The following is a 53,832-nucleotide window of genomic DNA, read 5'->3' on the forward strand; positions in this document are numbered from 1 at the left end:
AAACTTAAAACAGTTTCATTATGGTGACAAGGTAATTGACATCACAAACTCTTACGAATACCTGGGCTTAAAAATCACGACATCAGGATTTAGCAGACCGACAGCATTGGCTGCGATAAATAAAGCCAAAATGGCATTCAGTGCTGTACACCCTACCCTCATAAAAGCAAAAACAGATTCGTTCGAGTGTATTAACAAATTATTTGACAGCATCGTTGTCTCAACCTTAATATACGCCTCACCAATCTGGGCTATTAGATACTTAGATATGATCGAACAAGTCCAAGTGGAATTCTTTAAGAGAATTTTTGGTATGCCAAGAAGCACTGAAGGTGCCTTACTGAGAGTTGAACTAGGCAGATTGCCGCTAGCACTCCAAGTCATCACAGCTACGTGGAACTGGATTATTAAAATCCTAGAAATGGAAGAAGATAGATATCCGAAAATATGCCTACGCCACCTTATGGCACTCAGGAACTTCAACAGCAACGATAAATATAACTGGCTCGCTTTGTTTCTCAACCAAATCAGTAAATTTGCACCAGAACTTATCCCAGCTCTTGAAAAACTTGAGATAGAAACTTGGAAAGCCTTTAAGCATTACTTTCTTGCTAAACTCAAAAACCATCTTCTACAAGAAGACCGGAGAAGAGCGAATAACGCACACTACCTACAACTGCAACTTCAAAGACCTGTGGCTGGCAATAAGGCTGAAATTTTGAATAGAAGAGTTAATTTCAATGTACTGTAACGTGGCAGTTCGGTTAGGCCTGCCCGTTACAAGAGACTCCCTGAACCCTGGGCGAGATCCAGGGATAAGGGTCTAGAAAATCGAGTCGCGGAATAATTTCAGAGAGCGCCAGAACTGGAGTCACGCACCCGAGCTTCGACCGGGACGAAATAGAGCATTGCGAACAAGATATTTCAGGTTTTTGTTTTTTTTTATTTTTTTTGAGTGCACCGGCTACCCTCCAGTGACCAACTCCGACACCGAACATCTTCCGAGGCAAGGCGAAATCACGACGATCTCGCGGGAAGGATACCGAGGCTGCGGAGGGGGAGGCAACGCAGATCCCTGCAGCGCGGGAATCCAAGGCGGACGCGATTCCCGCTGGCGGCCGGCGCGCCGCAGCCTCCCCGCTCACCCCGCTTACGCCCAACCAAGGCAACCGCGAGGTACCAGCTAGCGACGAGGGAGCACCACCCCGCCCAACCCCAGGACTACGTAGAGCTGCGCGGGAGACGACATCGCGATCTAGCCTTAAGTTCTGCGCCGCGTAGAGACGACAGGTGCGCGGCAAGTTGCGCAATCCCCAAAATCGATGACCGATCGATTGTTGCGCATTCTTAGGGTGATGACGTCACGAAAAATTCGCGCGACGAGATCGGCGTTGCGACCATCCGAGATCACTCGAGTTCTGGCGGTTCACGAGAGCGAGTGAACGGAGCGATTGTGCGTTTTTTTTTGGTATTTTGAGTTTTGAGTGATTGCGAGGAGAATGAGCCGACACGAGGGAGTTGGTCCCTTTGTCAATTGGATGTGGAGCGGTAAGCGTTGCTAACATTCTCGCGATCGAATTTCGAGGGTAATTGAGTACAGGCTGATCAGATGAAGGCTCGCCTTTTGGTAGTTTGCGTGTCGAAAAGTACTCGAAATTCGTTTGCCGATTCTTTTGCTTGGTGACCGTAGCCTGAGTTGCGCGTGAGAGAGTAACGTTAACTTCGGGGAATCCAGAAAATCGAGTCGAGCCACGGGTTGAGCCGAGACGTTATTGTCTCGAGCTTGAGTGTGACCGAAGTCCGTTACACGGGGTCAATTCACGTCATCCGGCACAGCTTCGATTATCGTACAGGTCGCGAGCAATCACGGGGAGCATTCGAATTCGCGACTGCGACCCGCCGTCGCCGAGGAAGTGAAGCTCGGGTGCGTGCTGATAAGCGTATGCGTTTTTAGAGGAGGATCGCGGGTGTCGCGACGAGCCTCGCATCACTTTAGTTATTTAATATTCTTTTTAGTTATTTGATATTCTTTTTTTTTCTTTCTTCTTTTTTTTTTTGTTTGTATTATCAGTTAGTATTAAGTTGGCGATCAGCGCCATTGTGTAGAGGACGTTCGCGGGCAGCGCGTCGAGCCCGATTTTGTTTTTGGTTTTTAGGAAGTAGGATATTGTTAAGACGGCGACTAGCGCACGTAGGCCGTAGAGGTCTCCTAGATTTATTCAACTTTTTTTTTGTGTTTTGTTTGTTTGTTATTATTTTTTTTTATTTTTATTTTTTTTTATTTGGAGTATTTTTACCTTTCGTATTTAGTTTAGGTAAAAGTGAAATTGTAGTTGGAATCGCGAAGGACGACTTGCGTGGTCGCGTTATCATTCCTTTTATTTTTTTTTTGTATTATTTACTTTTATTTCTTTTGTTTTTGTTGTATCGCTGATGAGAAATATATCATTGGGATTTTATAGTAATTAAGCCACATCACGTGTTGGCGTACCTGTGTTGCAATTCTCTCGACCCAAACTTTACCCCTCCCCTCTCCGCGGTACTGAGCTACCGAGCATATAGTCGCGGTGTGTGTCGTATTAACGATTTCGAGGCGTGTTGATCACGCCAGGCGCCCAACAAACTTCGCGACATTGTTTTAGATCCAGGGTACATCGTGGACGCCAAATTATTGTGCACGCGGTAAGTTCCCGGTTATTTGCTCCGAGTAACCGAGGTGCAGAAAAATCCACGTCACAGTACTTATAGCGCTCCTGCAAGTTAGATTAGCCAGCAAGTACCATTTCCGCCTAGCATTCAACCAGACAATTTACAAATTCAACCCAGGGCTGCTGTGCCCCATCTGTAACACTAATCAGCCTGATACTCTCGAGCATTTCTTCTTCAACTGCCCAATTTTTGAGCCCTATCGCAAACCGTTCGTGACTTCTGCAGTGACTCCAACTGATCTCCGCTGGAATTTCCTGAATAGCAGTGATACCTCACTGATTAAAAATACCTTCTTCTATATTCAACAATGTTGCCGCCTCAGAGCTTTCTGCTTAAATGAATAATCCCCAAGTCGTCACCTCTGCTGATTGCCCGGCCATGCTATTACTTACTTATACATGTATCTCTTAATTGCTGGTTTATTTTGTAAATTTTATTTTATTGTATTTTATTGTATTTTATTTTATTGTATTTTGCAAACTCTAGCTAAAATGTATTGTATTATCTAACCGATTGTTATAGACTTGTACTGGTCTTTGAAACAATAAATAAATATTATTATATTATTATTTGTGAATGTTTGAATGAATGTGTAATTTTTAATTATTTTGACTATGGATAGGTTTTAAAGAGGTATTACATGTTATTTATATATTTAGTTATATTTAATCTCCATTTTATTTATACCATATTTATATTCCCTTTAGATTTTATTGATCTTTTATTTATTTTTCACTCACGTTTTATTTACATGTTATTTATATTTCTTTTATATTTTATTTATATTTCATTTATATTTTATTTATATTTAATTTATTCAATGGAGAGTCAATATCATATTTATCATCGTTCTCGTCATATTGTTTTGTAAGCCTGTCCATCGAATTCACCTCTTTGTTTCTTTTATTTTAACAAAAAAAAAAAAAACAAGTATTTACAAGGCACTGTTCATAAAATAGGCCTTGAAAAATTCTATTGCATTTATTGGACGCTGCGCGCCGGAGCAACAGCAGATTTATACCGAACGCTGTAAAAAAAATTCTGACGTAATTTTCACTATTGCTGCGACTGGTGGGATTGCTAAACGAGAAGGAAAGCACGATCCAGCAATATTCTTATACCAGTGTATGGTCATTATCGATAAAGGTAGTGTTCCGGTATTTCAGATGATATCTGCGCATCAAACTGCTCTAGCAATAGGCTATTTCGTGTGGTACATCCTCACGAAAGGTGCACCTATTCCGTCGATCGTAGTAACAGATTTTGGATGGGCTCTTCTAATCGCAGTTGCCAAAGTCTTTGGTATGTGCTATGATCTTCAGGACTACTTTCAGAGATGCTATGGCGTTGCAGTACTACATCAAAGTACACTTCCAAAAACTTATATACGACTTGATGTGAGTCACTTAGTACACATGGTGAGTAGGTGGAAATGCTTACATAGTAGAGGTCCCGCTTTTCGTAATTTCTTCAAGCGTTGCGTAGCGCAGGCCTATTAGATGTCGGATCTAAGAACCCTGGCTGACTTCTTCGAAGCAGTACTCGTAGTCCCCTACGTCGGTTGTCACCTTGTCGTGGTGTAGGGGCTTGGCGGTCGCAATGAATCCAGTGGACCCAATGACTAGGGCTCCAAAGTCCCTCGGCAAAGGCGAGACTGGACGAGCGACTAACACTAAGCACAACCGGCCCAGCCTCCTGAGGTTGGGTGAGGGAATGGCGAGGGATGAATGGGAAGTGAATGAATAGGATGTGGTCGGGACCTCTGAGGATGTTCCTCCGAGACTAGTCAAGGCCGGACTAGTAATCCGCCGACCAGGGCTGTAAAATATGTCTGTATCTTTCCTGTGGTTTCCTAGGAATCCGCAGGTTTGATGTGGGAAAACCGCTATTTGCAGCTGTCTGGAGCCAATCGGAGGGTTAAATCTTGGGCCTCGGGTGCATGTATGGAGGATTACCTGATCAGTATTTCCTTATACCCGAAGCTGGTAGGGTATTTCCGGCAAGGTCTTACCCGAATGGGGGCGTACCCTGGCTCGGATTGACAGGGGAATCCTCCGGACGGAAGACCCTAAAGAGGAAAGGGGGGTGGGGGGGATCGCATGGATAGGGCTGACCACCCGACAAGCTGAAAGCAGCTTCCGTGCGAGTACGGGGTTAGGGTTCTTTCCGGCGGGGACAGATGCTGCACCGCGGTGCAGCTGCCATGATGGCCGTGTCACGAGCGCCGCATATTTACCCGATTATAACAATTATCATTTTTCATTATTATTATCTCTAGAGACAAGGAAGCATAGTTTTAGTTAGTCCATATAAAATATTTTATTATAATCAGTTCGTGGTATAGCCAAGCGCAACGGCGTAGTTGGACAGCCAGCAACGTCAGCGTCTTCGCGCCCGCCAGATCCCGGGTGTAATCAACACCGGGATGAGGCGAGCGCGAAATCACGCGCTTCGAGGATGACCGTTGCGAGGCGAGCCTTTGTTCGAAGTTGCAAAGTCAGCGAAAAACTCGCTCGCCGCCCGACGTTCCAAGGGGTGTCGGACGAGCGAGCGAAGACAGTCCCCGTTAGAGACAGCTAAGAACGACATCAACGGAACCCGGGCTCCTTCAGAGCTGCTGTGTGAAGAGTATCAGACTTAGAATCACCGACGATTAGAGCGAGAACACCTCTAATTCTACAAGCGGTATTCCGGAGCATCTCGCGTCGCGGCGTCAGTCTTTGAAGCTAGTAATAAGCACAATCGTATAAGCCACGAACTCTATAGAGCAGTGTAGCCTGTAAGTGAGTGTGTGAAGGTGTGTAAACTTCGGCACCTTCGAGGCCGAAGCAGCGACCGAGAGAGAGAGAGAGAGAAAGAGAGAGAAAACGTGAGTAGTATAGGAAAATACTGTAAGCTTCCTTGTCGATAACCTTGCTGCCTTTTAGTTTTTCATTAAATATTTCTACTCGCTTCCTTTCAAAATAGTGGTGCAATATAATTGAAATCCTCCAAACCATTTCCCACGGAACGCCCTGTAGAGGACGTTAGCCTCCGAATCCACGAAAAATTAAATATAAACCTCGGTAAAAACAAAGAGGGTGAAGTCGTCGCATGCGAGACCGCTCCGCACGTGACAGCCGAAACGTCGTTAGACTTAAAACACTTAATATGTCTTAATCAAACAAAACAAACACAAACAAATGCAACCAAGATATGGAGTTCGAAGTTTTCGAGGCGGACCCCTTCGCGAGAAGGACCAGCCTCCGAAGGTCACCACCACCGCCCAAGCGGACCAACAGGGTGGAGAACCAGACGAGGGAGCCAGCGACAATCCAGACGCCGCTAGTCCTCGTCGACTTGGAGGCACCGAGAAAGGAGGCGAAGGCCAACGCGTCTGGACCAAAGGGAGCGATCCCCAAGGTCATGTCCAAAGAAAGGGCAAGGACGATGAGTTGCCCCAGCGCCACCAGCAGCGTTGCGGAGGTAAGCGGGAGGGACTGCCTGAAGTCCCTGATTGTCCTTCTCGAGGGCATGAAGGACTTTGCCGACAGGTCGAAAGAGCCTGGAAGAAAATGGAGGAGGAGCTGGCAGCGGCCAAGGCTCCACGCGTGGCAGGGGACAAGGCCACCTAGACAGCGAGAGAACCTAGGCAACCATCGCAGCATCAACAACAGGCAACTGTTCAGGACGCGGCGACGTCGAAGAGGAAGGAGATTTCCCCATCCGCGGGGGCGGCGGAAAAAAGGCCGCGCCCCGAGGAGAAAGAGGAGGGAAGCAGGGAAGCCTGGAGCGAGGTGGTGAGGAGAGGCCGCCCAAAGAGGCCGACCAAACCCGCCACTACTGCCCCCCAGCTATCACAGCTGTCACAGCTATCACAGAAGACGCCAGCGGTGGCCCAGCCGAAGGGCCAGCCGAAGGGTGAGACCAAAAGGAAGCCGGTCCGCCCCGATGCGGTCTTAATAAAAGTAGCAAGCGGCAGTAACTACGCCGACGTGCTCAAAAAGATCAAGGGGGGCGTGAACCCAGACAAGACCGGTGCCAATGTCACGGCGGTGAAAAGGACTAGGGGGGGTGACGTCCTCCTAGAAGTGAAAGGCGTTAGCGGTGCCCGGGCTCTGAGCGAGGCGGTTAGGGGGGTTCTGGGGGGAGAGGCGAAGGTCTCGGCCCTGGAGCCGTCCATGGTCGTTGAGGTCAGAGACCTGGACGAGGTAACCACGGAGGGGGAAGTCAGGGCGGCCCTGTCGGAAGCCCTGAAGGCCCCTCTGGTGGAACTGATAAGGCTAAGGCCGGGTTTCCGGGGAACACAGACCGCGCTGTGCAAAATGCCAGAGCGGACTGCCCGGAAACTAATCGCCCTAGCTAAGATCAAAATAGGGTGGACCGTCTGTCGGATTCACGAGAGGGTCGCGGTAGATCGGTGCCACCGGTGCCAAGGGTACGGGCACCACGCGGTGCAGTGCCTTGGGCCCGACAACTCCAACGCCTGTAGGAAGTGGGGTACGGAGGGGCACAAGGAGAAGGAGTGCTGGGGATCTAGTCCGAGGTGCCTGACCTGCAAGAACCGGGGTCTGAGAGGATATCACTTTTCTGGGAGCGGCCGCTGCAGTTCGTTCAAGGAGGAACTGCAGAAAGCTAAGCTCCGGCAGGGAAGGAGGGCCACCAGGAAGGTGAACAACAGCACACCAGCCACGCGGGAGACGGGCACGGCGGGGGTTGCGGCAGTAATGCTCTCCCCCACCACGCTTGGTGTATCATTCGGGCGGAGGCTCGAGTTCCCCACCACAACATGCCAGGAGTGAGGAGGCATGCCACCACGGGACCCGGGGGCGGACCTGGAGTAGTGATACTCCAGGTAAACCTTAACCGGAGCCGTGCGGCCCAGGACCTGCTGACCCAGACCGCCGCTGCGCACGGGGCCGAGATACTGATAGTCTCGAAGCAGCACGGAAAAGCAGGGAAACTGGGCGGTGGATACGAGGGGAGATGCTGCCATACTGGGGACGAAGAGGTTAGCCGGAAACCCGGAGCCGGGTGGCAAGGGCGCTGGCTACGTCTGGGCGAGGGTAAGCGGGCTAACCATCTTCAGCTGCTACTACTCGCCTAACGAGGCCATCGAGGAATTTGAGCGGCAACTGGACGACCTCGAGGGCGCGGTCAGAGCGGTGGGCACCAAAACCCTTGTGGCTGGCGACTTTAACGCGAAGTCGCCAAACTGGGGGTCAAGCAAGTGGGACAAGAGGGGTCGGGTGGTCGCGGACTTCCTGGCCAGGCTAGACCTCATTCCCGTAAACGAGGGTACAGCCCCAACGTGGCAGAGGGCCAGCACGGGAGCCACGTCGGTAATCGACCTGACGGCAGGAACCCCAGGGGTGGCGGCTGAAGTGACGGGGTGGCGTGTTCTGGACGACGAAAGCCTGAGCGACCACCACTATATTTATATGACGTGGAAGCCCAGTGACGGGTCGCACGCTCGAACACCTGGCAGCATCAAGAAAGGATGGGTGGTGAGGAAGCTGGACAAGGACGCGATGTCGAGCTTCCTCAGAAGGGAAAAGGAGCAGCGCAGCGCGGACGCAGCAGGAAACGAGATAGACGTCCTGATGACCACCGTGGTAAAGGCCTGTGATGCGGGGATGCCCAAAAGGAGACCACCCAAGGGCAAAACCGCAACGCACTGGTGGAATGAGAAGATCGCGTCCCTCAGATCCCAGTGTGTCAGGGCCAGAAGGCAGGAGCAACGGCAGAGGGCAAGAGGGGAAACCACCACAGCAACCGGCGCATACAAAGCGGCAAGGAAGGCCCTTCGGGATGAGATAAAGGCCAGTAGAGCCAGATGTTGGGAAGAGCTCCTCAGGACGGTCGACGAGGACCCCTGGGGGCTAACTTATAAGTTAGTATCCCGGAAATTAGGTGGTTCCAGGCAACCGGACGACCCAGAGGTGGTGGAAAGGGCCCTTGACGAGCTCTTCGCAATCCACGCCCACTTCGAAAGGCCTAGCCGGGCAGAGCCCGCAAAGGACCCGCCGCAACCGTTTACGGAAGCGGAGCTGGTCGAAGCCGCTAGGAAGATCAGTAGGGGAAAAGCCCCTGGTTCCGATGGGATCCCCAACGAGGCTATAATGGTGGCGGTCGATGTCAACCCGGGACTATTCCTGAGGGGCTACAACGCCTGCCTAGCGAGCGGTACCTTCCACAACCAGTGGAAGAGACAAAGGCTAGTTCTACTACCTAAGGGACAAACCAAGGCGGGGATAGCGCAGAAGTACCGGCCGATCAGTCTGATCGACACCACCGGGAAACTGCTCGAACGGCTGATCTACGCCAGGCTGGAGGCGGCGCTGGATGCATCTGGCGGACTTGCAGACAACCAGTATGGGTTCAGGAAGAGCAGGTCGACCGTGCAGGCGATCACGGAAGTGGTGGAGATCGCCAGCAAAGCTAGCAGGAGGCGCGGCCGCTCCTCAACCCCCTGCTTGATGGCACTTCTGGATGTCAGAAACGCCTTCAACGCGGTGGGGCATGGTGTCATTCTAGAGGCAATGGAAAGGAGACAAGGCATACCAACGTACCTCCTTCGGCTGGTCGGGAGCTACCTGGAGAACAGGCGGCTTCTGTACCACAGGAGCGAGGGAGAACAGGAGCGTCTCCTGTCGGCTGGCGTTCCACAGGGGTCGGTCCTCGGCCCCCTACTGTGGAACATCGTGTACGACGACCTGCTCGGAATGACCCTACCCGACGGAGTGAAGGCGATCGGCTTCGCGGACGATGTGGCGCTTGTGGTAACGGCAAGAACCCCTGAGCTGCTGGAACTGAAGACCACGGAGGCCATCGAGTCCGCCCTAAGCTGGCTGACGGACAGAGGCCTGAACCTGGCGGAGCAAAAGACCGAGATCGTGGTTCTCACCCGACGCCACAAGCTAAGGGTGAACCCGATCAAAGTCAAGGAGCACAGGGTTAAACCGGTAGCCAGTGCCAAGTACCTAGGCGTCATTATCGACGCCAAACTGAACTTTGCCGACCACATCCGGAGCGCGGCGGACAAGGCCACGAGGGTGGCAAGCATGATAGGGAGGCTAATGCCCAACGTAGGTGGTCCGGCCTACACCAGGAGGAGGCTGCTGGCCAGCGTCACATATTCCGTGGCGCTCTACGGCGCCCCGGTGTGGGCAGACGCCCTCGAGATCGCCCGGAACAGGGCGAGGCTAGCAGCGGCGGGGAGGACCTGTGCCCTCAGGGTAGTCTCCGGGTACCGCACGGTATCAACAGCAGCCGTGATGGTGCTCGCCAGCCTGATCCCTCTCCACTTCCTGGCGAAGGAGCGAAAAGCAATCTCGACAGCGGAGGCCGAGGGAAGACTGGGCAAGGCCGCAAGAAACCGGCTTAGAAAAGAGGTGAGAGAGAGGACCTTAATCGAGTGGGACAAGGAATGGTCGGAAGAGGAGAGCGGGGCATGGACAACGAAAGCCATACCCTCAGTGGTACCCTGGGTGGACAGAAGGTTCGGCCAGATGGACTTTCATCTCACCCAGGGCCTCACGGGCCATGGATGCTTCGGTGAGTACCTCAAACGAATAGGTAAGGAGGTAACACCGAGGTGCCACCACTGCAGCAACCCCAACGATGATGCAGACCATACCTGGTTCCACTGCCCGGCTTGGGGGGAACTCAGGGAGGAAATGAGGAAGGCCACGGGACAAGTCGAAGGCATCGCTGTATTGGCCAAGGCGATGCTGGAGAGCCCGGAAAAATGGAACGCGGCCGCCCAGTTTATAGGCCGGGTGCTGCGAGAGAAGGAAGAGGCCGAAAGGACGAGGAGACAAGGAGGCCAACCCGGACGACAAGCCAGGCAGGTGACCAGACTAGTAGGCAGGCTGAGGGGGGGGGGGGGGGGGGGGCGCCGGGTGCGCGTGTGATCTATCATACGCACACACGGTGTGCTTCCGCAGCGGCGGCCTACTGAAGGACCTGAAGGACCAGAAGGAACACGAAACAGGGCACCCAGAGAAAGGTGGTATCGACGCCACTTTGAGGAGGGTGGAAGACTTGGCGGCCGACCACGCGGCCAGGCAGATCAGACGAGGGGAGCCTCGGCCTCCGGCGACCAGGCCAGAGGGGGAGGGAGCGACGGTCCGGATGACCTACGGTGATGTAAATTACCTAGGTAATAACCGGGCCATCCTCTACCTAAAGAGACGGTATGGGGGGACCCAGCAGCTGGTCAACTCGACCAGCCCGCTGAAAATGCAACCCTCCTGGCGTGACGCGGTGGTGCTGGACGGGATAGTGTTCACCGCCAACTGCTAATGTGGCAGCTCGGCGGAGCATGAACGAATGTTCCCGCACTATCGCACCACCGTTGAGGATGGGGTCACCAGGTCTGACTGGAGGCTGACAAGGAAGGTCAGGCCAAGCAGTACGACCGGTAGGGGACAAGGCCACTACAAAAGCGCGAGCAGCATGCTGGTGAGGAGTGACGGCAGGGATACTAATCCGAAGGGATTGCAAGGGACAGGAGTGACAAGTGACCGACTTAAGTGACAATGCGAAAAATACCAAAACAATTGATTAAATGGTATAGCGAAATGTGATATAAATTTAAGTGACTCAAGTTGCGACAGGTGCGAGCAGGCTGGCGCGAAACAAAACAATGCGTCAGCGAATTCCGCGCCAGCAGTGGGTCAAGCCGACAGTGAAGCGAAACTGGAACATGCCGAAGCGGAACGCTTGTGTCAGCAAAATTCCGTGCCGGCGGGCCACAGGCTGCGGCAAACAGGAGACCTGACTACGCTCGGAGCAGCATTATATAATAAGTGACGTAGAGATTAAGGTTAAGGTAAACCAACGTGTTGCGAGTGCTAACACATACTGTCTAACATAGGCTGAAGCGCTATTGCGCGGGGGTGGGGAATAGTATAAAGTATACTAACATGATGCGCTATTGCGTTATAGGTAAACTAAGGTAGTATAAGGCATACTAACGCAAAATTAATAAACGCAACTGCGTTAGCAGGTAGCAGGTAGTTAGTTAAGTAGGTAAATAAGCATGAGCTGGGTCGGAACTGCTGTGACAGCAGATTCCGCGAGCCGGCAGCAAGACACGCTGTGCGTGTGGGCGAGAGGCCAGGAGAACAGGCCGGCCACAGGGACGAGGTGAAGTAATGCGAAAGCGGTTCCGCCTCGTCCTGGGTGATGAGCGGCGGAGGGGCTTTAGCCGGTAAAAATCCGGCACTATCCGATGACATCCACCTGAACAACCGGATGTCTTTTGAAGATTTCCCCTTCACCGCTGAAAAAAAAAAGTACTCGTAGTATCTTTGAGCGAATTCATTGGTTATACGAATAATAACGTGGCAGTACATTCTGAAATACGAATACAATTGATAAACGATGTGATACGTGGCACATCTCTAAGTGACGAAGAAGATCACTGCGATGGACTGGCTAATGAAGGCTGCCAAGAAAAAGACGATAAAGATAGAGACGATGATTCACAGAACGATCGTGCTTCCGATACTGATTGGAAAATGTGGGCGGATACAATTTAACGCACCGCACAAAATCTTGCTGAACAATCGAAAAGCGGAAGTATAATAAACGGTTGCAACGATCCTGAATTCGCCAAGCAATTCAAAAAACAACTTATGCCCTACGCATCGCTGTGGACCGGTGTAATGCGACCTCACTTCAAACGGGGTCAAATTATTGCTACATCTTCTGCCATAGAAGCAGAGATTGTTGACATGAAAAGATCGTTGAAAGGCATCCTACCAACTCGCCCCGATAAATTCGTTTTACAACATATTAACGAGCATCTAGATGGTAAGGTAAAGCTTGCATCAAACGAGGGCGATAGGATAACAATTAGCGACCAGAACCGAGGGCAATCAAAGAAAAAATCAGACCTACCTGCTAACATTTATTCTTCTGCGAACGAATTCGAAGAATCTGATTTCAGTAAAAATAAAGATCATGGCACTGATTTCTTATCTGAGATTGATGGGAGTCATATTATTTCGAAACAACAACTTGTCAACCATTCAGTGACAGTTGGATCGGACACAAATGCAATAGAATCTACGAACAGTCTTGTAGGGAATGCTTGAACATTCACTATCGATGAAAACCGCCAGACCAGCACGCCTATTGAATTTAAGGGGTTAGGTGGGTTTCAAGATTTCAAAAAATCGAATTTTTTTTTTGCTTATCTTATAATTGAATATGTTGAGAATATTCCTTTGAAATTTTAAAACTATCCAAGTCATATTCTAAGAGATATAGCCTTTGGATGTTTCACCCATCAGGCTATAACCAAGCGTGACGCAGGTATATGGAGGTTGTCTGCTGCAAATCAAGAAAAAGAATTAACGTGTGATGAAAATAATGTTGAAGATACGACAGATGTTACCGTGTCAGGTGATGGCACGTGGAAAAAACGTGGGTTTGCATCATTATACGGTGTAAGTACGATTATTGGCTACTATTCTGGAAATCTTCAATCGCGTTTTTCTCGAAACTACATTTTTGAAATCGGTAGTCACGATTTCTCGAAAACTTATAAACCGATCTCTTTCAAATTTTGCACACTTCTTCAAAATAACATTATCTCGTGCTTGAACGAAGGAATTTTTTTTTTTTTCTATTCCAAGTAATTTTTCAAGGCCATGAAGGGTGCAAATTTTACTCAAAATAAGGGTTTTTTGTTTTCAACGCCGCCAAAAATGTGATTTTTGTTTTTTTTTTTTCCTTCGTCCAAACACGAGTTTTAAACATCTACTAACAGAAAATTTTTGGTTTTTGCATTTCAGATGAATCTGTCATGAGTTATCCTGACTACGCCGAGAGAACTTTTTTTGAGGGGTCATAGCAGACGACGTGTCCACGCCTTAATTTTCAATATTTTTCAATGAAAATTTCACAAACTACTTATAAAATATGTATCTTTTATGTGTTAAATTGATGGAATGAAATATTTTGTTGATTAAATAAAAAAAAATTCATAAAAATGTACCTATTTTGAGCGTTTGAAACCCACCTAACCCCTTAAGCAGTGGTATATTAACGAAAATTGGGGAAATGAAGCTGAAAAAATTCATATGGATAAGATAACTGATGAAGAACCCAATACCAAAAAAAGATACAAGCAGACATGTCTCGACAAATGCCCAGTATGGGGCTACATTAAGGACATACGCAATCCACAGCTACCAATGTTTCAAAATGGTCTTCTGAAGGGTTGCATGACTATCAAAAAGAAAAGCATTTCTGTCATTGGAACATGTCCTTTAAATTCGATATTCCAAGTAATTTTGAGTGGTATTGCGTGTCACAAGAGTTACCACTATGAAATTGCCTCATCCTCAAGTCCTATCATTCAATTGGCTCTCACAGTGCTGAAAAAGAAGAAAATCAATGCCAAACATTACGTGGAAAGAGCTAATATTCTGTTGGAATTGAACTTGTTTGAAGATGCAAAGATCTTGTTCACTAGGACAATAACGCGTCTAGATGCTCATTGCAATGTTAGCCACTTGGCCGATTACCTTTTTGCTCAACAGCCAAGTTGTACAAAAAATTCTTCATGTTGCGGCTATCAAAACAGTCATCCTTGCGTTACAATCTCTGTTAACGTTGATATATTGTTGAACGACGGATTTCATATGATGCAAGAAGCTATCGATGATGCTTTGGTGACAAGAAGAACCTGCATAAAGTGCAAAAATATTCTGGAGGATCAATTGGTGTACAGCCCGCATATACTGCTGGACCTGTCAGTTATAACTGATGAAAATTATGAGGCAAGAAAATAGTACATGACGATACGAGTGCGCAAAGTAGGTCGTTCGGGATTACCTACGTGCGCACGAGTATCGTATACTATTTTTCCTATTAAGTTGCGCAAAGTTCGACCACTACTATATAATAAATACTATATAATATAGGGTATTTAGGGAAACACACGATTATGATTTCTTCCAAACCCTTTATTAGTTCATACAATCCTCGAGCCGGACACCAGCACGGCTCGGCGACAACAATTGACTCGTCTCTTGACCACACACACACCCTCTCATATCCTCGCTAGCTCACTCTACCCGTTACGGATACTACATCTACCCCTTCTTATTTTGTAACCGCTCCGATCGACGAACCATGGGCCTAGGCTGTAGTAAGGTCTGCTGCTTCTTTTCAGCCTCGTTTTGTTCTGCTACAATCGAACCATCACACTTGATCAACTGGTTTGCGTGTCTTTTCCAAACTGTCTTTTCGTCGATGCGAATGAGATACGTGACGCCCGCTATTAATTCTTTCTCTACAGTGCCCGGTTTCCACGCTGCTTTTCCCCCCTGTTTATATTCTCGAGCCATCACCGAATCACCGACTTTTAATGTACTCTCTCTTTTCCCCGCATAATTTTGAATTTGACGCGATTGATGGGTGACTATGCACTCGTTGACCGGCGTCGGCCGAAGTCGTGAAAAACGAGTTTTGAGTTCTCTGCCGAGTGCTAAACTATTGGTCTCGAGAATATAAACAGGGGGGAAAAGCAGCGTGGAAACCGGGCACTGTAGAGAAAGAATTAATAGCGGGCGTCACGTATCTCATTCGCATCGACGAAAAGACAGTTTGGAAAAGACACGCAAACCAGTTGATCAAGTGTGATGGTTCGATTGTAGCAGAACAAAACGAGGCTGAAAAGAAGCAGCAGACCTTACTACAGCCTAGGCCCATGGTTCAAAGCAATTTTCGGCGGCGATTTTCTTGTTTCTAAACAAGCGCGGCATGCCTGCGTGATTGACTCAATTTGTTTATTAATTTCCGGCCACCACACAAAAGATCGAGCGAGCGCTTTCATTCTTGTAACACCAAAATGACTGTAATGTAACTCTTTAAGTACTATCTCTCTTAGTTTATTTGGAATCACCACTCGGTGTCCCCATAAGACGCAACCTTGATCAATTGTTAATGATTCGCGCTTATTCCAGAAAGTTTTAAGACTTTCGTCAATCGGAGATTTTGTTCCCAACCATCCATACAATATCGTATTACTTTGCTCAAAGTTTCATCTTCCCGTGTACATTTTCTTACCGCCTTCCAATCGAGGGTCGCGAAATCATAGTCTTTAACGCAATTCACATGGGTATACATCGTATTCTGTAAAATCGGAAATTCTTTAGCATCATCTTTTGTTTTCGGCAATGGTAGTCTACTTAACCAGTCTGCATAATTTTTTTTCCCTTGAATGTGCTTAATAGTATACTCAAACGGCGCGAGAAATAGTGCCCATCTTTGCAATCGTGCTGCTGCGATCTCTGGGATCGCTTTACTCGGATCGAATATACGCGCTAAAGCTGCTGAATCTGTTTGTAATATGAATTTATGTCCGTACAGATATTCGAAATATTTGCGCACCCCAAAAATGATTGCCAGGCCTTCTTTATCCAGATGCGTGTAATTTCGCTCGGTACTCGTTAAAGTCCGGCTCGCGAAACATATCGGTCGATCGTTACCTTCCTCATCTCTGTGCGCCAACACGGCACTTATCCCATACGGGGATGCATCGCAAGTGAGAACTGTCTGCTTTTGGGGGTCGAAGTGCGCTAAGATTTTATCGGACACGAGTTCGCGTTTGATTTTTTCAAAAGTTTTGTCGCAGACCTCCGTCCACTCGAATTTATCTTTCTCGAGACATTCGTAAAGAGCCCGCAATTTCTGGGCCATATTTTCAATAAAACGACCGTAATAATTGATCGACCCCAAAAAGCTTCTCAATTCCGACACGTCCTTTGGCTTTGGTGCATCTTTTACACTCTTTATTTTCGCCTCTAAGGGTCGAATCCCTTCTTCGTTAATACGAAACCCCAAATAACACACCTCGTTTTTAAAGAATTTACATTTTTCGAATTTTGAACGCAAACCTCCCTCGTTTAAACCCTTTAGTACCTCTCGCACTCTGTCTGTATGTATTTCTAGTGTTGCCGCTGTAATGAGAATATCGTCAATAAAAACGATCGTGCCCGGTATGCCTAATAATAGAGAAGTCATGACCCTTTGAAATGATCCTGGTCCCGTCGCTACCCCGTACGGCAACCTGTGGTATTTAAACAATCCGATATGAGTACTGATTACCACTAGTTTTTGAGATTCTTGTGTTAATGGTAGCTGTTGGTAGGCTTCTGATAGGTCCAATTTTGTGAATATTTTTCCACCTCTTAATGTCTCTAAAACTTCTTCAACTCGCGGTAAGGGGTAGCGATCGACCTCAAGATATTTATTTAAAGTCACTTTATAATCTCCGCACAAACGTAATGTACCGTTACTCTTCAAAACTGGCACAATTGGCGTGCCCCAATCGGAATATTCTACTGGTGATATAATTGCAAGCTGCTGTAATCTGGCTAATTCATTCTCTACTTTATCGCGCAATGCCCAGGGCATTTTTCTTGGCTGCAGAAATTTCGGCGTGGCTCCCTCAATCAACGTTAATTTCAATTCGCCTTTAGTGAACGTTCCGATACCCGCTGCGAACACGCCTGAAAATTCTTTTTGGAGTTGACATGTTATTTGTTTTCTTTTTGTCACGTCATCGTCACCTGTTTGGGCGATGGTACTATTTATATGTTCTCGCGGATCGTTTGGAAAAACTAGCGGCCACATCCCAAATGCCTGCAGCCAACTTCTGCCCATTATCGGCCAGCTACCTTCGCTAACTACATATAATAATTCCTTGCTTTTAACATAGTTTTTCTCTGCTTCGACTTGAATGTACCCTAGTGTTGGTAATTTCTGCTTATCGTATGTCCGCAATGAAATCTTCGCTGTTATTAATGGTATTTCCGCAAACCATTTTTCGTAGCAATTCTTTGATATGGCCGATACTCCCGCACCCGAATCTATCTCCATTTTCAATGGTATGTTATTGACTTTAATCGTTACAAACTGCGGATTGACTTTTTTTTTTAACTCGCATTCCACATTACCGCTCTCTCGAACTGGCCAAAAATCGCTCGCAAATCGCTCTTCGTCCTCGGAGAACTCTTCGCGCAAATGCTCTTGTGTCTCGGCTGTCTCCCCATCTCCCACGTAGTTTTGGTTTCGAGTTTGGCCACCTCGTCCGGCGCGTCTGCACATTTTGAAAATGTGGCCTTGGTTTCCACACTCGCTGCAATATTTATTTTGTAGCGAGCAATTTGCTTTTATGTGATTGGTGCCACCGCAGCAAAAACAGATCCTCTCGCTTCCCGCAGTACGCCCGGCGCCTTGGCTTTGTTGATTTTGAGATCGTTGTTGTCCTCTGCCCCCGCCCCGTGGGGCTGACCATCCTCTATGCGACGCTTGGCCGTAGAAATTCCCTCTGCCTCGATTGGTCGCGGTTCTGTTTCGTCCCGTTTGTATCGTGTGTATATCTGCGTCTTGTGCCACCGTTGTATTATTGTCCGGGGTCGATCCTGTGTTTACAACGTTCGGAGTTCCTAAACTCGCGGCTTTTGCGTCGGCGAGCTCGACCGTTTTCGCCAGCCGTAGCAAGTTCTCGAAAGATTCGTCGGCCGATGCCTTCAATAATTCGTACCGAACGCGTTGATTATATACCCCCGTTATCAATTGATCCTTTAACTGGCTATTTATTCCATTTGTTTGGAATTGGCATTTCAACGCCAGAGATCTCAGCGCTGTCACAAAGTCTCGTATTGACTCGTTACGACCTTGTTTACGTGCTCGGAACGAGAACCGCTGTAACTGCTGATTCGGCTTTGGTTGATAATGGCTCTCGAGTTTTTCTTTCAGTGCCTCGTACGTTAGAGACAATGGTGTTTCGGTCTCGCAGATCGCCGGAATCTCGGCGAACACTTCTTGAGACACCTGTGTTAGCAGTAATGCTGCTTTCTTGTCCGCCGCAATGTTGTTCAACATACTAAATGCCTCTAACTGCTGCACAAACGCACTCCAATTTCCTCCTTTACGAAAGGGTTCTATATTGCCAAACCACGATGCGGCCGCCATGGCTGATTCTTCAAGGTCTTCTACGATTTCGAACTTATTTAATAATTCCAGAAACGGGCCTTGTTCTTTTACGAACCGCGAAAGTTTTTGTCGGATCACGTCTATTGACGCATTCGTTTGTTCAATCACCTCCCACCGTTTGCAAATCTCTACCAATTCAACTTTAGTTAACGCGTAAATCCACGTGGTCTTTCCACTGTACACTGCGTTTTCTATAGTCTTCCAGTCTATACAGTCGTCTTCACACCGCATCAGCACGTTTTACTTTTCCGTTTATTGTTTTGCTTAATTTTCTTTTCGATTACTTTTTCGATTAATTTGCTCGTTTAGTTTTTTTTCGATTAATTTATTCGGTTACACACTTATCCCATCCTCGTCGCCACTGTAGGGTATTTAGGGAAACACACGATTATGATTTCTTCCAAACCCTTTATTAGTTCATACAATCCTCGAGCCGGACACCAGCACGGCTCGGCGACAATTGACTCGTCTCTTGACCACACACACACCCTCTCATATCCTCGCTAGCTCACTCTACCCGTTACGGATACTACAATTTTGAATAATTGAAACGTATAGAACGGTAGCGTTGGGGCGCTGGGACGGGGGGGTTCGGGGGGGCGAAGCCCCCCCGCCCCAAAAAAACTAATTATAGAACTGTTATAAATTTATTAAATTAAGAAAAATCTGATTTATTTATTATTTTCAATTATTATTAATATTTATCGTAACGTTACAATTTACAAAATGAAACGGTATATTTTTTAATGACTCTGATGTGGTTATAGATACATTTTTAATGGTTTCTGGTGCCTGATTTGTTTGATTATTTCCAATATCAAGTCTGTTTCTACAATTTTCATACGACTCTTTAGGAGTTTCAGGAATCACTGTTACTTTTGGGGTATCAGTACATACATGAGCATTTTCAGACGGATTTGGATACAACGTATTATCAAAAATTTATGATTCTTCATTTTCTGCTATACTCGTATCTTCGTTGAGTTTCAAGCGCTTCGAATTCTTTGATCCGGACGGTATAGCACTTTCAATACAATGACCGATTGCTTTTTTGTTCTGCATGGAATCTTCAATATATCCTTCTGCGACTGTGTTCGATTTCCACCCGCCGTGTCTTTTCAAAACTGTTATATCTGCTCCTGCGTCAACTAGTATCGTAGCAGACGATCTTCGAAACGTATGACCCGTATAGAGTTCAGGATTTTCTAGTTGAAGATATTTTGCAATTTTTTGAGGTACGCCTCCAACCGTATTAATGCCAAGAGGCTGTAACACACATTTTCCTGCTCTATATGTCAAAAAGAATCTGTTTGTTTTGGAGTTATTTGGGCGTTTTTCCATATACTTTTTCACTATTTTGTAAAATTCACCTACTACCGTAAATCTTCTCACAATTTTAGTTTTTGTTATTTGCAACGTTACGAACAAAAAAGTACCATGATATTTTACGTCATCCATACATAAGTTAGACAGTTCTTCCCTTCGACAAGCACCGGAAATTTCCATTACTAGTAACGCCTATAAAAGAGATTATATTAAGTTTTCTAATAACAAAACGAATTTTACGTGTGACGCAATCAATTTCGAAGAATTTTTAGACTTCTGAGCTTGATTTTTTCAATTCACGACTAGTGTCGCTATACAGAAATTAATATACATGTATGTATACATGCCTTCATTACAAGATACTCTGTATCTGGTGCTTCTTTAAGAAATTTGGACACATCAGCTGTGGTGAATACGTTGGATTTTTTGGGTTTATACCCCGAGTTGTTCTTGTTTAGCAATCCTAGCAATTGTGTATATGTACTGATATCGATATTATCATATGCTTTCATAGTAGTTTTTAGCATAGAATATCTAGCCCATAGTGTCGATGGAGCGTACTGCGTAGACATTTCATTAAAATACACAAGTAAAACAGTTTCGGCGAATGACGTTGTCTTCTTTGTGCTGCGCCATTTTTTAAATTCGTTGTACACTTTTGTGTACTTTTGTTTGGAAATGTTCGGCAATGAATTTAATGCTATTTCCTTCGCTGCAGCGAGCATTTCAGCTGGCACATCCCCAATAAACACACACCAGTATAAATTTCGTATATGAAACGTCGAAGTCGTTTAATAATGGTATAAGTATAAAATTCAACCGTATCACATATACTGTAATATTTCGGATGGATATTATTCGTATGATTACTCTGTTTATTATGCGTATTTCATTATACAGAAGTTTAAAATACGTATTATTATAGCAAAAGCAACGTATAGTATATTTGTTCATTATTCGTACGAAAATCGTTTAAAACTTATATGTTTAACGATGTTGGTACTCCATCTTTCAACGTTTTATCAGAATCGTTTCATTTGAATTTACAAATTACGAGCTATTAACGTTCACGAAATTCGTTTATGATTTTGGTAATCACAACATATAATATTCATTCATGACACAACTGCCAGCAACTTTAATTAGACGTTTATCATACTTCCTATTCACCATTGCACAGCAGTATATTGATTGTTTTATGAACGTATATCTTCGACTATTATAATGTACGTTTTATTGGTATTTCTGATCTACGCGTGATAGACGTTTATGAAATTCATTTTCAATCTTGGTGTCTACAACATCTATATATATATATATTAGGGTGTGTCGAAAATGAACTTTTTTTTTTTCTTCGCTCCTACCACTCAAAACTTTAGGTTTTGACATTAAAGAGGTCCTCGTTCAAGGAGGGCGCTGTAGCTTGAAGTTTAGAAGTCGCTCAACGAGGATTTAGGTTTCCCATCTAATTAACACGTAAAAAATATTGTTTTTCGTTCAAAATGATGTCAGGCAACCATAAAATTGGCGATGTCTGTATTTCTTGGCTTATTTGAAAGCATGACTCATCCCCTAAACGATGATAGGTCGTTTTTCGACTTACCTTGTTCCAATTTTTTTTTACGCCACTTTTCGACCACAATAGTCACTTTTTCAAGTTTACAAAGTCTCCAAGGTATCAATGAGTCCAAAATGAATTGCTACAAGTATTGATTCTTGATTCGAATATAAATAACCAATTCTAAAAATTGGTAAATTCCGTATCTTCAATTTTATTCAAAAAACCATGTTTATTTTGAGAAATTTTGTATGTTTCACTAATTTTTGGAATTGGTTATTTATATTCGAATCAAGAATCAATACTTGTAGCAATTCATTTTGAACTCATTGATACATTGGAGACTTTGTAAACTTGAAAAAGTGACTATTGTGGTCGAAAAGTGGCGTAAAAAAAATTGGTACAAGGTAAGTCGAAAAACGACCTATCATCGTTTAGGGGATGAGTCATGCTTTCAAATAAGCCAAGAAGCACAGAAATCGCCAATTTTTTGGATGCCTGACATCATTTTGAACGAAAAACAATATTTTTTACGTGTTAATTAGATGGGAAACCTAAATCCTCGTTGAGCGACTTCTAAACTTCAAGCTACAGCGCCCTCCTTGAACGAGGACCTCTTTAATGTCAAAACCTAAAGTTTTGAGTGGTAGGAGCGAAGAAAAAAAAAAGTTCATTTTCGACACACCCTAATATATATATATATATATATATATATATATATATATATATTGTACATTCATCATACAACTACCAGCAACCCCAATTAAGCGCTTAATTATTGCGGTTTTCCACTATTGCACAGAAATATATTCATCGTTTGATGAACGTATTTTTTCAACGATTATTGTTCACGTTTTACTGCTACTTGTGATCTACGTTCAATAACCGTTTATGAAATTTATTCAATATCGGACTATTTTCAAGATACATTGAATTGTATAATATGTATATTTGATCAAATGGGTTCATACTTGTTTTACTTCAACACGATTGAGGAAAATTCAACGTTGAGTACAATATTCAGATTATGAACGCACTTTTAGTATTCATGTATGCGGAACCGCCTGATGCCAAGCGGTGGCCAAATCAGTTGATTATCTTATAATTAGTTTCCGAAAAATGGACTTTAATTACCCGTTATTTTGATGCCAATATTATGTGGTAACTAAAGCTGAACACTGATCTTGTATTCATTTACCGGTGCATGGAACATAGATATAACCAATAAAAGGAAGAGAATAAAGAAGTGTCCGAAACGTGAATAATTTCGTACCAAGAATAATAATTTATTGTACATTTTTATAATTATTTCACAATATTGGTTATCATATTATAATATATTAAATCTCATTATTTGGCACGAATTACGTCAAGACTTCAATATCTTGTATGAGTACTTGCTAAAACAAGCGTTCATCATATCCTGTCGCATTTTTAACGTCGTTTGTACGTTTATTTTTCGCGCTATTTTATCGGAGTTCTGTGCGTTATACATTGTGTCACTACTGATATATTATTCTCCTGCTCTGGTGCGTCAGCGTCGGTAACGCTGCAAGCTAGAGTAAGAGCGCAATAATTATATGTAGAGACAGAACTTATCCCATGGACCGCGCATTCATACAGTAAGTGTAAGTATAGCGAGTGGTAAGACAAGGACAGCTCGGAATAACACGGGCATATATGGCAAAGTTGATTCCCTTTTGGGCACGATCTCTCTGTCGCTCTTGCGTCTCCTCTATCTTTGTCTTTGTCTGGGAGCCTATATTCATCCCCACCCTTGCAACTGGCCTCAGGCGCTGGTTATGGCGTTATTCGTCAACCGAATGCGGAGGTGCTCGGATCGATCGGTGATCGTGTAGCAAAAAAGGTGAGAAGCTATTGTTAATCTGCGGCCTAGACGGAAGAAGCAAATTCGTCATTAAATAACGCTGGTAAGTACAACTACATATTTTTCCAAATATGGTGGTATTTTGTCTTAATACATCGAGCATTCTTGGTTGAAAAAATAATGTGTTTTGCAACTCAAATTCTGTCTCTTCTGTATTTTTTTCTTTCCTTTCTTTTCTTTCTTCAAAAGAAACTATGTGTAATGTTCTGCGTCTTTTTCTCTAAACCAAACGATGTACCATAAAAATATGGAATAGTTTATTGTTTATTATATAACGTTCATGAATATTTTTGAACTGTTTTTAAACGTTATTTATATGTGTTAAGTTTACTATGATACGTATATTATAGGTTAATTATATTAGTTCTTGTCGAATTTGAGGAAAACTTCATGTTAATAATCATCCCATGTGATCATGCGGTTATTAGTAACTTTTGCTCTGTATTGTTTGAAATCGGTTTCGTGTTTATTATTTTTTTAGATACCGTTTCAACATATCTATAACATACATATGAACTCGTAGCATCTTCCAAAGTAACAAAGTATAGTAATACAGCCACGTAAATATTTCTGTGCCATCGAAATCACAGAAATATTATTTTGACAATATTTTTTATTTTCTTTTCCCTTCAATTGAAAATAACAATTATTATCCATCAGAAGAAGACGGTCATGTTAGACAATAGAGACAATAGAGAAGATCCGTAGCAATAAAGCTTTTTCACCAGTTAGTGCAACAACTTATATAGAGGTTTATTAAAAATTATGTATTTTGATCCAAAATTCTGTTTTGTGTATATTTTCTTGGATTTGGGCTGAATAAATATTAAAAAGGGATTTGCACCTGAATAATTTTGTAAACACTGGTAAAAATAGTGGTCATCTACCCATCAAACGTATATAATACGCAGGAAATTCGTAACAAGTAATTTTATTCCATTGGATTTGACTTTGATCTTTACCGATAAACGTATAGTATACTCATGATTTACGTTCAGTAGTAGGCGTCATGATATACTATTCGAAAAGTATTAGAATATAAGCAGGACATCGGCCCAGAATTGGTTCAACGTTAAACTACGATCTTGTTTAATTTGTAGTAACAATAAATAGCGATACATAGAACTATAAGTACTATAGAATAATAATATTAGTAACAGTACTATCTAGTCCTGAAATATATCACGATTCCTACTACTGAACGTAAATCATGAGTATACTATGCGTTTATCGGTAAATGTCAGAGTCAAATCCAATAGAATGAAACTACTCATTACCTGCGTATTATATACGTTCGATGGGTAGCTGACCACGTTTTTTATTCGTGTTTACAAAATTGTTCGGCTACAAATGCCTTTTTAATATTTATTTAGCCCAAATCCAAGAAAATATACACGAAACAGCATTTTTGATCAAATTACTTAATTTTCAATAAAATTTTATATAAATTGTTGCGCTAACTCGTGTAAAAGCTTTATTGCTATGAATCTTCTGTATTGACTCACGTACTACGTTCATTAGGTTCATTTAACTTTTAGTTTTCAGAGTGGTGTGCGGATATTTACGACAAATAAGGCAAGCACGTTAAAGCGTACATCATTTCTTGTCTGGTGTGTATTATTATTTAGTTTTATAACATGCCTCATGATTTAAAAGTTCTGAGTAAACGACATTTGCGTCGCAAAACAGCTATAAATACTCGTAAAGTATTACTGAGTATTGCAGGCAATAATTGTGCACTCGAGCACCTTACGAAATCACAATTAAAAGATGCTAGTCATGAACATGTGTCTTGTATCGGAGAATATGTGCACTCTATAGATAGCGATTATGATGTTGATCATATCCATCAAAGTAATGAACAGAATGAAGAAAACTCTAATTCGAACCGCGATAATAAAGATTTCAAAGACATCGAAAGTGACATAGATAGCATCAAAGCTACGTTGTACAGTTCTGAAGATAATTCAAGTTCCGTCAGCGATGAAGTGCATTTAGATGATGAAACGAACTTTGTTGAAAATTTGCGCGACTGGGCATCTTCAAATAACATCACACATAACGCGATCGATCAATTGCTAGCATTATTGAAACCAGCACATCCTATCTTACCCTTAAGTGCTAGGACTCTACTTCACACGTCACGACGTATTGAAACGTTAAATTTAGACAACGGAGAAATGTGTTATTTCGGTTTGGAGAAATGCTTGAGACAAAAACTCGAGTCAGGTCTCAAAAAAGGACTGTCACCTGAACATACGTTGCGAGTTGATTTTAATATTGATGGGATTCCCGTTTATAAAAGTAGCGGAACATCATTTTGGCCAATTTTGGGACGCAGTATTTCAATGATCGATGATAGCCCATTTGTAATTGGTGTTTATTATGGTACGGGTAAACCGATGCCACTATCTTCATATTTACGAGATTTAATTAAAGAAACGTCACGTTTAAGCACCAATGGTTTTGAGTTTAATGGCACCAAATACTTTGTCAGAGTTGGTTTATTCGCGTGTGACGCGCCCGCGAGATCTATGTTGAAAATGTGTTTAGGACATTCGGGTAAGGATGCTTGCGAGAGGTGTAAGATTCGCGCAGTTCATCTCAACCGTAAACTGTGTTATCCATGTGACACCGAATTCCAGAAGCGAAAAGATAGTGATTTTGTTGCACCTAGTGAAAACGATCGTCACGTTAAAGGACGTTCGCCTCTTTTAGATCTTTACGTGGGACTAGTCTCCCAATTTCCTTTAGATCCCATGCATTTAATCTACCTGGGAATTTTGAAGAGGTTGCTCCTTAAATACTGGGTCGAGGGTTCACGTGATTGCAAATTGTCTAAGGATATTTTGTTAGAAATTGAACGTATAATGAAACTATTGGCGCGATATGTTCCGGCAGAGTTTCCTCGAAAGCCCCGTGGATTTTTGGATTTGCATCGATGGAAAGCGACAGAATTTAGATTTTTCTTGTTATATTCCGGCCCTGTTGTAATGCGGGATGTGCTAGATCGAAAAAAGTACAAACATTTTTTATTATTGTCTGCCGCCGTGTATATTCTATCGAATACAGCCTTGTTCTCGCGTTTTCGAAACATCGCGCAAGATATGATCGAAAAATTCGTTACTCAAGGTGCTAAGATATACGGACAAAACTTTGTCGTATATAATGTACATTCGCTGCTGCATGTCATAGACGACGTAGAACGATTTGGCCCATTAGAAGAATACAGTTGCTTTGTGTATGAAAATCATTTGGGCCATTTGAAACGACTTATTCGATCGAAACGCTTGCCGCTGCAGCAGCTGAGTAATCGACTTGAAGAACTAAGTTCTATTCGTAAAACTAATTGTCAGGAAAAATTTATTCCTAAACCCAAATTTATTGGAAATTCTCGTGAATGTCAGGCTCTGGAAACGAAAAAATTCAAAATATCAATAAAAAGGCCGGATAATGTAGTAGCTTGTGGGACAGAAATATTAGTGATCAAATCAATCCTTTTCATTGCCGGAGAATATAGAATTATAGGTACTCCGTTCAAGTACAAGCGAGACCTTTATCAGAAACCTATTAAATCTTCCAAACTAGGGATTTTTTTCGTAAGAAGTTTCAACGTAGCGAAATCTTATCGCGTCGATGATATATTACATAAATTCGTCTGTCTTCCATTTAAAGATGGTTTCGCAGTAACTCCGATACTACACGAAATGAAATAAAATTTTTATTTTTTGTTAAACATCTCAACGAAACGAGCTCTCGACAAAAAACAGATGATGAACCTACGATTCTCGGCAATGTGTACGAGGAAGAGGGATTCGTTCAAGACATGTATAGTATGTCTATGTCTACCTCGCACACATTCCCGAGAATCGTAGGTTCATTATCTCTTTTATATTAAAAGTTTGCTTCAATTGAGATGTTTAGCAAAAAATAACATTATCGTATACCTATTACCATATACCGTATATGCCGAGTCTAATTTACCTAGTAGTCCAATATACCCAACTCTACCATATGTTCATAACATCACTTTTGAGCTGATTTATTATAGTTTTGTACGTCACATTGACGTTCAAGTATTGGTTAGACATGCGTTCCCAAAATCTTCATAATGTTTCATGATCGATTCATCTTTTAACTTATATACTACCTTGCATATTCCTATGTTGATGTCCTAATTAAAAACTTTTAAACTGGCACTTTTTGCTCAGAGTGGAATAAAAGTGCTTGAATTTTGATCAAATATAAATTTATACACCAGACTAGAGAATATGATACATTTAACGATGTTTTTACTCAGTCGTGCTGCAGAACTATGTATGCGGTGATTGAATTCTTGGTTGGCGAAGATAGAGAATGCGCATTGGTACCAGTTCTTTGGCTGGTCGAAAACAACACCCAATGTTACTGGCCACGGACAAAAACTGAAGATCATTTTACAAAACTTGTAAAATCAAAGGCTGCCTATGAAAAAACATGGCCAAAGTTTGCCATTCACAAAGTACTGCATACCGGAGGTGATTATTGGAACGTAGAACTTTTTTTTACAATTGTATACGGATTGAATGTTTCAATCATATTAATTTTCACTTGGATAAGAGTTACGACGATATATTTTGATCATATTGTACATTTGTGATTAATTTTGCTAATCAATGAGCATTCGGTATTGATTGATATTCCTTGATTAACTAACAGATGACTACCACGACACCGAAGCAACGATGGCGCGCCTACTGGAGCTGGGCACGTCCGATGAATCCGGAATAATTCGCAACATCGCTAAAAAATCCACTGTAATACCTCAGCAAGATATTACCAATGACGTGGACGAGAATGAAGCTACGAACAGTGATGATGTCGAACCTGAGCCGCAAAAGAAAAAACGTAAACACAAAACCGACAAGAAGAAGGCTAAAAATCGACACGTTAGTAACAAAAAAAAAAAAACGAAGCGTTCTCGTGAAAGTTCAAGTAGTTTAGGTTACACCTCTTCAGCTGACGAGAATTTGCCACCGTCCGAAGTCGATGAATCGACTTCTAACCGTAATAAGAATACTCGCTACATTAACTCAGCCAAAGGATCTACCAAAAATCAGACACCAAAGAAAAACTTGGCCCACAAGATCGTACAGCACCAGTATAATGATAATTCCCATGAGTCACCGAATCAGTTGTCTGGATATGAAACATCAAATAGAAACATTTCTAGTAGGATCATCAGGTCTACCACGCAATATGACTTATCAAGATCCTTTTCACAACTTGAACCTTCAACCCCGACCACATCACGCGAACAGAATACCTTTGAAGAAAAAACTCTGCAGTATTTAGAACACATTAAATCCTACACTGAACAAAACCATCTGCTACTACGTAAAATCTTCTCAAAACAGAAGGAAGTCAGCATCGACGTAACAAAGAAACCAGCCGAATTCCCAAAACTTCCTCTTAACTCCATGGAAGACTTCTCCAACCTCGAAAATATCCTGAAATCCGAAGAGCATCGAACTTATTTAGTGAGTAGACCTTGCAATCATATTCAAAATATGTATGTCATGACATACGGATAGGTACTAATACCGAGCGTATTCTTCAATGAGGGCCAACCCCCTCCCTAGCGCAAACCAACACAGGCACATGAGGCTCGGCCGGGAGGGGATAGAATGCCAGTGGCCATGTTAGTCTCCACTCGACCGAACTTCACGTACGCGTCATGTGCCTGAGTTGGCTTAGCACTAGGGAGGGGGTTGTCTCTCATTGAAGAATACGCTCGGTATGTGTTGACTGCAAAGGAATAATGAAAATTACTACAGGCATACAGAATTGCGGTTCGTAACGTTTTAACCCTCTCGGACCGTATGTTGCTTCTACGCAACACGCACTTTGAGGCTTCATAAAACTGTATCGGTCGCAAGGTCAGGGTTCTAACTGCATAGTTCCATTAAGCAAGGTCAGATGGCCTTATAGATACTCCTAAACCCTGAGGTAAACTGCTTTCACCCATCGAAATATCAATATGGTGAGAGATTTTCATTCAACATGAAATCGGTCTCGGTCTGATCGAGAGGGTTAACGTTAAAAAATGCTGAAAAAATATTAGGAATCGACAATCTCCAACTAGTCAAAATTGTTATCGATGTTGATAACAGTAAGAATATTTTGAATTCAATTCGACATTCATTCATTTTAGTATTTTGTTGCAGACCGGGAAACTGGCTTCTGTTGGAGGGACAAGCGGTCGCCAATGTGTGTTGGCTATAATGAGGTCACTACTCACAAACGAATTAGCGATGCAATTCAATTGGGCAGGGAGGGACAAAGTCCCATTTCAAAAGACATTGACAATGGAAACTGTTTACGGTAATGAATAATTCATGAAATTTTCGAGAAACAGTTATTACTTGGATTTATCGTGTGAAAACAATATTATTCACACATTATTATTCAAATTATGCAAACTGTTAACTTTTTTCCCAATATATTCGAGATTCATCACAATTTACATTGAAATTATTCCTTATCAGTTATCAATATCGTGATATTGTACCTTCCTTTTGATGTATTTTTTCTCAGAGGCTGTGAAACAAACCTTTCTTGGCAAGAAGGAAATTGGTGATGCAACCGAAACCAGTGTTTCGTGTGCCGTGAAAGACTGGTTAAAACTAGCTCGATCACGGCATACCTATGTACGAAAGAAGGGCTAAGAAACTGTGGTAAACGTCAACTAATTTTAAAAACAGTCATATAAAAGTACAAATCATACAGGCATATAAATATTTCTGATATAAGTGTAATATTCTTAGCGTTTTCTGTTAGTTGTAACTACCGTGAAGACGAAAGTATAGTGTAGGTTGAGCTGTGTCTATGAGCTACAAGATGTACCTTTTTTTTTGATAAATGAGTATTTATAGATATAAGATATTTGTGTAACGTTCTAACAAAGATATAATAAAATCGATTCACATATATAAACTAAATTCGTACGCTTTCTAACTCAACCCAGACTTGTTTCTAGCTAACGTGAAATGATCTTCCTCTATAGCAGTGTACTATATACGCTTTCAATTACACATCCAAGATACGTTATGTATTCAAGTCTAGAGGTCCAATTAAAAACGTTTTTTAACACTGTATAATATTCGTTTAGACATAAATAATGAAAGATTAAAGCGTCATTAACAGAAAACATTTTGTCACGTTAGTTAAACGGACATTGTCAACACATTTTAATAGAAAAAATTTCCTTCATAATTTGAGTTTTAAAACGTACTTGCGAAACGTCTCTTAGTAGTCATCAATATCCAAATATTAGACGATTACCATAAATATTAAAATAACGGATTTTCGATACGTTTTATCAACAAATTGAGATACGATTTATAAATGTTTGGTTTCAAACGTATAAAATTTGCATATGAACAACTATCGTAAGACGTCCACCAAAAACGTTTAATAAACCGAAATCACGGCGGACATTCTTCGCAATAAAATACGTAGGTGCTGCACGTTTATTCTACAGAATAAAACGTTCTTTTTTGACGAATTTCATACGCTTTATATACTGGCATTGTTTATTGGGTCATTAGACATATCCTCACCCTCGCTATACGTATCACTTTGTACATTATTCATAGTTATTCACTCACAGTTGTTCTTTCTGAAGAGCGGATGCGAAGCGACTGATACTTCGACGTTCGTTGACCGTATTAAGGGGTTAGGGGTAGTCAGAGGCCTGAAAAAACGATGATTTTCAATAATTTTTTTTTTGGTAGTTCATTGCTTCATTTTACAAAAATCAAAACATAGCTTCAGTACATCATGTTTCGACTTGACTTCACCAAAATTTCAAAAAAAAAAATTAATAATTTTAAAAGTTATCGATGTTTGTGTGGAGCCCGTTTCTCTAGAAGTCCCTTGCGGTGATCATCACAAGTCCTTGGAGATTCATCTAAAATCAATCGGACAAGAAAAATTAGTTTTATTAATAGATAATCTTGTGCCTGATCGAAGTTTTTTTTTTTTTTTTCAAAATTAACAAAATGGCGGCCTCAGGAAATTTTTTTCAGATTTTCGAGAAAAAAACCGACAGTTAATTGTTCAAAAAAATTCAAAATTTTTGAAAGAAAAAAAAATCCTTCGATCAGGCACGAGTTTTTAATGTTTTTCAAAAGTAGAATAAATTTTATTGAAATCTACCGAGCAGTTTTTAAGTTACAGTGATCACCAGTTCAAAAAACATAGTTTTGAGAAAAATGCATTTAAAGTTTTACTATTGATTTATGTCGAGTTATAAGAATTATTTAATGACTTACACTGAGTCATCTATTCCTGGACCATATAATAGTTCTTCAGCCGTCATAGCAGCTTCCAAAATATCGATTTGCTGGTGCCTACGTTGCAATCTACCTTCTCGAGTGTTATCATTAGCGCGCTTATCTGCCACTTTCATACGTGCAGCATCCATTTTTTTAGCACACCGATGAGAATTAGGCCCACAATCCAGTCCTAGTGTATTCATTATGACTAATAATGAATTTATACCTTCATTGAATATACAAATAGCCACGTATGCAGCTATTTGTACGATAGTATAACTAGTATTTACCGTTTTTGGGCATACTTTCCATACTAGTTGGTTAAAGCTTTCATTATTATTTTGATTGAATCCACCTACACATCTTAAAAGTAAATTTTCATTACTGAGATCTTCGTAAATAGGCTTGATAGCTTTTAAAACATCAGGAGGTAAGGGAGAATAATCGTGAACATAAGTAGCAAGCTCTCCTCTTGCTTCAGCGCGCTGGTAAGAGCACCAAGAATCTTCGCCTTTTGGACACATATCATGATTCGGCTTTTCATCGCTCGAGCCGTAGTGATAAAAGGTTGCCATTATAGCAGATTTCATATTTTCAATAGACTCACAATGCCGGCGTATTGATAAACCATAGTATACAGTTAGTTTGTCTATTACTTTTCCTGTAAGCTTACCTCGACCACCAAGACCTTTTTGATGAGTCTTCAGTGTACGTAATCGAGTCCCCATCCGCTTTTGGACATGCCCTATACATTCCTTTTTATTTACGGTTGTATTTTTGTAAGGATCTGATTTTATAATTCCTGAATAGGTCTTGGAGTCACCATCACCGATATAGTTTGCATACTTGACTCCATATTTTGTTTCAGAATGCGAAAACATTTCGACCATCGCGTCCACCTCCATTTTTCCAGAAGACCCTTTGTGATTAGCAGAACACTCATATTCATGCGATTCATACCATTCCTGGAACTCAACTGTATTTGTTTTTTTTTTCCAATACTCACATAGCTTACAATATGCACTTTTAACGTTTATATCAAGAATCTTTCCAGTAAAATAGCCAATTATAGAAGAAACTCCAAATGACGATGTATATCCCCGTTTCTGCCAGGTTCCATCTCCCGATACAGTTAAATGATTTATATCTTCATTTTCAGTTGTAGTCATTGCTTGCTTTTCATCATTCACAGCTTTCGTCATGAAGGCTTCTGCGACGGTTTTACCACAATTTAAAATCTGTTTCAGTAAAATTGTATGCGTACATTTGTCTAAAAAAGACGGCATGTCCATCAGGCCACAAAACTTGCACAATCCTTCGTATCCTATTCCTAGTATTCTCATTACAAAAATGAAACGTCTGTTTATTTCATAAGAATGCCCAATGAAAGAACAGGAAGGAATATATTCATTTCCACAGTTATTACATGCAACTACAATCTTGAATCCCAGCCCACGTGTACTTGCTGTTTGAAACAGTACATTTCCATCACATTTTTTACACTTTATAAGAGCAGAAATCGCAGTGAATACCTTAATGAAATTTATTATTCGATATTCAGTACTGCTGTCTTCAGGTACATCATCTTCAGTGTTTTGTTTTAATTTTTTAGAAGATGTACTCTGAATATTTTGATCACGTTCCGCTGTTTTCGGATTATACACATTCTTTCGTTTGACTGAACGCGACTTATTAATCTTTTCAGAACTCCGAAGTTCTCTTGAAACCTTTTTAGAATCACGTCCCATGGTAAATCACTTGAGAAATAATTTATTTTAACACAAAATCCATGTTAAAATAGTGTAATTGTCAAAGATCACGTGATTAGAAATTTACCTACATGCTTCCATGCCTGACAAATTTAGTCCCACTTTGACAATGAATTATTTTGTACCTGAAAATATTAGAAGCTATTATTATCAGACTGGATCTTTTGGTATTTTTGGATACAACTAATTTCCAATAAAATGCACTAAACATAAATCGTTAATGAGACGCATTTTCAATTTTATGTGAATAAAGAATCTGTTCACAATAAACATTGCTTTTACTTACCTACCTCTGTTTGTCCAGACTCCCACTTGTTAGTGACATTTCACATTGAATTTCAGATTTTTTCTTTTAATAAATAACATCCAATTTCTGTATCATTTGATATTTGCGTCCGTTGAATATTTTCCGATATCGACCACGGTATTGCTGAACAATAGTATTCTTAGACAATTCACGCTACGTAAAAATAACAGCAACATAACCTCAATCCACGATTTTATGCACGAGAGATTTACAGCTCTTGAGTCTTGTCTCATTTTGTGTACGTTGATCCCCTCCTCAGCAGACGAAAACATCGTCGCGAGGCGATTTCACCGACCAATAAGATTGACTTATTTGGCGCATGCGCATTGTATGTATAGTTTGAAGAGATTGTCCCGGTATATACATACATACATACACACACACACAGCGTCCATCTGAAAATGGTCGGAGATGATTTTGTAGATCTCAAAACGTGGAGATTCGTTGAAAACTCAACTTTTCATTTTCGGGGTGATCACAATAACTTCCTTTTTTCGCTCTAAACAGAAAAACGGGAAGTTGAAATGAAGGCCGGAACTCTTCGCCTCGTAGTTGGAAAAAGCGAGTACTTCGATGATATCGTCCGTTCTTTCTTCTTGGGTTGAAATACGAACCAGCATTTCACTTTCGGGTCTTCTTCGGTTTATTTGTCGTAAACAACTGACATAAATAATTCAGGAGGCCGCAAATCTTCGCCTCGTAGTTGGAAAACGCAAATGCCACCATAATATCTTCCGTGCTCACCTTTTGGATTGGAATATGCGCCAGTATGTCATTTTTTTGGGTCTGGTTTGGTTTATTCGTGGTAAAACATCGCTTAAAACAGTGGAAAATGTAAGACGTATTTACCAATCATTCGAAAATGATAAAGAACTCTCGTAAAATTTGTTTGATTTCGTTTGTGGTATATAGAAATCGTTATTTTAACTTATGAAATGCTAGGTTCCGGCCGCTAGCATTTCATTCTCCTAAAATTAGTTTTTAAGTATTAATTCACTAGAACTATTGATAAAAACTATTAGGAACTATAGAACTCTCAGGAATGCTACAGGAACAACCATGTTTTTATGAAATGTCAGCACATGAGATGCTAGGTTCACACACGTCCTTTCATGCGTTAAATGTTCACTGTAAAATGTTTTGTTTTTCTTTTTATCCCAATTCGTCTATGAATGTTATTCTTCTTCAAACCACCGATTGTTTATTGTTATTTTTGTTTTACTTAGCTGTGGTTCTGTTTATCCATGTTGAAGTCGGTTTAGCAGTTTTCACTTTCGTAGATGGCTTTTCACTCTTCCTTATTTGTAAAAATCGTCCAAGAATAATAGAAATAAGGACTACGAGGTATTGAATCAACGTTGTTCCTTCGGCGTCTTCTCGTAGAGTCTTTCCCGCGTTACGGCGAATGCCGTCCCCCACATCATCGTCGTCCCGAAAGCCGCGTCTGGCATGTCACCGTACTATCTGACCTCACATTGCCCCCCCTGACTTTTATTTGGTTGTTTACCTAACAAGTAAAAGTCACAATATTCTGTTTACTTATTTTTGAGTTAGTTTGTCAATGTTAAAATTACATTTTTTCTCTTATATGACTATATACATATACATATATAGTATATATTATAGTATGTATTGTGACGTGGATTTTTCCCTCACCTCAGCCACTCGGAGAAGATGACCAAGAACTTACTGCATGCACAATAATTTGTCGTCCACGATGTACCCTGGATCTGAAAACAATATCGCGAAAGGTTGTTGGGCGCCTGGCGTGATCAGCACTCCTCGAAATCGTTAATGCGCTATGCCGCGACAATATGCTCGGTAGCTCAGTACCACGGATAGGGGAGGGATAATTTTTGGGTAGAGAGAGCGTGAGATACGCAACACCAACCCGTTATTTCACCAAGCTATGATAGAATCAAAATAATATATTTCCAGTCAACGATAATACGAAAGAAAAATGATTAAAAAAATTAATAATTCGAACGTCGCTCTTTGCGACTCAAAATACAAACCGGGGAAATGATAATTCAACAGTCGCTCTTCGCGATTCAAAGCGCAAAACAACAGAAGTAATAAATCACCATTCGCTCTTCGCGATTCAAACTCAAATACTTAGATTTAACCAAAAAAAAAATAATATAATAGCAAGAGAAAAAAAATGACTAAATCTAGATAACTTCGACTGCCTACGAGCGCTAGTCGCAGTCTTAACAATAAACAATAACTCAAAATCCGGAACAGAATTTGACCCGCCGCGCTGACCGCGATCGTCCTCTACGGTATCGCGCTAATCATCACCTTGACTACTAAGCTCGAGGGCAGAGAAACAAACTATATCTGGTCGCACGGGCCGCGTGGGTCTCAATCTTAATTATTACCTTAATTCCTATTTTCTTATTCCTACTTTTGGCCAACTCATTACCACGCATCCGAGTTCAACTTCTTCCGCGATGTCGTAACGCGGTTCGCGAGTTCGAACGCTCCCCCTTTGACGATTCGCAACCTACACGAGAAATGACACTTTATCTTAATTGATTCGACGTGACCCCGTGCAACGGAATTTGGTTGCAATCAATTTGAACCAATGGTGTCTCGACTCAAACCCGTGACTCTACTTTCTTACGCACAACTCAGGTTACGATCACCAAGCAGAGGTATCGGCCAAAGAATTTCGAGCACTTTCGATAACGCAAATCCTCGATGGCTATCCGTTCCTCGACAAGCCGATATTTATTGCCTCTCGAAATTCTTCCGCGAGAATATTAACAGCGCTTACCGCTCCACATCCAATGCACGAATGTCCCAACTCCCTCGTAATTTGCGCCAGCCAAATATTCCTCGCAACCACAAATTTGTATCGACAAACTAGAAACACGAATCTTACTCTAATTCGCAAACAGACTACAACCTTGGTTGGTCGCCAGAACTCGAGTGTCTTTTCGATGGCCGATCGGCCGTAACTCCGATCTTGTCACGCTAATCTCCTCGTCACGTCATAACCTTAAGAATGCGCAACAATCGATCCATTATCGATTTCGGAGATTGGGCAACTTGATGCGCACCTGTCGTCGCTTCGCGGCGCAGAAGTTAACGCTAGATCGCGATGTCGTCTTGCGCGCAGCTCTACGGTGTCCCGGGGTTGGGTGGGGTGGTGCTCCCTCGTCGCTAGCCGGTGTCTCGCGGTTGCTTTGGTCAGGAGCAGGCTGGGTGAGCGGGGAAGCTGCGGTGCGTTGGCGCCATCGGGATTCGCATCCGCCTTTGATTCCCGCACTGCAGGGATCTGCGTTTGCTCCCCCTCCGCAGCCTCGGCATCCTTCCCGCAAGATCGTCGCGGTTTCGCCTCGCCTCGAAATATCCTCGGCACCGGAGTAGGTCGCTGGCCTGTGGCCAGTGTACTCAAAAATGAAAAAAAAAAAACAAAATCCTGCAATATCTCCACCGTGATTCGCTATTGCGTCCCTGTCGAAGCTCGGATGCGTGACTCCAATTCTGGCGCTCTTCTATTATCATTTCGCGACCCGATTCCTGAAGCCCTTATCCCTGGGTTCCGCCTAAGGTTTAGGGAGCACCTTGTAGCGGGCATGCATGCAAGAAATGCCACGTTATATATAGTATATATGGATATATGTCGATCAACGTAGGATATATATAGTCGGACATTTAATATAAGTAAAAATGCTTTATAAAATTAATTAAATTTTTAAATTTCATAAATTTATGTAATAATATAAACTGTCAAGCGCTACTATAAGAGTTCCGTTCGTTGCATAGAAAAATTATTATCTCTCTCCACCCGTCAGAATTAGATTTCTTACGTGTTAATCAAATGGGAATTACAAAATTTCGATGCGGCACCTCTTTAAAAAATCGCACGGCGATTCCCTTTCACGAGGTTCAATATTATGTTATGAACTATGATTGCATGAAGCTGCAGATCGAATAAAAAATTTTTTTTTTTTTGAGGCGGTCTAATACATACATATACTATATATATGTAAGTTTGTGGCCTGTTTACCCAAACTTATCTATGAAAAACAACAAACACGCTGAACGGGTTACGGAAAGGATAACCAAGAGTGACCATCGCGGAATCATCGCCTCGGTAGAGAGGGGAGTGATTGACAGGCGCTCGAGACATCCACTAGCGTCATAGTGAATGCTCTGTAAAATATATTGTAAATTATATTGTAAATTATTCTTTTCATCATTGTCAACTAAGCCTACAATCCCGATCGTCAAAACCGACATTGTTGTTGATTTAGGTGACTATGAGTGTTATAATTATTTTTGTTATTATTTGTGTAATTATTTGTGATTGGTGTTAATATAATGTTTTAGTATCGTTTCTACATCAACCCAAGTCGTTGAGACTCAGGAATTATTATTTCCGCAACCCTTTTAAGTTATAAGAGTCACGCTTATAACTTAAATATATATCCGTATTAGGCTGATTCAAAAAAAACGGCTAATTTTTTTTTTTCAAAATCCTTACATAAAAACTTCCGAGAAGGTGTGAAAGGACGCCTGTAAAAAGCAGAGCCCTTAGTATTATTATTAAGAGGTCGCGCATCGGGAATTTCTATTTCCCGTTTAAATGTAGCGTTACCGCTACGCCACGGAACTATTGCTGCAACCGGTAAAAAGGTTCCTTCTACTTAAGTTACATATAGAACTTTGAGTTGAAATTTCTCAATAATAAAAACGAATGGCGTCTTGCCGCTTTATATATTTATTGAGGGGACCCTGCCCTACAATATATATAAAAGTGATGGAAATCTGTGATTCCCAAGTTTGACACTCCCCTTGTAAGAGGAATGGTGACAAATATTAACAGGAAAAATAAAAAACGTAAGTGGAGAAGAACTTAATCTGTGCTTACGGGGCGAAAATGACCACCACGAAAATTGACTCGTGCGCCCCGGTCAGACCGAAGACACGCGGCCGAGCAATCAAATCGCTGGCATAGCAACAAGGTGTCGAGACCAACAAATCTTTGTTAGTAATTGATCTTTCAGAAAGAGTCAATTTTCGTGGTGGTCATTTTCGCCCCGTAAGCACAGATTAAGTTCTTCTCCACTTACGTTTTTTATTTTTCCTGTTAATATTTGTCACCATTCCTCTTAGTCTCTCAGCGAAGACCTTCTTTTTCTTTTCCCTTGACGGTGAATGATCGTGATTCCTCTTCTTTCCCATTTCTTTTTGACTTTTTGCGTTTTTATTAATATTTCGCCTGTGACGACGTTGACACAAAGCGAAAGAATGAGAATAAACAACGGAGCAGGATATGGGTTGCATAGCAACCCAGGAAAAAAGCTTGCTTTAAAACTTGTGGTGACAAATGAGGCAAGTGAGGGGTACTACAATTTGATCTCTTCGGAAGAGGCGCTCATACAATCACGATTGAACTTCACTTAGGTAAGTTCGTTTAATCGTTAATTATAAACTATATTAAAATATATTAATTATATCAGTCTGTAGATGATAAAAGTCTTTTTATGAACCCGTGACTAGTCCTCCTCGCTATCTTCATCAATCACGGTAGTAATATTGTCTTTATTGAATAACGTATTAAATATCGAAGCTGGTCTAGGTATTTTAGCCAAATATCGTCGGTGCGCTAAGTGAAAAATTATTGCAGCAACGTGTGCAGCACATTCACAGCAATATCTTGATATTCCACTCCATCGAATTGTATTTGGTTGATATTCAACAAAACATCTGTAAACCTTTCTTCCAATATGACGAGATCGTACTTGAGCCTTCAATATATTGGTTTTATCTCTGACAAACTGAATAATTATGTTATCTGATTCAGTCATCATCTCTGCTTAGTATGATATTGCTTGTTTATATTGATAAGAACCCGTAAATAAAAGTTTCAAGTCTTTTTCGGTCATTCCTGGAAAATCCATTAAATCACAGGATAGAATTGTCTCAAATGGAAGTTTTTTTCGCTGCCAACCATTTTTATCTACTTCATCAGCAAATGTATTATCAGTGTGTTTTCGAGATTTGATCATTTCAACAATTAAATCTGAATTCTCTACATTAGAAGTAACACGTTTGTTGAACTGATTGTGAAGAAATAACGCGATTCTATAAAAACTACTGACTCTGGGCAACATTTTGTTTTCGAATTTTTGGTCGAGTAGATGATATTTTTGTTTCAGCATTCCATGTGTTGCTTCGACGACCCAACGAATTTTTATGACATATCTTGAGGCATTAGATTCAGTAGCTGTTAAGGGATCGTCTCAGTGTGAAATTTTCAAAAAATTGTTTTTTTTTTTTTTTGCATTATCGTATAGTATACACTGTTCTAAACATTCTCTCAAATTTTTAAATCGAAATTCAAATTATTACGGTCGCTACAGCGTTTCTTGTAGAAAGGGAACGGGTTTTCTACCTGCGCGAGTACTAAGGTGCTTAGGTTCTATAACCTTGCAGAATAAACTGTCCAAGCATTTCAGTTCGTTTTTGACATCCACCACGGATAGACGTACGAGAGAAACCCCCAAGAAAAAAATCAAGACCTGGCATCGCCGATTGATCGTAAGTAAACGATTTATATAAACTTTTCCAACTTCAATCTTTAAACGCGTTTTTCTCAGAATGGTGTTTTTCAAAACGGTTTCCACTCTCAAAGGAAGAGTTTCAAAGATATCTAGTTCCAATTTCGGGAGAACATTTTAAACGTCATTCTTTATCGCGCTATGGAAGCTTTTTTTTTTTTTTTGAAAACTTCCTATTTTTTTTACGAAAAACTGTCGAAAAAAAGGGCCACATTCGACACTTTTTATTCAAACCGCCGCCATTTTGTCAAATTTGAAAAAAAAAAAAAACCCTCCATAGCGCGATAACGACTTTCCTACAGCTCAATAATCTTTTTGAAATTTTTTTTTCAGATCAAAATTGCGGCCGTCATCGTGGAAACCGTGCAGCACCTTTTTTTTTCACGTGAAATTACAACAATTTATACAACAATGATGCACTCAATAAATAAACTTTAAAAAAATCATTTTGTATTCTTCATAAACGTATTTATTTATGAAAAAAAACCGGACCGATTAGTTTATGTGAACATTAAAAAAAAAATTCGCGAAAATCAGTGATTTTTCGGAGTGTCACACTGCGACGATCCCTTAAACGATTTCGTTTGCCTTCTAATGCCGGCATCAACACTTGATAACCTTTTTCTTCCAAGTGCGCCTGAACGTCACGAAATCCTCGATCAACAACAAAAACATCACTAGGTTCCAATAAATTGCAAATACCGTTAGAAGTATTGATAATGTCTTTCATTATAGTGGCGTCATTCATGTTGGCGTGATACGGCCCTAACATATCTACTACGTGTCCATTTGTTGTACAAATAGTAAATGGTTTACATAACGCTACTTTTTTCTGTCCAAAGAAAGACTTTCTTTGATATGCGTTATTTGAGCTCTTTTGATGACGCGCATATGTCCAATCGCAAATCGAAAAGAGCTTATCACTGAGATCGGCGTACAAACTTTTTAATAGTGGTGATGAATTATTTTCAATGAGATCATTTCGGGACATAGATCGGAAACCAAAGTAACGCGGTAATACATCTTTTTCAAATGATTGTATCACTTAATCACAATACTTTGAAACCAACTGTTCATTTTCCAATTGTAAAGTCGCTGATATCAATCTGTTTGAGTTTCCAGTACGTAGCTTGAATAAAAACACAATGAGAGCTTGAGTGACCGTACGAGAATCTGTATTCCTCATACTTATTAATAAATCACGCAACTCGATTATGTTTTCGCGTCTTAATCCAGTAAATATGGAGAGTTGTTCATCGGATATACGAAAATCATCCATTTTATCAATCAGTGTAGAGTCACATTCAACAGCCAAGCCATTTATCGTTTTTGTTAAATCTGACGATCTCAAAATATTCCAATTAGAATAAACTTGCAATGTTTTGTCGGAAATTGACCACCAGGATTAATTCCTGTACTTCCCTTTCATCTTGAAATTAATACTTATAACAATTATTGATATGGGCAAGGTTAGGTATTTTAATTAAATCCACTCGGTTTGGGGGTCAATCAAAGATGGTTTATTACCCCAGAGGAGGAAAACCTCAGCAGGAACTGAGTAAAAACCTCCTCGAAATCGTGTACAATGTATGTGAATGAATGTTAGATTTATGAGTGGATGTGTGCACTGGATGTATCTAGAGAGAGAATTGTGACGCTTCGAGTGAAGACACAATAGGGGTGAGCTCAACCGCCTTACAAGATGCTAGCGTGAAAGCTAGTTACACGATAATTATCAAGGCGATAATCAATTCCCCAGTGGGAATACAAGAGAGAGATGGAACGGCCGAGAGGCGCTATTTGAATGGCCGAGAGGCGCTATGTCATGGAGTGACGACGAGTGTCGACCCTCTTATGCCGCAGTGGCGTTGTCTCAGTTATGTATCAACACAACCATCGTGACAAATACTACTTAGCGTCAGTTCAAATCAGAGATTCGAATTATAGGCTCACCAAATTGGAGAGGAGCCTGAGTGCTGTCTGGCTCACGCGTATCAAGTAACTGGTCGTGCCAGCACGTGTTGACCCGGCGTTTCTCCGACTTACCGTACTGCGCATGTCAGGTAGCCATTGTTTTCGAGTTCTACACAGATTTGAAGGTGTGTGTCACACGTAATCCCATACGCGTATCCCAATACAAGTAACTCTGCCGTGTAGGCACGATACATGCAATAAATGCAAATTCTCAGTATAAAAGCGTTTTTTTATAAGATGATCGCTGCAGCATCGATTTCCATCCGGAATGAAAATTCTTTTCTTGATAAAGCATTGCATACGAGCATTTTGAGGAACGACTACTAGATTTTTATTTGAAGCAGAACATACAGAACAACATCTGTGAGTTGCAACGGTTCTTTCAATTTGGACTTCGACACACTCTTCTGTATCATCATCATCATATACAACATTTAAATTGAATGATAGATCATCGTTGCTTGACTGAGACAAAGTCATTGATGATAAGTTCGATTTAGTTCTTTCTAACAACTCACTCGAATCTGAAGGTAACTAATCTTCCAAAAATATTTTTGGTTCCTCGTCGTCAAGTTTCGTTTTCTTATATTTTTTTACCCGGCAACAAGAACACAAAAGATCACCAACTACAACCGGACGCTCCAAGATAGTTAAAAACTCTTCAGCATCTTCATCAGATTTTACATATTTTGGAGCACCCGGTACTTTTTTTATGAATTTTAAGTAAATGCAACACTTTGGATTATTAGTTTTAGTTGTAGACATGTTTTCACTGAAATAATAATATCGTTGAATGGATTTAATTATTAAATAAAACAAAAAGTATAAACAATACTTGTTTAGAATGTCAACAGTAAATAATTTTGAGTTTAGATACAGATCTAATTGATTTTCATCAAAACAAAAAACAGTGTTACCAATTGATTACAGTGCCATCTTATGAATGCTAAATGAACTGATAGATAAGCGGGAACGTTTGAATACTTTAAAACATAATCGAATTATATAAAGGATAGTACTTGATACTGATTTATTCATTACAGCGATAAATAAGATATAAATTTGATAAACTGGTGAATTCGAAAAATTAACGACGGAGCCAGGAATCGAACCTGGTATCTAACGACAACAGAGTCAGGGCGGCTAGGTGGTCTAGTGGAGTAAGTCTCCGGTAAAGCATCTCTAGATACCAGGTTCGATTCCAGGCTCCGCCGTTAATTTTTCAAATTCACTAGTTGTTCAAATTTACATATTTTCAACAAAATTCTCTCGTAGATTAATGATTTGCACACCCGCATCTCATTTATTAGACGGCATTGCCGTCTTACGGGCTTCTCATCGGAAGCAAAGGATTGAAAGGGTAAACATAACATCTACACACTACAGTCTCCTTACATCGTGCATGCAGAGAAGAAATTCTTACTCATTATTAATTTCGGTAGTATTAATAGTTTCGACAATATCATTAGTTTCGGCAGTATTAATATTTTCGGTAGTTGAAGAACAAGGTCTGACAATCTGTTTCAGCGAGGTTTCGAGCTCTATTGTGGGTCTGGGTTCCGAGGTTGCCCTTGCGCGCGGTTCCCCTGATAGTTTCCCGCAGACCGGGTACATCTAGCTGTGGTGTATCCTGTTAGCCCGCACATAAAGCTATACTTTGCGCGCGGCGTGGTACACTGTCGGTAATAATGTCCGGGTTGCTGGCAATTGTAACATACGAATCTAGCAGGTGCGCGTGCAGTTGTTTGCTCGGGAGTCGGTAGAAATGGATTGGAATCGGTAGACGGAGCGGTAGAAGTTACGGGAGGATCAACCCTTCGTACCCGTCGCGTAGAGAGAATCTCTCACGCTCATTTTAAAACTTTTTTTTCTTTATAATTTTAAATGGAATGACCATTTGAAAATTTTTTTACCTTCACTGAATTTTATGCTTTACATGATAGTCAATAAAACTTTTTTAAAAACTCAAAAGTATAAAGCAAAAAAAAATATTTATTGACTGCTGTGAGAATTTCTCTCATCACTTCAGTCAAGTCGTTGATAAGAAAAACCTCAATTCGGATGGCTTCGTTATACTTCGGTTATTTCCGTAGTTTCCAGTCGTCATATTTGAAATTATATATAGATATATAAATATTCCATGTCACTTCGTGTTTTCTATGCTGTTGTAGTTATTGTTTTATTATTTTAAAATTAAAAAAATGTGATAACTAAGTATTGTTATAAATTGATTTTGAGTCACAATATCTTCTTTAAGTATTAAATAAGTAAGTAAGTTTTGAAATTTATTTTTTCATCTGAACGAATTATTTTGTAAACATGTAACCATATGTAATCTACAAAGATATGTTTATGATTTTTTATGAATAATAAGAATTTTTAAATATTTTATTGTACAAAAAATATTAAATACTGCAATTATAGGACTATGAAAACATAATTTATTAAGTTGTTTTCGCTTTTTATCAAAATCAAATAAAAAATTTTTGTATTTTCTATACTCATATTTATTGATACAGTTCATGCATTAAATTAAAAAAATTAATTTTTTTGTATTGACAGGTACAGAGTTAAGAAACATAAGTCGATTATCCAACGATGAACTAACTGAGGAGGAAAGTCTTTCCGATCTGGATATTATGTCTGATGGTGGCTCAGAACATAGTGAGCATAATTCAGATACAGAACAATCAGCAGCAGACTCCGATAATGACAGTGATACAGATGACAACAACAATTACTCGGCAAAAAATCAAGCTGTTAATACTAAATATCTTCTTGGCAAAGATAAAAGTACTAAGTGGTTTTGTGATCCAGCCAATTCAAAGATTCGGACTCAACGACAAAATATTGTTACTGGTTTATCTGGGCCTACAAAACTAGCAAAAAATGTATAAACACCAAAAGATTGTTGGGATTTATTTTTACCGGCTGAAACTATCGAACAAATTGTTGTTTATACCAACATTTTTTTGGAAAAATTGCGCTTGTCGAAGAAAAAGAAAGTTGATATTCAACCAACGTCTTGCGTAGAAATTAATGCTATGATCGGATTGTTATATATGCTTGGTGTTCACAAAGATTCTCGTGTTAATTTGAAAGAGCTTTGGTCTACTGATGGGACAGCTCCTGATTGTTATCGTGCTGTAATGTCTAGCTCTCGATTCTGTAACTTGTTGTCAGCATTAAAATTTGATGATATTAATGACCGCGAGCTACGAAAAAAGTTGGACAATTTAGCACCAATTAGAGAATTCTCGGATAGTTTCATCAAGCGTTGCCAGCAAAATTATACTCCAGATGCTTATTTGACCATTGATGAAATGCTTCAAGCTTTCCGTGGTAGGTGTAAATTTCGCCAATATATCGCGAATAAGCCTGCACGATATGGAATAAAAATTTATTCCATGGCTGACTCTAAACAATTTTACACGTACAATATGGAAATTTATTGCGGCAAACAGCCACCAGGTCCATATGTAAAATCTAACTCAGCAATTGATGTTGTCAAAAGACTAACTGCTCCTGTACTTAATACCGGAAGAAATATCACATGTGATAATTACTTTACCTCTGTACCTCTGGCTAATTATTTGTTGAAAAACAAAACAACTATTGTTGGAACGATTCGACGCAACAAGCGTGAACTCCCACGGGAATTGTTAGAAATTAAAAATCGAAGTATTTGTAGCAGTAAATTTGTATTTACAGACAGTAGCGTATTAGTTTCGTAAATTCCGAAAAAATCAAAAAATGTTTTGATGTATTCCACTATGCATAATTCTGCTGGTATTGACAAGAGTACTGGAGAAAAAATGAAGCCGGAGATAATCACCTTTTATAATAAGACAAAAGCTGGCGTAGATGTTGTTGATCAGCTTCAAGGAGATTACGACGTTGCTCGTGACACGCGTCGATGGCCAATGGTTGTATTTTACGCAATTTTGAATATTGCTGGGATTAACTCACTAATTATTTACGAAGAAAATGTTGGTGAGAAAATTGTTCGAAGAAACTATTTACGACAGCTATTTTTTCAACTAGTGGAACCACAGTTGATCCTTCGTAGTCAGTTGCCTAATTTGAAGTTAGAATTACGATTGGTGATTTTAAAAATTGGTAACATTAAACCTGAAAAACCAACTCATGACTCCAGTCGTCGTTTGTGCTGTTATTGTCCACGCAGAGCTAACAGTTACACAACTAAAAGTTGCTCATCTTGCAATACACCACTTTGCAATCAACATACAGTGAGATATTGTACCGATTGTGATTCAAATCTGATTTCCAAGGATGACTTATAATTTAGATTTTAGGTAAAAATGCAATATTGTTTAAATCTGGTCACTTTCACCAAAAAATTATACGTAATTACCAAAGAATATTGCTAAGTACTTGAAATGTCACAATGTTTAAAACATTGTGGTTATTTTCTGACAAACTGTTGGAATTAAATTTTAATTATATGACTTTAAACCTGATATTGTTATAGTTATAGATAAAAAATTATAATTTAATTTTAATTTATAAAGAAAAACTTGTATGTCAACTCAATTTCTATTTGTGGATAGCAATTTTCTTTAACAAATTATTTCTTTGTTTATGTCATCGGAATTTTTTTTTTCTAAAGATGACTTAGAACTTAGTACATAAATGGAAATGTGATATTACATAAACTTCGTCATTTTTACTGAAGAGCTATGGTTAATTTTAAAAATATATTGCTTGATACTTAAAATGTTAAAATGTTTGAAACATTGTGTTTATCTTCTGACTAAAATTTATTTATTTATTATTGATAATATTCAGCGTAATTTTAAACTAATAAACATTAATAATTATCATTTTGAATAAATAAATTATTTATTTATTAAAAAACTAACTTACGGCGAATGCTTCCAAATTAATCATCACTAATGTTTTGAAAGTATGTTACTATCAATTTGTTTGAATACAATAAATTTATTGCATGAATAACAAATTTTGTGATTCTTATTTTCTAACCCGAAATGATATAGTTTTTTATTTAGTAACATTAAAAATAATCATTTTTTATTAAGAAAAATAAAATACCACAATGAAATACACTAGAATTATAACTTCACATTAGTTTATCAAATTTAAAATTTCGCTCTTTGCGCCTGCGCAAATTCAAAATTTCGCGCTTGGCGCTTGCGCAATAGCGTGAGATTTTCTCTCATCACAAGGATCACGACTGTCATACGAAAGACACCTGGTACGAAGGGTTAATGTAACTCGGATTTTCTCTCCGACTATAATTATTCCGGTTGCCGGTATTATTCCTAGGCTATTGTTGGTTATTACAGAAGTCGGGTCTAGAATTAGAATGTTTTCTATTAGTGTTAGGATTCGAGCAATTTTCTTGGCCAGACGTTTGATACGCAGCATAAACGTTATCTGTTGGCTCATCTTCTAGACATAGATTGGCTAACACGGGTCGCGGTTGACGGGAGTTAGAGTGTGGTCCGCGGTATGCTAGTTCCAGTAGCAGTGAGTTTTCGGGAGTCTGTGCCTCTTGATATTTGCTATTTGCCGCAAAACTTATCTCCAATGGTCTGGCGATATCCTCTAAATCGTTAAGATCTCCAAGATCTTCCCGTCTTATTAGCACTTGAAAACGCGGTAACCGGTTTCGATAGCCATAGTCCATATCCTCTTCATTGGGAGAGTCCGGGGCTTAGCCGACCGAAATACACACGCATATACGTGAGGTAATCGGCGACTGGCTCGTTTTCGCCCTGCGTACTGACCTCTTCACGCAATGCGAACTGCAAATTTGGATCAACGAATCTATAACGCCAAGCGTGTTTGAATTCGGGGAAACTACGCCATTTGGACCTTTTGCTTCGAAACCTCTACAGAGCTACTCCGGAAAGTAAAAACGGAAGACTGTTCAGAATATCGTTATCGCGCAAATTAAATAAAGTTCTACCCTCTTCTATTCGCGTTAAAAAGGCTTCCGAATCTTCATTACGTCTTCCTGCAAATTTCTAATTTCCCTTCCGCATAACCTCGTATACGGCGAGTGTATTTGGAGTGTTGTTATTGAATCACGGCGGTTGAGCTCTCGCGAATGAGTCGAAAGGTTGTCGCGACGTGTTATGATGGAACGAGGGGGCTTCGCGATGCGGGTTGAAGCTAGGCGGTGTCCGTGCGCAGTGTTTACATTTTGCGTCCGGTGTTCCAGAGGCCCTCTGATGTCGATAGCCGGAGCGTTGTTTGCGTTTGACGATAGATCATGCGTATTATCGGGAGAAGTATTATTTAGCGACATATTATTTTCCGCGCTTATTCCGATTTCATGCGTCGATTGCGGGTTTTGTCTTCCGTCCGCCGGTATTTGTAAAGACGATGTGCCGGCTTCGACATTAAGCGTCGTTTTATCGGGAGTAGCGGGATCAGTCATTTCTCCGCGAGAAATTCGGTAGAATTGTATTAAACGGTCGCGTAAATTCGGTAAAGTTCCTTCTGATGATAATGCACGCTGTCTTAGCCCGTAACGTAATTCCGCTGCGGTTAATAAATATATCCACGAGTCTTTTACAGACAGCAACAAAGGCATGTATCATTGTTTGCCATTTACAATACTGCCTGTAGCGAACAAGGTTGAGCGAGCGATATACACACGGCTAATCCTGGGTGTCAATAAGCGGTCGCGAGTAAGAAAAACGGTCTCACTCGTGGGTTGTCAACAACGATAGCGGGCGAGAAGAAAATAGTATATTTCACAGTTAGCGTACTAAGGTAGTCATTATGTGGCCAGGGCAATGTTTTTAGCACGAATCGTAGGGATACATGCACGGGCCGAAGGCCAAAGGCCCGTGCATGTGGCCCGGAGATGAGTGCTAAAACAATTGTCCTGGCCGGATAATGACTACCTAAGTGCGCTACTGTGAACTATATTTTATTCTATAAATGCCCGATTTTAGCGATTTCTTATAATCTGCAAAGTAAAGTCCGTGGCTGTTTAGCGTCACGGCGCAAACGTGTAGATTTCTTTATGAATTAATAGAGTAAGTTGAATAATTAACAGGTCACTTCAATTACTATTAAATGTACTATTATTTTAATTAAAAAAGAGAAGAATAAATTTGTTGTAAATGATTCATTTTGTCTACATGTACAATTGTTAATTGTAACAGTACAATTTTCAAATTTAAATATCGGCGCATTATGTGACGATGTGACAGCAGTTGACGAAGAGGTTGATCCAATATTAATGACATTCTCAGTTTTTTTGACGTTTCACTACTTGGCTTATTTCTTGATCATAATTGGTCTCTTGAGAAGTAGAAGTGGTTGGCAAATTAATAACTGATTCAATTATTTTACCAATTTTGGCTGTATTTTTGACTGACTCTTCAACATAGCCTTCGGCAATTTTAGCAGATTTCCAGTCACCTAAACGTTTCAATGTTGTTATATTTTCTCCTGAATCAACGATTAAAGTTGCTGAACTACGTCGAAATGAATGTCTCGTGTAAGTCTCAGGGTTTTCTAATTGTCAATACGTGGCAATTTTTTTAGGATATTGAGCCAATGTGTTTTCACCAATAAATTGGTTAATACATTTTCCACCTCGTATAGCTAAAAAAAATCGATCACTGGTGCAATTTTTTGGGCGCAAATTAATGTAATTACGGACAAATTTAGTCAATTCCCCGCCGACACTAAAAAACTTTGGCCAATTTGTTTTTGTTTGGTAAATTCTGATAACATCAAGACTTCCTTCTGTTTTTACATCATCCAATTTCAGTTTTGTTAATCCAAGTTTTCGACAAGCGTCACTTATTCCGATGATTAATGCAACCTGTAGATATTTTAGATAATTTTAATTGTAATTATGAAACCGGAAAACGATTATATATTCATAAGAATAAAAAATTGTTCAGTTTTACCTTAACCTCCAGAAAACTGTTATCAGGAGCTGTAGTTAAAAATTTATTTATTTGTTCTGGAGTCAAAATGTTAGATTTTTTAGTAACAAAACCTTCAGCTTTTCGTTTGAGTAGAGCAATAACAGAAATATACTTTCCAATGTCAATTTTTTCTTTTATATTAATCATTGTTTTTATCATCGAATATTTCGCCCACATAATAGGAGGTGCATATTTATTTGACAATTCTTTAAAATAGGAAAGCATCACTGATTTTGATGCAGATTTTGTTTTGTGCTCAGCTCTCCAATTATTAAATGCTTCACAGGCTTTTTCATATAACCTCTTGGAATCTGGTAATAAATCATTTCGTGCTTCTTCGGCAGCTTGACGTAAATCAGGTGGTGTAATAAATGAGATCAATTCTTGAGAACCTTTTACACTCATTGTAGAAATTTTTTAAATCAAATAGTGCACCTTAATAATAACACTGATTAGTTTAATCGTTTAACCACTCAACATGATCCAGGTTATAAGTTATTGTGAATCGTAGCATTTATTATACTAACCGTTCTACAAACATTCTTGGTAAAAATCACAGGAAATTGAACTTGCTTGTATGATAATTGCAGAGCGCAGATAACCGACCAGTCTCCATTATTGGACGCACGTAAATTTAAAGCTGTTCCTACTGCCCCTATAATAGTGCTATTATAGGACCTCGGTGGAAAACGACAAAATCTACTTTGATTTTTTAATATTATTAAGCGCCGGTCGATGAACAGCCACTTAGGGGTTGACTTTGCAGACATGAGAAAGCGCTAGAATCGGGCATGCGTTGAATGAAATTGTTTTTGGCTGCGCGCTGCTCTCCGCGAACAATGCGTCGACTAGAAGTAATATTCATGAGGTATTATTCGGTCATCGTAATAATATCTGTAATCCGGGATGTTTAATTCGCTAAATATTTTAATATTTTGGGTCGATGGGCCACTCAACATCAACTGTTTTTCAGGGTCTACTTAAAGTTTTGGTCAGTAACCGACTGAATAAAGGCGGGAAGGGGTTTCTTTTGTTAATAATAGTTTTTCTCTTTTTCTCTCTCTCTTTTTCTAAAAACAATCGTATCATTTAATCTGTTCATCTGAGACGTGGCTAAACCTTGTGATCACCGATGACTTCGTCAAACTGAACAACTACAAGCTGCTACGCTGTGACCGTCGCAATCGTGGAGGAGGAGGAGTTGGCATCTACATTCATGTGTCGCTACGTGGTTTAATTTTGGCTGACTCAGGTGGCGAATATGCAGGTCGGCCTGAGTACCTACTTGCTGAGATCACGATGCCTCGTCATTCGAAACTGCTCTTAAGTGTTGTCTACCGCCCCCCTCACCCTGACTTTTTAATCGAATTCGAGGAAGCTTTTCTTCAACTTAGCGCTCTGTACCAACATTGTATGATCTTTGGTGACTTCAACGCGAACTTGAATGTATCATCTTATGATAGCGACCACCTTCGTAGCTTTGCCGACATCTCATATCTCCATATTGTCCTATATGGTTCTACTAATCATATGCGGAATTCATCATCCAGGCTTGACCTTTGTATAGTCGACGACAAAATTTTGGACAACACGATGTCTCTTTTCTCTCGGCCCATGATCTGATATATATAACATACAAAACCAAAGTAATACAAGCAAAGATCCAATATATATATTAGTATTTGTAGATGATCTTTTGATCTGTTGCAAAGATAAAAAAGAAATAAACAAAGTTAAAGCTAGTCTGATGGAAAAATTTGTTATGAAAGATTTAGGAAAGATTAAAAATTAGTGTGATCCCCGCCCCGCGAGTTTGTATGGCGTGATTTCAGAAGCTTAAATCAAACCGCATTTTTACATCAGCTGAGTAACTGCAACTGGGATACTTTTTTTTACCACGGATTCAATTGACAAAAAGGTGGCTGTGTTAAATAAAAATCTGACACATTGCCTTAACGAGCATGCTCCTGAGGTTACAGTTAGTCCAAAGGTACTAGCAGCTCCCTGGCTTACCAATGGTATCAAGACTTTAATGAAAATTAGGGATAAAGCACGGAGAGAATGGAGAAGGCGTCGAACTACTCATGCTGAGTCTCGCTTGAAGCAACTTCGCAACATGGTTTAGCAGCTCGTCCGTAATGCTAAATCTGACTACTATAATCGAGTTCTCTCTACTTCTCGCCATGCCTCAACAACCTGGAATGAACTTCGTAAGCTCGGATTGGTGCGATCCAAGAAAAATGGCGGTAGAATCGCTTGTGAGATCTCTGAACTTGACTGGCACTTTGTGTCGCTCAGTGCAGATACAAATTATACTCAACCTCCATTCTACTATCTAGGTGAATGTACCTACAGTGACGATAAATCCTACTTTCGCGATATATCGCCGGAGTCTTTAGTAAAAGAGCTCTCACACTCAAAAGCGACTTCCACCGGCGTCGATGGTCTCTCCATCTCGGCAGTACGACTTGCTCTTCCCGTCATTCGACCTGTGATCCTCCACCTGTATAACTATTCGTGAATGCCAGGAATATTTTCAACGATCTGGAGGTCTGCTCTCGTATGCCCGATTCCGAAAGTCAAGGCCCCCACGGGCTCCTGCGACTACCGGCCAATTTATTTTTATATTATCTTATGCGCTCTATCTAAGCCCCTGGAAAGAATAGTCGGTAATCAGATCTGTTGTAATGTATAGACAAATTCATATTCTTGATTAATGGCCAGAATGAAGCTTGACGAGCCATCTATTGGCCAGCGATAGTTTTGCGTAGCGAGACGAGCTCGCGCGGGACCGTACGCGCCAAGATTCAATCTAGCTCTCTCTACTCCTGGACTCCTTGTTAATAGGACATGCCGCACTATTCATTATGTAAATAGTTATTATACTTTAATAAACTATTTAATATTAATTGCATAAAACCACACTCCCTCATTTATATCCACATGGTAGCAGGTCCGTGGTTTGTGGTTTGTGGTTTAAATTTAAAGTAAAAGAATATACGCGCAACCAAGAAGATAAAGTGCTAATTTAACTAAAAATGGAAAGAACTGTGAAATAAGTGATGAAGCGCGAGTATAGATCAAATTCAATTTGAAATTTTGAAGTAAAGCACATGTTTTCGTGGATAAAACAGATAGTGAATCAAGAACACGAATTAATAGTCAAAGATATTAAGTTAGAAAATCAAACAAGAAATCAAATTCGTCAAGTGTATTTGGAAGAAGCTAAGAAAGTTGTTATTCTGAAAATTTAATATACGAAAATATAAGTATAAGTGAATCGAAAATGGCTAAGCAAGTTAAGATGGAAGATATTATGATACCCATTTTTGACGGGGCAAATTATTCAAGTTGGAAAATAAGAATAATGTTATTACTGGAATACAAAAGGTGTAAAGATCCAGCAGTTAGTAATATCACCAATAAGTTTAAAAATAAAGAAGAAGATTGGATAGAAATGGATTTA

General features: G+C 40.6%; 2 protein-coding genes across 6 annotated transcripts; one reads left to right on the forward strand and one right to left on the reverse strand.

The window, feature by feature from the left end:
- Positions 1-14,801: 14,801 nt before the first annotated feature.
- LOC124214345 (uncharacterized) lies at positions 14,802-18,690 on the reverse strand. The gene is made up of 3 exons (XM_046616610.1): positions 16,200-18,690; positions 15,778-16,049; positions 14,802-15,254 (listed from the first exon to the last, which is right to left on the reverse strand). The coding sequence occupies exons 1-3, from the start codon at positions 18,688-18,690 to the stop codon at positions 14,802-14,804; spliced, it is 3,216 nt and encodes a 1,071-aa protein (XP_046472566.1).
- Positions 18,691-22,976: 4,286 nt separating this feature from the next.
- Positions 22,977-30,463, forward strand: LOC124214108 (uncharacterized). 5 transcript variants are annotated; one of them, XM_046616123.2, is made up of 6 exons: positions 22,977-23,526; positions 25,022-25,093; positions 27,784-28,000; positions 28,182-29,002; positions 29,677-29,846; positions 30,060-30,463. In XM_046616123.2, the coding sequence occupies exons 3-6, from the start codon at positions 27,799-27,801 to the stop codon at positions 30,100-30,102; spliced, it is 1,236 nt and encodes a 411-aa protein (XP_046472079.1). In that variant the 5' UTR covers positions 22,977-23,526; positions 25,022-25,093; positions 27,784-27,798; the 3' UTR covers positions 30,103-30,463. The 5 variants fall into 5 exon arrangements, 4 of the variants coding, with proteins under 4 accessions (XP_046472079.1, XP_046472077.1, XP_046472078.1 ...); XM_046616121.2 differs by having other exon boundaries at positions 22,990-23,526; positions 29,690-29,846; XM_046616122.2 differs by lacking the exon at positions 25,022-25,093 and having other exon boundaries at positions 22,991-23,526; positions 29,690-29,846.
- Positions 30,464-53,832: the final 23,369 nt, after the last annotated feature.

This window comes from Neodiprion pinetum, chromosome 3, assembly GCF_021155775.2.
Source record: "Neodiprion pinetum isolate iyNeoPine1 chromosome 3, iyNeoPine1.2, whole genome shotgun sequence".
In the NCBI taxonomy this organism is placed as follows: Eukaryota; Metazoa; Arthropoda; class Insecta; order Hymenoptera; family Diprionidae; genus Neodiprion; species Neodiprion pinetum.

Excerpts from the sequence above, each read along its gene's own strand:
- LOC124214345 (XM_046616610.1), bottom strand. The coding sequence starts at position 18,690 with ATGGCGGCCGCATCGTGGTTTGGCAATATAGAACCCTTTCGTAAAGGA. Across the intron at positions 16,050-16,199 it reads GGCGCACAGAGATGAGGAAG|ATTCAGCAGCTTTAGCGCGT; the intron begins GTAACGATCGAC and ends TATTACAAACAG. Across the intron at positions 15,255-15,777 it reads CGACCCTCGATTGGAAGGCG|TGCCCGGTTTCCACGCTGCT; the intron begins GTAAGAAAATGT and ends CTTTCTCTACAG.
- LOC124214108 (XM_046616121.2), top strand. The coding sequence starts at position 27,799 with ATGTATGCGGTGATTGAATTCTTGGTTGGCGAAGATAGAGAATGCGCA. Across the intron at positions 29,003-29,689 it reads AAGAGCATCGAACTTATTTA|ACCGGGAAACTGGCTTCTGT; the intron begins GTGAGTAGACCT and ends ATTTTGTTGCAG. Across the intron at positions 29,847-30,059 it reads GACAATGGAAACTGTTTACG|AGGCTGTGAAACAAACCTTT; the intron begins GTAATGAATAAT and ends ATTTTTTCTCAG.